Here is a 57243-nt window from a genome sequence, read left to right as displayed (position 1 = left end):
TTGTAGTAGTTTTCAGTTGTTTTAATTAGTAACTAAAAGATTAACGTAAAAGTCGTTTTAATAATTAGTTAAAACGTTTAGAATTTTTTTAAAGTGTTGAATTGTGTTTAAAAAGTGTTTAAAATTGTTAATTTTTTTTCAAGTAGTTAAAACAAACAAGTTCTTACTAAGTTATTCTTCTAAAAACGATACTAAATGTTAAAAGCAGATTACTCTATTATATATAGATTTATTAGTTATTTTCGCTATAAGTTATCTTTTTTATTTTCTTAAATTTGTACTCCAGCATTTTTAATAGTTTATAACGCATAAACATAGAACTTTGAGTAATATAAAAAGATTATCTAAAGTTAGACAAACTATATAAACAAAATTAAATAAGTTTTAATAAACACAAAAACAATAGCTTGAAAATCATTCGGTGTTTATCAAACAGAGTTTTATATTAAAGCTGATGCCGCGATTTCTTTTTTTATTTCAACTTCCTCTCTTCGAACCTTTGTTGTTATAATTTTTCTAATTCTCTCAATTTTATCTTTCTTCTTGTATATTTGTCTCTGATGTTGATTTAGTACCATGTTTACATCACTAAAGTATGTAAAAATAAACTAAAAATATGTTTACAAACAAAACACATTTAAAAAATTAAAACTATACTTAAAATACAAAAAGCACTGTTCAGTAGTTTTTTGTTTAACAACAACCAATTTTTTTTTTCTATTTAGCGTAAGGTCATAAGAATATAATAACGTAATAAACTAATATAACTTAATGAATTATTAAAACAGTTTTACAAAACACACATCTGTGCATCAGCAAGTATATACAAACTATATTAAACAAATAAATTAGCTCAACAATAAACTTAGATAATCAATTGGGAGCTTCTGTATTTTCATTTTATGACATTTTTATGTTTATAAATTTATGTTGTTTATAATTATGATTTTTTATTTATTTATTTATCATAGCTCTCTAGTCATTAATGTTTTAGAATACTTTATATATATATATAGATTTAATTAGTTATTTTTGATAATGAAACTAGTTATAAATCTAACGAAGTAGTATTGTTCAACTTAGTTTAAAATCTTTGTCTAAATTAATAAAAAACTAACCAGTAAGATAGTTATTTACGTTTATCCAATTTTATTTGTTAGCTTATACCTTTTACGTTTGCGTGCTTAAAATATTTAAGTTTTTATGTTTTCTATTGGGTACAGAAAAGTTGCATCAAAATAAAATAATTTCGTACTTTATTAAACCAATCTTAAACTTTACTAGATAATAACAGAAATAAACATGTATATTTTTAAACCTTAACTTTTGTTTTATTAATGAGAAGTTTAAATTGTTTAAAACTTTTTCTTTTCTAAAACATTAATTTCTATATCAATTGTGAAACTGGTTGATACTTTATTGGTTGTTTTCTAACTCATAATTACACATTATTAAAAAAATTTAAACAGTTGTTCTTCCACTAAACTAATTTAGCGTTTTTTGTTGATACTAAATTAACTGACTTATTTTGTTCTCAGTCTCAAGATACTAATTTGTAAACCAAATCTAACAGAAATAATGGGCTGTTACTATTTACTACTTAATCCAAATGTTACTTTAATTCAAAACAAATCAGTTTTTAATACAACATTGAGTTTTAAAATTCAGTTATGCCAATTGTAAACAAAATTCAGCAGCAAACTTGAAAGTCTTCTGTGACCGAATCTTTCAAACGACACAGTGCATGTGGCACCCGCGAATGTTCGAAATTTAATCACGTTTCGATTGATTTGTCACCAGAATCAATAAATCATTATAAACAACCACTTTTCTCCGTTTTCCACAAAGCTTAACACTTTCTTTTGCTCGGATAAGTAAAAAAAATATTGTTTTTACTTATTTATAGTGCACGGAAAATGATGGCTTGTTTTGGCTTGGAAATGCTTTAGTCGGCCGTTTTTCATTATAAAGAGCGTGCCTTTAAAAGCTCTAAGTCAAAACCCTTTTATTTTTACTTTTGGCAAGAGTAAATGCTAATGACAGTTTTGAAAAAACAATATTGATAATAGAACTACGCTAAAAACTTTTTCAAAGGAATAGCTATTTTTAAGTTTACTTTTTATTTTTATCAAAAAAAAAAAACGCACTACCCAAAATACTTTTAATAAATTAATTATAAAATTAAGAGAAGTTGCAATAAAATAAAAATCACTTAGAATAAAAACACAGTAGAAAATGTAAAGGAAAATTTTTTTATAAGATTTCTATAATGCTATAATACTTATCACTATAAATTATAACAAAGCAAAAAACTAAACCTATTATATTATCTTAAAATTTTAAAGCTAAAAATAATTGCTGTAAGTAGTGAAATAACTACTTTGATAACTTTAAAATATTCAAAAAAATTTAAATGAAAAATAAGTTTAAACAGCTTCAGACGAAAAAATTTATATTTAGAAATTAGAAAATGTTTAAAGGTTTTTATAGCAGTTTATTTACCTTTGCCTAATGCATAAAAAATCAACACGTCAAAATTTCGCTAGTGAAATATTTTCAACGATATAGTTCTATAGCTAAAATTTAAGCTTCAAAGTTTAAGATTTAGTAAATATAAGTGTATTTAAGGTAAACTTTACCTTAGAAAAAACTTCGTGCATATCTAAAAATAGCTTTTTAAAAGCGACATTAGTAATCATATCAAAAAAATTAAAGTTATATAACCTAATAAACTAAAGACTAACAAAAAAAGTTTTTTTTCTTATCTTTTTATGGCTGTACATCAGGGTTTCCCAAACTCATTTACTAAATCTCCCCCTTTTCAGAATTTTGAAAAAAATCGCCCCCTATGATTTTATACAGTAATTTTCTTCTTGAGTATGCACTTTTGAGCCAAAAAAGTTGTGTTTGAAATGTAATTTAGACTGTTACTTCTTAGCACGCACTTTTGGGCTGTTTTCAAAATAATTTAAAGGGCTAGAGAAAATAATTTGCAGTTTATTATTATAAGCCTGGTAAATTGTTTTGAAATACTTAATTATTATTGTCTTATATATTCTGTAATCAATTTTGTTCAAATATGAATTGTTTTGAAACTAATGAACCCTTTAGGTTAGTGATGGACAACTTTTTTAGTCAGCAGGTCATATTTACTAAAAAATTCTTTATCGTGTCGACCTGTTAAAAAAATGTACTTGCATGCTACGTTATTTTAAAAACTAACATATAAGAAGTTTAAAAAACTCGAGCAAATTGAAATAAAATGATCTAGTATTATTTTTATCTCGGAAGTTCTATTGTTAACTTTCAGTTTCCTATTGTTAAAAAACCAGTGTGAAAGCGTATTTCAAAATGTTAAGTATCAAAAAACTAAATTTTATTTGTTTTGTACATGTAGTTTTCAAGTTACTTAGCAATCTAGATCTTGACTGGATCTAGACTGTACGTTACCCAGCTGAAATCTTAACTAAAACCTGACACTATAATAATTTCTGATATTACGTTTTTCGGATATTTAGTAGTTAATGCTAAGTAACTTATTTAAGCCTCACAATATACTTAAATTTTTGTGATTGTCAAATACTTATAATAATAAGTAATTTGCTTTTACACTAGCTGGGAACGGGTCAAAATTGCACGAAGACAAAGTTGCACGAGGTTACTAAATTGCATGAGGGAACAAAATTGCACCAAGGGTCAATTTTGCACGAGTTACAATTTTACACAAGAGTAAAAAAAAAAATAGAAAAAAAGAATTCAATCTGGGCAAAAATGTCTCAGTGCAAAATTGTCTGCTCGTGCAAAAGTGACCCTTTGAGCAAAAGTATCTTCTTGCAATTTTGTACACTCGTGCAATTTTGTACTCTCGTGCAAATTTGACAGCTACCCACACTACCTATACTTAAAATCTTAATTATCATGTGAGTTCGTGATAATCAAAAGTTACTTATTTTAATATATAAACAATGAACTTCACCGCACGATCAACAACAACAGCATCCGAGACAATCCTACGACCGGTTTCGTCCTTATTAGGACTCATCAGACAGGAATAGTCGCGAGAAACCGCTATTGTGATCTAACCAAGCGGGGTTAAGTACGAAGCACTGAAGCGACCGTTTGTGGGTAAAGTCCAAAAAAACGTTTTATTTTAATATAGTATTGCAAGCTATAAAACAAAATTTTGATTTCAAAAAATAACCTAGAAAATATATCTTAATAAATTGCAATAACTTTTTTTTATTCTATTAAAAAATTGACTTTAACAAATTTTTATTTTTTAGTCTAACACTCTAATTAAATGACTTTTTAAAAAACAATTGGAAATATCATGAGGTGATAGTTTATAATAGATAATATAAATTTTTACAAACAATTTAGCATATATGTCAGGTTATGAAACGGTGAGAGGGATTCCGTTCATCTATGACCTATGTAGTTCTTAAATGAGAAAATATATGAATAAAAATATGTGATTTACTCGAAAATAGTAGTCCTAAGCACTTAGATTTTTTTTCTATATTTTACGTCAACAAAATGGACTTTTTTTTTTTAATTTTTACCTCAGGGTCAAGTATTCAATAGCAATCTACATTTAGTAAAATAGCAAGCTAAAAATAAAAAGTTTTATAACTGCCCAAAATTTTAAAATTGTTTACCCTCCATTCGCCCCTTTACTAGTTATTGCCCCCCGACTTACTAAAATCGCCCCCAGGGGGGCGGTACCGCCCACTTTGGGAAACCCTGATGTACATCATAAACATATTACCAACTTATTGACTCTGCTAACTGTTTGTGCCAAAAATGATTTATTGTGGCTTTGATTATTTTTATAATCTTACGTAGTTTTTAGTACAGTTGTTTTTATACGTTACAGAATAAAGCAAGTTATAATTGTGCGCAGCTAGTTTAAATCAATAAAGTTTTTTTTTAAATCAATACTTACAATATAAATAAAAATGGTCTTATATATATACTAAAACAAAAGTTGTTATAACAAAATAATACAGGTAAACACAAATAAAAAACAAATTTTATTTTATTTTAGCGTAATTTTATTGGCTAAAATAAAAGGTATCTTTTCTATCTTATATTATTCGACTATTTGATTTTTTTTTGTATAAAATTTGTAAAATTGAGTGCTATATAAAGAAAAATACAAACTTTTCTTTTAAACATGTTTTTTTGGTATTGGAGTTTTATCATAAACTTAAAATTTTAATTTTAAGTTCATTTTTAAATTTTTATTAGAAAAGTTAATCGCTTAACTACCAACAAAGTTAACTACTAAAAAACGTTTAAACTATATTTATTTTGCTTTTCATAGTAGGCATAATCGTAATAATTTATAAAACTCGAAGTATTTTTCTACAGTTAGATTTTTTATGATAAGAAAAACACAATTTGGTGTTTTCATGTAATAAAATATCTTTGAAAGCTTGCTAAAATTTTAAATAGAAACGTATAGTAAAAAAGTTTTAGTTAATTATTAAATTATAAGAATAAGTATTATATGTTTAAAACCACGTTTGTTGGTTTTTGGATTGCGCTCTCAAAAAATTATAAATACTACTTTACTATATTAAAATATAAATGTTTTTTTCGTTTATAAAAATTAATATATTTTTTAAAATCTTAATTGATTTAACATAAAACCAATTTTTTTAAATAAATTTCTAGAAAATTTAAAATTAAGTATGTAGATGTAGAGAATCTTAAACGTTTACTTTAACGATTATTAACCAATTGAAAGATACTGAAAAGTATGTTTAAAATATCTTAAGAAACTTTATCATATGATACATAAAGTTTTTTTACATGCTTTTACTTTTAAATTGATTGCTTATTTTTAGAGAAGAAACTAAATGTATGATTAATTAGTACCAAGAGCCATAAGAGCTGGGGTAAACTTAAAAAACTTAAAAATAAAATGTCAAACAAAATAAAAAAAACAATGTTTTCAAAGTTTTTTCATTTTGTTACAACACTATTGATACAATACAACTAATTTAAATAAAATGAAACAAATAAATGTTTAGTGCAAAATAGAAACAATTTTTTTTTCTAATTTTGTTAGGCTAGTATGTGTGAATACTATTTTAGTACAATACTTTTTACAATAGTGACAAACTCAAATAATGAATGCCAAATTTTTTTGTTGTAGCATCAAAAATGAAAAAAAAACATTTATTTAAACAAATACAAAAAATAAACACAATTTAAACTTGGTAAACAAAATAAAGCAACTTTCAATTTTTAACAATATGTTTTCAGTGAACTAGTGAGTTTATTTATATTAAAAAGAGTAAAGTAAAGTTTATTATACCACGTAAAAAATATTTAACTTTCTGAATTTATATTTAAAAATAAATTCAAATAAAATATCTAAGTTTTACATATGTATCAAGCTTAACTTTTTAGTTTTATTTTCATGAACTAATCGAGTTTTATTTTTCCCTGCTTAACCTATAAATTTATAATTAATCAGATATTTCTAAATAATTTATAAAGTACAGGAAGATAGCTGACTGCGTTCTCAATTTAAAATTTCAGATTACAAAAATTGAGTCACATAAATTAAGCTAAATAAATATACTAAACAATGTATATATAGAACACAACTAAGGATAAAAAAAGTTAGCTACTCCGTTACTTTAACTAATTTATACGGTATATAACTACAGAGGTTTTTAGTTAGGTTGTTAAACAAAAAAAATCACTTACCAATAAAAAAAAACATTCGCTTAGTAGTTAGTTGTCATCCCAATTATTGCAAATAGTATAACTTTTGTAGAAATTTTCACCTAAAAAGTAGTTTTTCATACATAGCATACATTTACACTAAAATTAAACTTTATATTACTACAATTTGGAAGTATAATTTTTTTTGTTTATTTTTGTGTAAAATTCCATATATTTTCTTAATATGTCAAGCTACATGCTTTTTTTACAAAAGTATAAAAACTAGATAACTATAAAAAGATGTTTCAGTATTTTAAATAATTGAAAAAAATTTTGAAAAAAAAGTTCAAAAATTTGTACAGTTTCAAGCACTAACAAATACGTGTCTGATTAATTAAACTATTTAGTTTGTTTAAAAGCAATTATTAAGTTTAATCTAACAATATTTACATTTTCTTTCTCGTTTAGAATGAATAAAATAATCTGAAAAAGATATTCTAAAACAAAATTTCTTTTTTAAACAAAGTTTTACTTATACTAGAAGCTCTTTTTTGATATCACCAGTTAGTAAAAATTCGATACAGTTTTATTACACTATAATACTTTTTAAATGCATTACCAGTAAAGGTTTAAATAAAAAAACAATAAAATTTAATAAAATAAATACACTATTAAGTTTAGAGCTACGTTTGTAAACTACATAAGCATAATGTTACAAACTACATTATTTTTGTTTTTCTCTCAAGTATAGTAAAAATATTTAGTAAACATCTGTATACATAAGCAATGATTTTATTAAAATTAGTTAAGCAAGAAATAGCATTAACAACTTAAGTTTTTTAACAAAAAAATGTTTTGACTAAATAAAATATTTGTGGTTAACTATTTTAATTAAATGTTGGGGTTTTATCAAAACTAAAATTTATTTTGTTTTATTATATAACAAATAAGATTTAAGTTTTATCTTAATCCTCTAAAACTGTGTTGTCTGAGTTTGAAATATTTATTTTTATTTAATCATTATAAATTTTTGTGTATTTAGTTTAAAAACCTTAGAAATCAAAAAAGTCCTTTTTTTATTCGAACTTTCCAGTTTATTATGATTTAATACCTAAACTATTTGTTATTGTTATAAAACTTTTAAGTAGTGTGTTATAACTTTAGTTTGTTTTAGATAAGCTCAAAAAAAAAATTTTTTTTAATACAATTTGACTGTATTAAAAAAGACATGCATAAGTTAAAAGTGTAGTAAAAACCTACAAGTTTATAATACTAATCATAAATGATGTCTTATATCTTAAACAACTAAACGGTCATATATTACGAATCTTGAATAGTGCACTTTGCCAAGAAAAAATGCTTTAAAATTTATTGAAGTTTATTTTGCTGTAATTTGAGACAGAAAAGTCAAGTTCGCTAAAGCCATTTGAAACTTTATACGTATCAATTACCTTCTGACGTTCACTTAGCTGTTTTAAGAAATCTTTTGCATACTAATTAACTAAAGAGCTTTTAAAGTTTTATAAATAAATTAATTTTTCAACTGTATGTAAATTTTTCAACATCGTTTTCATAAACAATATTTTTTGTGTCTATATTCTGTTATATATGTATAGTAAACGACTGAAGTATATGTTTTAAAAACAAAACAAATGTTGTTCTTTTTTAATTTAATAGTTTTAGTTGTTCAAAACATATTCAGTAACCTTCTAACTAAAAACTGCATGATTGATCAAAGGTTACGGTAACCTTTAATATACATATATTGTTTAATGGACGATAAAAAAAAAACGCTCAAAAAGGTTGGTCTAAAGACCTTGTGTACAGAAGAACCTTTCGGTTATCGAGTCATAGAAGTAAAAAAAAATTCAAAAAATGCATTAAAAATAAGAAATGTTAAAAACAAAACATAAAAAATTTAACTTTTTTTTTTTTTTTACAAAATTTTGTGCAAATAAATAACTTTAGTAGAAAGAAAAACTACGAAAACATTACAAAATTGCTAAAAAGATAAAAAAAAAATTATGGTTAATTAAAAAACTTTAGTCTATATTAATTATTATCCTAATAAATTCAAACAAGATTTAGTTGAGCTTAAAATAAAACTAATTTTTAAGTATAATACATATTCAGTTAACTTCAAGAAATGAAAATCTTAAATTGTAAGGCAGCAAAGGAATTTTACGGTCTTAGGCCAGATCTAACATAACAAAGTAATTAAGAATAATTGAATTAATTTAAATTTACAAATATTAATATTCTGTTCGTTCAACTAGTAGTAAACTTTTTACAGAAATCATAGTTTAAAGAAAGTTATTGTATTTTACGTGAAACATTTTGATTTAAAAATTAAAGTTGCAAAAATTAAACTTTTTACAAGTTTTAATAATAAAACTGTAAAATATATGTTTATTAAACTCAGCTTATTTACCTAAAAAAGGCTGCCAAGACCGAAACGAGATTAAATAAATGTTTTTATATCTTGTTTTAGATTCGCTTCTTTTTATCTAGTGTTTTGATTCTTTTTAAACTGTTACAGTTTAAAAAAATTGTTTACCTTTACTAAACACTAAATTCAGAGGATGTTATTGTAAGATGCGTAACCAAGATTATTCAACGACCTAATGCTAAAACAAATAGATACACTCAAAAATTTAGCAACAGCAAAACAATTTTTTAAGATTTTCATTTTAACAAAAATATTGTTTTAAAACTAAATTAATAAGTTTTTTTTTGTAAAATTTTATGATCTAGTAAGTTTTATAAATCTAAATTTGTAATTAAAGATGTATAAGTCTTATTGAAATGATTATAAAACAATTTGGAAATAATTATATAATTATTTGTTTAGTATTCAAATGGATTAATTATTTATAGGACAATAAGAAAAGAACCTAAAAAAAATTTTATAACATAGAAACATATAATATAATAGTTTAATTTTTTTTTTCAAACTAAGTTATTAAAGTACTATTTATCTGTATGATAAGTTAAGATAGTTTCTAAATAAACGAAAGCAAATAAAATGTATTAAAATAATAACTTTGTACACGCAAACATAAAAAGTTTATTATAAAAACTTGGTAATCAAAGTTTTGCAGCAGAAAAAATTCTTCAAAAATTTAAAGTAGGACAAACTCTATACGCCAAGAAATAATAATATTCTTTAATTCAGTAATCGGAAAATACAAAATGGTCAAACTAAGAAAAAAATATTTTGTGGTACTCGTCTGACAAAGTTAAGGTAAATCTAATAATTAGATCATAATAAATAGTAAGCATTTCTTAAAGCCCAACTTAATTAGTCTGAGCAAATATATTTATGATTATTAACACAATATCTTTGATTTAATCCAGAATTTTCTAAATCGGGCGATATTGCCGTTGTAGGGGTAGTTTTGGCTAGCAGGGGGCGTTTAATAGTGAGGCTGCAAAAAATTAAATGGGTAAATACTAGTAAAAGGGCAATATCTAACAAATAAGGGCAAACATATTTTAAACTTTTGCAAAGGGGCGTTTATAAAAATGAGTTTGTGAAATCCTGAATTCAACGAACGTAGTTTGAATTTTAATTATAATACAATTTTTAATTGTCGAGCACTGACTGAAGTCTCTGTTTGAAGCTTAAATAAAATACGTAGTTTGTATTTTATAATATTTTGTATGTATGTATTACACAATGTTTTTGTAACATTGTGTATATTGTATTATTAGTTACTTCGAGCTGATTACTATATTCACAATCACACTTGAAAAATTCTAAAAAATATCATAATTTTTTTTAAAAACTCAAGAACATGAAAATTTTAATATCGAAAATAATGTTTTTTATACTTTTAAATGTGGAAACAGAAAAAAAATATATCAAACAACCTTAGTCTACATTGGACCAACTTTACTTAGCGGCGTTATACTTAGTTAAATCTTATTGATTACATAGTTCTCAAAAGTAAAACACCAAGTTTACGTTTATAGCTTTTTAGCCTTTCATGAAGTTCATGGAAAGTAGTCATGTGGTCCTCGCAACACATGGAGATTATCGTCAGAATTAAAAAAAAATAATTAGGGACTACAAGGATATCATTTTACATTTCGTTTGTGTTTCTTGTGATATTAAGCAACTGAAATGTCTGACAATTTGATATTGGTTGCTCTATTGATCACAACAACAACAACAATTGAATCATCAAGACCAATATCTGGAGGAATAAAACGCATTCTACAAGAAATTTCAACGGTAGAATTTATTAATGATGATCAAGTCAATTAACTATTCAATAGCAAGTTATAAGTTAAGGTTAAAAGTTTTTTTAGATTTTATAACTTAGTAATAAAAACTTGTTAGTTTAAATATATTTTTTACACCGTATTTCATAGTATTAAAATTAATAAACGTTTTATACTTTATTTTCAATTTAAATGCATTTTTTCACATACAATAAATTAGTGATTAAGTATAGAATATTTACAAGAGTATTCATTTTTGATTAAGTTGTATATATCATTAAGCTGAATATACTTTAATTTATTTTATTACGCTTAAAATGTAGATAATAGAAGTTTTTTAAACTTAAAAATTAATTTTGTCTTTAATTTTAAGGATAGTCTTAAACGGTTTATTTTAATTACTGTAACTAGCAAAATTTATAATTATATAAAACTGACCGTTAATATACCAAAACTTTAACATGATTAAAACTTAGGTTGTTTAAACATACTCTTTTTTTAATTACATTTTAATAACATATGTTTGCTTTGGTGCATGTGCTAAGTTTTCTTAGAAAATATATTTAGTACTAAAAAAGTACTTTTTAATAAACAAAAATAATTTTAATTAAAAAAAAGTAAATTTGGTTCTACTGTAATCTCTATTATAAAATAAGAATCCATGAAATAAGCTGATAAGTTAATCAATATCTATAAAATTTGAAAGCAAATGGTAAAACCTTAGTATAACAAAGTTTTAAACATTATTTATTGATATTTTTAATACATAAAAACTAAATGCGCGAAGTTTAAAGTGATAGTTTAGTCGTAATATTATAGTTTTTATTATTGAAAGGAAAATAATAACTATTTTAGTTTAACAATCTTTTAGAATGATCAAAAAAAAGATACAGGTTTCCTTTTTTTATTGTTTATCTGTTTTGATAGCAAATTCCTTTTACCAGTTTTAGATGATTTTAATATATTAAAAATAGTCCAGTCAATTAAAATAGGATTAAAAAAGTAGATAAAAATTATTATGTTGTTTATTTTTACTATCAAAAAGTTTTCATTCACTTTGTATATTAAATTAGTGTTAAACATTATGTAAAATAAAATCTTTAAAAATCAAGAAAGCTTTATATACAGTAATTGCTTTTTTGGCAAATAAGTTCGCAAGTGTTAAGTCTACTTTGATTTGCAAACTTTTTCATTTAAAACAATAACTAAATAAAAAATTATAAGTATATATCCACTGATTTATTTAATAAATTTTCAAAAAGTTTTTTGAAGTCATTTTTAAAAACAAACAAAATATTAGGTGACTAATTACCTGCAACAATTAATTTATCTACTAAAAATAACTTTTATAAACTAAAAATTTACTTACTACAAATAAACTATATAGTAGTTTTAATTTGAAATTTAATGAGTAAATAAACTTTGCACGAGATGACTTTAAGAGTTGGGTAGGAGTCTAAAATGCACGATGACGTTTTTGTACAATAAAACTTTTGCACGGGTTAATTTTTTTTTTATAAACTTCAATAAATTTTTTTTTACTATAACTTATTACCCCTAACCCTTACCTTCGGTCAGTATTTTTTTTTAACATTAATTTTTTTTTTCTTGTGGTATTTTCTTTTAATAATAACTTTCATTATGTTTTTTTTTTCTATCACTGTTACCCTTAACCCTTACCCTCGGATTATTTCTTCTAGTTTTTTATTTAGTTTTTGTTATTCTTACTGTTATTATTCCTAACCCTTGCCCTCGGTCAGTAACTTTTTTGAAATTAATTAATTTTTTTTATTATTATTTCTTCGTGGAAAAAGGTCTTCGTGGAAAAAGGTCTTCGTGCAAAAATGTATTCGAGCAAAAATGTCTATTCGTGCAAAAGTTTTCTTATGTGCATATTAGACACTTCGTGCAAAAATTCTTCGTGCATATTTGACCCGTTCCCTTAAGATTTGTATGTGTTAAAGTAAAATTCATCAAAATTTGTATAAATTCTTGTACTTACTTAAAAAGAATAACTCAAAAACTGAAACAATTTTATTTTAATCTTTACCATTCTAACTTTGAATTAAATTTGAAACCATGTTATAAATGATGCTAAAAAAAACAGGTGATTTACTAGATTATTAAACTTAATTCTTTGACTTGAATTGTATTTGTATCAACAATTATAAGATTTTAGATATGAATAGTCTTCGTTTTAATACACTTAAAAATAGACTAAATATTAGAAGCAATACTCGATTGAAAGTAATTTATTTGTTTTCAGTTTTTTCTGTTTATGCAATGAACACTGTTCAATTAAGTTTTAAGTAAAACTAGCTGAATGATATCTAACAGTAAACTTATGTGTATCATTGAAAACTTTAGCCGCAATGAAAACTTTAACTGTGTAACTTCAACACATATAACAATAAACCAAGTAAAACTCAAAGCAGACTAATACTAGTTGATAAATTTGGACAACATTTAACTATAAAAACCCGAACATAAGGGTAGGTGTCAGAAAAGCACAGCGTCACTTTAGCACGGGGTGACACTTTAGCACGGGGTGACACTTTAGCACGGTGTGACACTTTAGCACGGTGTGACACTTTAGCACGGTGTGACACTTTAGCACGGTGTGACACTTTAGCACGGTGTGACACTTTAGCACGGGGTGACACTTTAGCACGGCGTCACTTTAGCACGGAGTGGCACTTTAGCACGGAGTGACACTTTAGGACGGCGTCACTTTAGCACGGAGTGTCACTTTAGCACGGGATGACACTTTAGCACGGCGTCACTTTAGCACGGAGTTTCACTTTAGCACGGGATGACACTTTAGCACGGCGTCTCTTTAGCACGGGGTGACACTTTAGCACGGCGTCACTTTAGCACGGTGTGTCACTTTAGCACGGTGTGACACTTTAGCACGGAGTGTCACTTTAGCACGGCGTCACTTTAGCACGGGGTGATACTTTAACACGGAATGTAACTTTATCACTGATTGATTCTTTTGCACAAAATGATTCTTAAGCACGGGTTGACACTTAAGCGCCATCGATAGTTTTAAGTAACTTAATCAAATACGTGTAAAGTTTGTGTTTAATAAAACGTTTAAAAATTAATTTATATAACCAGCATGCTGTTAATTATGCAATTTAGGCACTTTAAAGTGTGATTTCAAGAAAGAGTGTGTCTTCCAAAATTATTTTTAATAAAAATATTATTTAAGTAAGATGTAATACAAAAATAAGTACTGAAAAACAAGAAGTTGGTAAATTAAATGGTAACTAGTTTTAAAAATCCTTAATTATATAAATGTTCTTATACTGTATTCTTTTTACTTCTGTTAATAAAATAGTAATACTTTACTTACATTTTATTTAATTACTTTGCTCAGCTGACATGGTTAAAATAACTTTATTTATGTAAAACAATAATAAAAAATTTATGCATAGCACTAAATTTTATTATAAAAACGAACACAAACGAAATTTACAAATATATACATTTAATCTATATCAAAATTATATTGAATACCGCGTATATTGACACCAGATAAAATACATTCATGTTCTTTAGTTTTTTATCATCTTTATGTTTCGCAGTTTATTAATTGTAAATACACCATTTCCTTGACTCGATTTTATTACAACTAGTCTAAATTTAAATAGTTAACTGTTTTTTAAATCCTTTTTAATAAACAATAGTTCGTTTAGCACCTATAAAATATTAAGTTAATAGTGAAAGTTTTATTCGGATTTAATACATCGACTTCATTAACATGTCAACTTAGATTAAAAGTAACTTAAGAAACTATCTACGACCTATCTTATAATAACGTGTTAAGTCAGTTAAACGCTAAACCTAAACTACTTTATTTTTATATTTTTCAACATAACATATAAGCATAAACAAATGTGTCATTCCATGCTAAATTGACGCCGTGCGAAAGTGTTACTCCGTGCTAAAGTGACGCCGTGCTAAAGTGTCATCCCGTGCTAAAGCGTCACCCCGTGCCTAAGTGACGCCGTGCTAAAGTGTCATCCCGTGCTAAAGTGTCAACCCGTGCTTAAGTGACGCCGTGCTAAAGTGTCACCCCGTGCTAAAGTGTCACACCGTGCTAAAGTGACACCGTGCTAAAGTGTCACCCCGTGCTAAAGTGACACTCCGTGCTAAAGTGACGCCGTGCTAAAGTGTCACACCGTGCTAAAGTGTCACACCGTGCTAAAGTGTCACACCGTGCTAAAGTGTCACACCGTGCTAAAGTGTCACACCGTGCTAAAGTGTCACCCCGTGCTAAAGTGTCACACCGTGCTAAAGTGTCATCCCGTGCTAAAGTGTCACACCGTGCTAAAGTGTCACCCGTGCTTTTCTGACCCGTTCCCGAACATAATCATATTAGCAATTAAAATGACTAAGATTACGTAAAAATAAATAATTAGATTTTTACGTAAATGACTGTTGTTAGCACTACCTAAAACATAAATTAAACTAATTGCAAAACCAAGAGCTTTTAAGAGTTTAAAAAGTTATTTAAAATCTTGTTATTACTTATGTAGAAATGCATTAAGTAAATGATTTAAAATAAACTAATTCAGCATATAAAAAACTGTGTTTAATTCTAAAAACAAAATACATCTGTAATTTTTCTTTAACTATGATGAAAATTTAAAGTGCATCTCAATTATTTAAACACTATGTCATATTTTATTTTTTGTTTTTTATTAATGCACTTTAAAATCTTGTTCGAAAAGGACAATTAAAACATGATAAGAATATATTTTTTTAGGAACTACTGTGCGCAATACTTTTTCTTTGGTGATCTACTGTGTAGAGGTTTTGAAAATTCAGGAAATCGCTGAACTACATCGCCAATTGGTGTCGGTTGTTGAAAATCGACGAACGTGGAAATTATTGAAAACTTGTGCCAATCGTTTGAATGTTGCGGCTGATTCCTAACTCGTGCATTTCCATCACTTTAAAATTGTACTATTAGATAACTTTCAAGTATTTCGCTTTATTTTATATTTTCTAAATCTTATGAAAATACCATACAAAATTCAAATTGAAAAGCTTGTAGTGCATATTATCACAACGAACTTGACTAGCTTCATGCAAGTAGCGCACAAGTAGAAGGAAATGTTGTGGAGTGAGATGCAATCAGCACAGGTGAACTTGGCGCCAAACATCTTGCTTTTGTTGCAGTTTGTACACTGTGTAAGTGTTTTATAACTTTACAATGTTTAATATAACAATTTTACAACATTTTAAACATAGTTTACTTGATGAAAACCATACAGAACAAAAAAATTTTCTTTTAATAAAAAATAGAGGAAGTACATCAATGTTATATTAATGTTAAAAAAAATATTGCAGTATATAAATGTATGATTAATCAAAAAATAAAAATAATATTTGTTTTATTATAAATAATTTCTATATTAATATAAAGAAATATACTTTAAAACAAAAACAAGTTAGTTTTTTATTCTTTCAATAAAGACTTGTGAAACTAATAATAGACTATTAATACTTACTGTTGCATCAAAGTTGTGTGAATAAAAAGTTTCTTGTTTTTCCATTTCTTCTTTAACTCGTCTTAGTTCCAAGTCTTCCATTTCTTTAATACGAACTTTCATTTTTTCTTCTCTTATCTGATACATTTCCACAATTCTTATGTAGTTTTCTAATACTCGTTCATCAACTACTTTTAATTTTCTCAACTTTTGGATTTCCTTTAGAAATTATAAATATTAAAATTTATTAAAAAAACTACACACTAGTATTAGATGATATTCTTTTAAAAAATTCTATCTATATACTTAATTTAAAGGTAAACTGAAACCTATTAAGCCTAAAAAATTAATTTTTGTTCAAGTATATACAGCTTATACTTTTTAAATGAAATATGTATATTCATCTAGTGTTTACTGAAACATTTCGTATTAATCAAACTCAGATGTCTACTACGGTAACAAATTGATAAATACTTGATTTTTAAGAGCAAAAACTATAAAAAATATTAATTTTTAACTTCTGGTGACAGCGGCTTAATTTGTTCTCTTTGTGGACACGACAAAGTCTCAAAATAGTCCATTTTTCCTGAATTCAAGGGTTCATTTTGATCTTTTGTCGACAATTTCAATGATTTAGGATTTTCAAATATTGTTGGTACATCACAAAATGATCTTTTCTAAAAAAAATACTGGAACTTATTATATAATACTAATATTTATTTTGTTAAGTTTCTTAACTTAGTAGAAAGTTTGTTTTCAAATTGATTTGTTTCAATTTGTTAAGTTATTTTTTAGTATATTAACAACATTCAAACAATTTTACGAAGTATTTTAGTATATAGCATTGTAAAAACATATAATTCAAATGTACTTGATGTAGTCAAACTAGAATTAAAGTTATAACTAGAAGTTACATTTAGAAATACTATTTTCTGAAGTAAAAATAAACAGCTAAAAAACTAGCTTGTGTTAATATCAATAATTGTTTAAAAATTAAAACTAACTTAAGTGGTGTAAGACATAAGAATAAGTCAAAAACTACAATTGAGTCATGATACTATAAAATCAACATAAGCTCAATAATATAAGTTAAACTTGTCATAGTATATGACAAATATAATACAAATATTAATATACAGAGTTTGTCAAGGTATTTGAGAATTATTTCCAGGTTTTTTAACGAACAAGATGTTGGTCCACTTTAAGTATTTGATAGTAAAATTTATTTGAGGTAAAAAAACCTTTGCTAAATAGTATAACATTAACGTAAAGCTACTTTAAATATGATTTTATACAAGTCTTTTTTACGAACACTTAAAAATTTATTATATTTGATCAGGGTTTCCACTCGTTTTCTCAAAATTTTTTCCAGGTTTTCCAAATTACTTCCAAATTTTTAAAAGTACACACTTTTTGGTCTACTTTTAATTTAAAGTTAAGTTTAAGGTGTTAAATTGTATAAAAACATTGAAAAGATATTGTAAAGCTACTTTAAATATGTTTTTTAATAAAAAATTTGATGAAGAAAATTTATTTTATCTTCATGATAGATTTTTTGTGTCAAATCAAAATTTTACTATTGAACATGTTAGAACTCAAGGGGATTTATATGTTTTTTGTTCAAATTTCAGGTTTTTCCACCCTTTTTTTAAACCTAAATTGTCAAATTCCAGGTTTTTCCAGGTAAAGTGGCAACACTGTAAAAATATGGTTACTTTTTTGAATGGTGAAACACTAAAACTGACCTTTGAAGACATGGAAGGTTTAGTGGAGTACCTGTGAAACTTCATAGGTACACCCGCGGTCTTAAAACCTTCCTGTTGCAACTTCTGATAATACTTCTGCAGGTAGGACCGCACTTGAGTTGCACTTTTCGATTTCAATTTAAATGCTATTTGCCTGCATCTGAAAGTGAATTATAAATTACAACATTATAATTTCTTATATAGAATATTTATATTGGCTTTTCAGGCCATAGGGGCAAGGAACTTTTTTACATATTGTTCTTATTTTCAAGATCTTAAACTTAGTTAGTAGTTGCTTTTTACTGTCTTGTAAAAATAAAATTAGTTTTTATATTTGAGGGTACAAAGTTGGAAAGTTCAATAGGTTCTTTGTAGAAGGACCAAAATAAAAAGACAAAAAAAGAATATTTCTTAATAATCTATCTTCTCCTACAGTTTTTAGAGGAGTGTTCTGCAGTTTCTTATTAATTTAATGATAAGTAATACTATTATAACTGTTAAAAATATAGTTTCAATTGTTTGCTAACAAAAGATCTTAGTGAAATAACTTCACTGGAATATAAATAAAAACAAATTATACAGTAATCTTCCTTTATTCTACCAACATATGCTTCTGTGTGTCAACGAATCAACACACTTTAACTGGGTTCTGTAAAAAAAATAATTACTGTAATGAGAGAATAGAAGCATAGAATAAAGTAGGTGTATACATATTTTCATTAAAATAAAATATTTTCCACAGATAATAGTTATTAATAGGTAAAATACTTAATATTAAATCCGACTGTTATAAAATTATATAATATTTGTGATTATGAAGTCTAAAATAAGTAAAGTAAGCTAAATTACACAACAAAACAACAAATTATAATATAAACAAACAACTCACGTTAATGGAAAAGATAACTGATTCAAAATTTTTTGTTGTTAACTAATGAAAAATACATTCATTGCAACTAATAATTACGTCACAATGTAAACGAGGTTATTTAAACTATTTAATTTGTATTCCAAAGAACATTAAATTAGTTTTTATGTTATTTTGAACAAAAATAATAAAACATTAACCATTAGATAGTGAATCAATAAAATTTAATAAAACTTAACGACGGTGAAGGCAATAAAGTCACAGAAACTTGATGTAACATGTATATTATATATTGGATGTTTGTAATGATTGAATCAAAGTTATATAGAATTAGGAAGCAGATTTAGTTCAAATGTAAAAATCAAAAAAGAAAAAATTAAACTTTAAGAAAAACCGAAACACAAAAAAACAAAATTGTTATTGGGCTTATAATGTACTGACCGATAATTAATTTACAGCGACATACATAAAATCATAATGAACTAAATTAAATATATATTGTATTTCATAATTAATAAAATAATTAATTGGTAAAGTAGGAGTCGGCTGTTTAATTTAAATATCCCATACAGATATTTTAAATATTTAATAAGTAAGTTGTGTTATATATGAAAGTTAAAATGTAAAACAACAAGGTAGTCATATGCTAAGTATAAACCTGCAGTAAAAAACCTACTAGCTCTCTTGGGCGTAGTAGGTAAAAAAGCACGGTTTATCTGTGATTTGAACACAGGCTTCCAATTAAACTTGGAACTTAACATATAAAGGTGTTAAGATAATACATTTATACAGAACATAACACCCATATATGTTAAGTTCCAAGTTTAATTGGAAGCCTGTGTTCAAATCACAGATAAACCGTGCTTTTTTACCTACTACGCCCAAGAGAGCTAGTAGGTTTTTTACTGCAGGTTTATACTTAGCATATGACTACCTTGTTGTTTTACATTTTAACTTTCATATATAACACAACTTACTTATTAAATATTTAAAATATCTGTATGGGATATTTAAATTAAACAGCCGACTCCTACTTTACCAATTAATTATTTTATTAATTATAAAATACAATATATATTTAATTTAGTTCATTATGATTTTATGTATGTCGCTGTAAATTAATTATCGGTCAGTACATTATAAGCCCAATAACAATTTTGTTTTTTTTGTGTTTCGGTTTTTCTTAAAGTTTAATTTTTTCATTTTTGATTTTTACATTTGAACTAAATCTGCTTCCTAATTCTATATAACTTTGATTCAATCATTACAAACATCCAATATATAATATACATGTTACATCAAGTTTCTGTGACTTTATTGCCTTCACCGTCGTTAAGTTTTATTAAATTTTATTGATTCACTATCTAATGGTTAATGTTTTATTATTTTTGTTCAAAATAACATAAAAACTAATTTAATGTTCTTTGGAATACAAATTAAATAGTTTAAATAACCTCGTTTACATTGTGACGTAATTATTAGTTGCAATGAATGTATTTTTCATTAGTTAACAACAAAAAATTTTGAATCAGTTATCTTTTCCATTAACGTGAGTTGTTTGTTTATATTATAATTTGTTGTTTTGTTGTGTAATTTAGCTTACTTTACTTATTTTAGACTTAATAATCACAAATATTATATAATTTTATAACAGTCGGATTTAATATTAAGTATTTTACCTATTAATAACTATTATCTGTAGAAAATATTTTATTTTAATGAAAATATGTATACACCTACTTTATTCTATGCTTCTATTCTCTCATTACAGTAATTATTTTTTTTACAGAACCCAGTTGAAGTGTGTTGATTCGTTGACACACAGAAACATATGTTGGTAGAATAAAGGAAGATTACTGTATAATTTGTTTTTATTTAATCCTATTATAAGAATTTTTAAATTTTTAAGTTATTTTATTTTTATAAAAAGTCTTAGTTAGCCTGAGTTTATAAGAAAGTTAATATGAATAACAGTATGAGACAAAAACTGAAAAAAAAATGTTATGATAACAAAAAGACTTACATAAGCAAAGTTTTCAAGTAAAAAAAAAGCTTAGAGTTACAAAAGCTAGTCTAAGATTAGAGAACGGTATCTGAAATATAATATAACAATAATAGCCTTAGTTTTGAAAAAAAAATAAACTAGCCTAAGTTATCTTGAGTGTGTGCTAACCCTATTATATAAAAAATACTGAAAAGTTACTTAAAACCAATATTTCATTTATTTAATTTAAAAAAACACTAACTGTTCTGATACAGGTCTAACTTCATTGAATTCTTTAAGAAGATCAACAAAACTGGATTTTTCTTTTTCATTCCATTTTTCACCTCCGTTTATTTGTTCTTGCTTTAATTCAATGTTTCCTAATGAATTTTCTGTTATTTTCTGAAACAAAGTAGTAGGTAAACTTAAGAAAATCCTAAAATTTAAATAAATAAAAACCTTTTTTGCTTCTGTTTGTTAACAATCAATATTTTGTTTTTTTAATAAAAAACAGTTTCCAAGATTTCTTGAACTCTTTGAAAATCTTTATACTATTTATATAAGCTTAGTTCATAAACTTTAAAATTAAGCAAAATTAAACCATATGTAGGTTGTGATGATAGTTTGTTGAAGTTGCAAGTTCACTAAATGAAATACTTTCCCAGCTAATTGAATAAGCAGGCTCATACTTGTTTTTGAAAGCCTCAACTGGCTTTAAACTCTGTTGATAACCACAACAACTAAGCTAATACTAAGCTTATAAACATGGAATATTTACTTTATTTAGCACTAAGTATTAAAGTACAAGACTTGAAAAAATTGAAATTAATAAATTTGTTTTCATTTATCAGTTGATTAAACATTATTGTTTCTTGAAATTCGCAAGATTTACTACAAAAAAACATCAATTTCAATTACTTGTTACTTTAAATACAGGGTTGCAAAACATTTCTTTGTAGATTTCTTCCAGGTTTTGAGAAAATAAGTTTTTTGGTCCATTTATAGTATAACATTAACATAAAGTTTAATAAAACTGCCTCATATAGTATAACATTAAACAAATACTGTAAAGCTACTTTAAATGTGTTTTTTTTTATCTAAAATATTTTTTAATGATACAAATTTTTTTTTAATCTTTATGATAGATTTAGTAAATATGGGAACAGGTCAAAATTGCATAAAGACAAAGTTGCACAAGGGGAAAAAATTGTACGAAGGAAAACTTTTGCACCAAGGGTCAACTTTGCACGAGTTACAATTTTTCAAAAGAGTAAAAAAAAAATATATAAACACTGAAAAAAAAAGAAGATAATCAAGTAAATAAACAAAAAAAAATTGACCAAACCAAGGGTAAGGGTTAGGAGTAACAGTGATAGTAAAAATAAAATAAAAATAATCATAAAAAAAAAAACAAGAAAAATGAACAAATAAAAATTAATTGATTAAAAATAAATAAAAAAGCTACCAACCGAGGGTAAGGGGTAACAGTGATAGTGAAGAAAAAAAAACAAAAAATAACAGTGATAGTAAAATAAAGAAATAAATAAAATAATAAAAAACTCGTGCAAAAGTATCTTTGTGCAATTTAATCTCCTCGTGCAGTTTTGTCCGCTCGTGCATTTTTGACACCTACCCAGTAAGTATAGTTTAAAAAATTAGTTAGTTTTTCAAAAATTCTCAATTTTCAAATCTTTCCAGGATTCCAGGTTATTTTGACAACCCTGTAAATAAGATTATAAAAATTTGAGTTTGTCAAGTAATTATTTTTTTTTTGGAAAAAATACACTTAATAAAGTCTCATTAAATAAAAGTATTTGAGATAATTTTTTTAGAAATATGAATTATCATTATTTAAAACTAACACTTTTTTCTGAAAGCTTTGTAGAATTTGTTGTAAGCAGTGAATTGATTTTAGCAATACTTGAAATGTTTTTATGATATTTTCTCAAAGTTAATTTTTTAACAGTAGATAATTGCTTTAAGTTAAACTCAAGAGCAGCTAACCTAAAAATTAATTTAACACATATTTAAATCAATTAACTAGACTAGCACATAAGTAATTTATTCAGTACTATCAAAATCTATAGACATAAATAAATGTATTAACTAATAATTTTTTTGAAAAGTTTATAATATAATAAGTTTCTAAAACCTTTAAATAAAAACTAGTAACTTAGATTTATAAACACAATTACTTGGTAAAAAAATATTAAAAAGAATGGAAAGAAGCAACTTATTTCAAGAATTTTTAAAGACAAAATAGTACTAAACAAATTGTTTGTACTAATTTGTTTATTGTACTAAACAAAGAAAATATTACAAAAACTAACACTTCACTATTTTCTAAAACATCATGGTAGCTTTTTTCTTCACTTTTACTATTAAGATTTTCTTCATTTTTGTCTTTATTAACTTCTATTGACAAATCAAAAATTTTATGCTCAACTTCACTTTCTTTCAAAAATTCTTCTTTGCTAGGGAGGAAATCAGATAAAACATCAATACTCATTGTAGTGTCAGCAACTTAAATTTATTTTTGATAAAATATTACATAGCAACTATTAACATATTTGAACTTGATAAACTACAACTATTTTGAGAAATATATGAAAAAAAATTTAAATTTTTTATTAAATAATTTACTCCCAAAAAGTAAGTGATACACATTTTGTAATACTTGTTGAAATAGTTTACCTTCAAAGTCTGTTTTATCTTTCAGAATCGTACTATCTTTTGAACTTGATAAAACTTGTTTATCTAGTGGATATCTCTCTTGAGATATTCGCTGTATTATATATTTATAAGATTTATTTTTCTATTTTACCAGAACCATTATTTCAATTTATTGTTATAAAAATGAAATATAAAAGTTCATATAAGTTTCTTATAAAATTTTTTTCTATTTTATCACAAGCATCATTTCACTTTAATATTACCATTAAAGTGAAAATAAAATTTCATAAAAGTTCTTATAAAGTTCATATTTCAAAAAGTTCATTTCAATTAAGTGAAATATTAAAGTTAATATACTAGAAAAAATACTAATTTTTCGAACAATAATGTATGAAAATATTTATTCTGATGTTTAAATGCATATTAGGGTGCATCCGTCGCCCCTCAAAATTTAAAATTTGGTAGTAGAGCTTAGTCTAACTTTTTGTGCGTGGCAAATCACATAAATAGACCGCACAAAAAAAAAAAGCTTCTTGACTTTTACATGGTTTCCACTGATCAAGCTGAGAAAAATTTCCTGACTTTTTACCAAAATTTTCCTGACTTTTCTAAATCAAACTCTAAAAATAAACTTATTCTAAAGTACATATAATCTAACACCTGAAACTATATAAAGCTTTCAATCTAATTTTAATACAGTTAAAAACAACAGTTTTTTGCTGAATTCTATCATCAAACTTCCAGTACATCACTTAAACCATTTGTGTATGATTGATATTTGTAATAAAAAGCTCTATCAGCAAAATACTTGTATTATTACCTTATAAACACAGCTTGTCTGAAAAAAGACACAATTTTTTAGCATTTACTAGCATAAATGTATCTAGATAAACAAACAACATATAAGGAACTTTTACAATTAAAACCTTGAATTAATAACAAAGTTTCACAACTAAAATCTTAAAACAATAACGAACTTTTACAGTCAAAACATTAAAACAATAAAGAACTTAATCAAATACTGTTTTTTTAAATGTATGTAATAAAATTTATTTTTTCCATTTTTATATAAGCATTTCAACCTCTTCATCTAATGAAGATATGGTTTCCTTCATCTGGTCTGCATTCCGCTTCAGTATGCACATTAACTTGTTACATAAAATACTAAACTAACTGCTTAGTTATAAAGAACTCAATTATTTACTTAAACAAGATACACTTTGATTCTAAAATTATGCTAGAGAAACTTTTGTGTATATATCACAGTTTAACTATGGAAGTGTCCTTGCTACAGATCATAAATACTAAAAAGCTTACAAAATATGCTTGTTCAAGTAGGGTACTTGTTCAATAAGTTAACAAAAAACTTTTTGCAGTTTTATAAAGGATATTTTACTAATTTAAACCAGATGAAGGCATTGGAAATAAAATTAAATATTTTTGTAAATTTCTAGGAAAATTTTGGATTTTTTTCTGACTTTAAAGGACTTTTAATTAGTTTTTACCATTTGAAGGCTTTGAAAAACAAGGAATTTTGTAAATTTAAACTGACAAAAATCTGACTTTTTTTTAAATTTTATCAAATTTCCTGACTTTTTTTCAAAACCCTCCCATTTTTTCCTGACTTTTCCTGATTTTTGTCATTTTTTAAAATTTTTCCTGACTTTTCCTGACCGAGTTGCAACTCTGCTTTTACCATTGTCACACTATTCATATTTTTCTGAAAACAACCTCTAGGTGAATTGTATGGGACTTTAAAATTTTTACCTTCAAGTTTTTTGCTGAAATTTTTTTTACATGTAGCAATCCTCACAAAAACACACTCTACGCTTTCTTAGACAATTTGAAGAGAGTTTCTTGGAGGAATTTCTTGGTTACTTCAAAAAATAACAAAATAACAAAAAACAATAAAAAGATACAGAAAATCAAAAATACCTCAATGAAACTTTCTACAAATGGTCTAAAAACGCGTAGGAAGTGTTTTTATGATGATTGCTACACATAAAAAAAATTCAGCCTAAAACTCAAAGGTCAAAATTTTAAGGTCCCAAACAATTTACTAGGGGTTGTTTTCAGAAAAATGTAAATGTAAAATAGGTGGTAAAAGCTAAGAAGCTATTTTTTTGTGCTGTCTATTTATATGATTTCCCACCTACAAAAAATGGACTAAGCAAAATTCTAATGTTGGGCAACAAATGCACCCTACTGTATATAAAAGAACAAAACATAAGTTTGTACGTTTAAATGTTGCTACTATTTTTTAAATTAATAAACTAGAACTTATTTGATTTTTTAGCTTAGTAACATAGACTAGAAAATTTTGTTTTACTTTCTCAAAAAATTCTTAAAAAGTAATTTTCATTCTCATAGCTTATTCAATTTAGATATTTAATTTAAGAGGTAAAATGCAGCAAACTAACCTTTGAGAAGTTTAAACCTTACAGTTTTAACATTAGCAAAACTTTCATTAGTTGCATGCAAAGTTTTACTTATAACCTTATTTGGAAAACTTTAAAATTACAGTAACCTCTTGCATCTTTACGCACTTGTGACGTTACGCACTCTCGTTTAGTTACGCACTTTAGAATTCTAAAAATTCAAAAATAAAAATTTTAGTTTGAATACCCAAAATTCTTATGGCATAAAATTTCATTCCTACTCAAAAAATTCATTAATATATCTTTAATAAATGACAAGTTTATCCTTATGTGGGCAAAGGTCAAATTAAAAAAAGTTTTAGTAACATAAACAATGTTTATTAAACATTTTCATTATATTTTATATATTTTTGGTCAAAAGAAATCCATTACAGCACCAAATGCATATTTTTGTAAAATGCTATAGAAACAAATTTTAATATAGACACGAAACCATTTCTTAATTGTAAACAAATGCTTAACTATAAATTGAATTTGCCAGGTAGAATAGAATATAAATGCTAAGTATCAATTTAGTCACATATAAATAAAGATAAAATCTACTTATATCTAAAATTAGTAAATTTTTTTACAAGCATATTATTTTATATAAATTTAATCCGTTTTTTTAAATATGTATAGTTGCATCTTTTGTTTTCATATTTATAAATAAAGTAAACAAACTGTTAAAAGTGGTAAAGTACCCAGTCTGCTTTTAACTAGAAGCAATGTCAAAAAACAGCCATTATATTAAGTATATTTGGTACCTCTCGTATCTTTACGCGTTTTTTCTGTGGACACAATGTGCTAAATAAGCGAGAGGTTACTGTACAGCTTAATGTCTCAACACTGACTTTTGAAGTTGACTGCGAATTTTCTAACTCTTCCTTGCAGAGAATCTCGTTTTGCATCAATTTCATTTCACTTGGTAAATGCTCATCACATTTAGTTTTATAAGCAGTATTAGTTTCAGAACTTCCCTTTAGTAATAAAAAGTTTTATATACTTTTTTTATCAGTTTTATTTAAAAAATTAAATTGATTAAATGAGTCAAAAATTACTTAAAATCAATTGAAATATAATATCTCCAGACTCCAAATAGTCTACAACTCATTGAAACTAATTACATGCATTAATATATAAAATTTAAGTTAACTGCTTGATCTATAGAAAAAATTTAGAATTGAGGAAGTGTAAGATATTTAGTGGAGAAACTTTGAAATGGATAAGCATAACAATTTTCTTGAAAATTTAAAAATTAAGTCTTGTCAAGAATACTTATTGTACATAACAGTCTTTTGTGCATAAAACCATGAACTTGCACATGAGTAAAACAAGACTGTGGTTATTAGTAAATAATTAGATACTAAATGTCTAGTTCAATTATAAAACCAACTTTATTAAAACTATAATATGATTTTTTTTAAACTAGAAAAGTTTAAAACTTAAAAAATACTTTTAATTCAATAGGAGTTTGGATTAAATATTCATTTTGAATGTGTTTCTTGTCAGATGGCAATTGGATATCTTCAGTAGTACTTTGTTCATTTTGAGATACTATGATACTTTTTTCTTCTACAATACTATCTACAATACTTTTATTGATGGTTGTTGATTCAAGATTTTTGCTACTTTTACTTTTTTATCCTTAAAAAATGGCTTAAGACTTACTTAAAAACAAACTTTCTAAGGAAAACTGTATTTTTTACTTAAACAACTTTATTTTTTTATACGGCAGATAAATAGTTTATTAAATAATACTATGTAAATTGCTTAAAGAAAAACCAGCAACTAAAATTTAGCAAATTTTTTTAGCTACTTAACTTATACTTTTTAATGTGCATCTTAAAACTATAGTATTCTTAAAAACTTACTTTACTACTTTAAATTTTACCACTTTTAAGAATTTTTATTTTATGTCACTCTTTGAAGTAAATACATCAGCCTCAATGATAATAAATTAGTCTAATTAAATAAATAATAATTTACGGAAAATATTTTTGTAATAATAATAAAAGGTATTTAAGTAGTAAAAGCTAAAACTAAACAACTAAAAAAAAAATTTTTGTGAAACTGTTTTACTTAATACTTAGTAAGTTTTAGATTTTTAAAAGAGTTAAATGTTTACAAACTTTTTAAAGTTTTTCTAAAATATCAAAACAGCCTGAGAGCTGCAAAAACTCTTTAATTATTTTTTATATCAATAATAACTAACCATGTGAAGTGGAAGCTTTTAAGTTAATTTCATCCATATCTTTACTTAATTTCTGATTTTTAAAATACTTATGCTCTTTGTTAAAATATGTTTAATTATTTCATAATAGGTTTATCAAGTTTAAATATGAATACGTGTTATATTAATTAAAATTTATACATATTCATCTTACATATAGTTTATATAAAATTGAAACATTTTTTTTAAGAAACACATATGTTGTAAGTATGAAGGATGATAAAGGTTTAAACATAAAATTTTGATAGTTTGTTCATATTACACTAATATCAGAGTTACCACTTTTTGAGGCAAAAAAAATAGTTTGAGTTACATCTAGCTAGCATAAGTTTATCAAAGATACTATTTTTAAAACATTTTGAAGAAAAATGTGAAAAAAATACTAACAATCAAGGTTAAATAACTAAAATTCCAAAATATTAAAATAAAGGTATAATAAAAACAGAATCCAAAAGAAAAAAAGCTAGTCTGAGATTAATAAAGAATATCAAAATTAGCCAGTGTTTTTTAAAACGATTTAAAGTAGCCTAAATTAAAAAAATTTAAACTAGTCTGAGTTATCCAAGTAGACTGAGTGTTTTGCAAAACTTTAATACTTTTCTCATTTAAAAAGACTTTTTTCAATAACTCAAAAACTATATCTACTTTTCCCTTATATTGTATTAAACTTAAATTAAATATAATTATGTTCACAATGAAATGTTTAGAATAGCATATATAATTTTATAATAAAATATTAAGGCTATTTAATTTACTATAACTTTTAGAGTTAAAACCTTTTCTTAAAAATTTAAACTTTATATTCATTGTTAATAAATACATGCATTTTAATATTTATGAAAAAAGTTTACTTATATATTATTTATAAAACTTGCGTTTTAAAAGTTTTTATACAGAACTGTTAAAAACTATAAAATACTGAGATTAAAACTTTGTTGATATATTTTTTATCTTTTCATAGAACCGCAATCTGAATAATAATCTTACAACAAAGCTACTGCACTTGTAGTTATATAAACTTGTATATTAATTTTTGATGATATTTTTAAATAGCTTTCAAGTGATTAATTGTAATGTCACAACAAAATTTCAAATAAAACACTAAAAATAGGACTAAAAATTTATTTTTTCTAGTGCTTAATTTCTACTACAAAAAATCATAATTATTGAATGGATTTTAAGACTATTTTTTATGGAAGAAAAAATAATTCTCAAACTCTAACCCTTGCAACAGTAAATGTTTTTTGGAAGGAAAGATAGTTACATCATGTTTAGTTTTACCTAGGGTTGGAAATGTTTTTAGAAGGATCTTGAATTGTATACACAAAAAAAGTCATTCAAGATGTGCAAATAATGAGAACTTAGCAAAATAAACATTATTGTCCTGGACAAGGCTTTAAAATGTATTTTGTGGTGTGCAACTCAATAACCAATCAGAAGGTTCTTTGTGCACCAGGTCCTAGGACTAAATATTTTGAACACCTTTTTTTGTTGTTCAATAAACAATGAAATTATATTATAAATGAAACAGTTAGTCACCTAAGCCCTAGGCTATCTAAACTATTTTTTTCATCTACTGATTTAATTTCAAAGAGAAAATCACTAAATTTTCGAATAGAAACAAATCAAATATTTCCCCGTTGTTGAAAGTTTAACTTTTAAGTCTAGTTTAAAGATAAAATTAATATAAAGCAAACTGCCTGCTGTCAGTCTTTGATGGTTGAAATAAATTAAAAAACCGACAGTTTTAAAGGGTTGCAGATAAAAGTAGGATCTAGTCGGATCCGAATCTAGTTTTAAGATTAGTACCAGTTCCGGTATGTATCCGGTTAGTACCAGATCCGGTTCCATTTAAAAAAAAAGAAAAACAAACAAATGTTACAACAAAATTTAAAAAAGTTTAAATTACGATTCATAATCTGCGGAGAAACTAACCTATTATCTAACATGATATGTCTTTAGGTACTTTAATTAAATAGCTATTTTTATCAAACTGACTGCTTATTGCAGTTCAAATAGGAAAAAAAAACATTTATTTTTTTCATAGATGAAGTGATTTAGACCAATAATTGAATATTCTTGTTTTAATCTTGAAGTATTACATTTTTAGTTACAAGAGGCACTTTCATTAAAAAAACTTTGCCAGTAGGGGAATTTATCAAAAAGATTACCCAATTGAATGCCAAATTATTTTAATTGTTAAAAACAACTTAGTTGGTGAAGTCCCAAAGTAATAACTGTAAAACCATTACTTCATAAAACTTCAGGAATGAGAATACTATGAAAGTAAAATAAAAACATATGACTAATACATTAATGTAGCTAGACCTTTTATTATAATTGGATACAATTTTATTTATCTACTTATAGCTTGTTTTTAAAAAGTAAATAAACTAAGACTAACTGTTCAAAAATAGATTTAACTGTTTGCTAATAAAAGATCCTAGTGAAGTAACTTCACTGGAATATAAATAAAAACAAATTGTACAGTAATCTTCCTTTATTGCACCAACATATGTTTCTGTGTGTTAACGAATCAACACACTTCAACTGGGTTCTGTAAAAAATAATTACTGTAATGGAAGAATAGAAGCATAGAATAAAGTGGATGTATACATGTTTTTCATTAAGATAAAATAATTTCTACAGATAATAGTTAATAACAGGTAAAATACTTAATATTAAATCCGACTGTTATAAAACTATATAATATTTGTAATTATTAAGTCTAAAATAAGAATATTGTCTTTGCCGTTGTTAAGTTTTATTACATTTTATTGATTCACTAACTAATGGTTGATGTTTTATTTTGTTCAAAATAGATTACAAACATAAAAAGTAAATTAACAAACTTTGCAATACAAATTAAACAGTTGAAATACCCTCATTTATATTGTGACGTAATTATTAGATTTAATGAATGTATTTTGTTCATTGATTAACAACAGTAAATTTGAATTAGTTATCTTTCCCATTAACATGAGTGCTTTGTTTATATTATGATTTGTTTTTTTGTTGTATATTTTAATTTACTTTACTTATTTTAGACTTAATAATTACAAATATTATATAGTTTTATAACAGTCAGATTTAATATTAAGTATTTTACCTATTATTAACTATTATCTGTAGAAATTATTTTATTTTAATGAAAAACAAGTATACATCCACTTTATTCTATGCTTCTATTCTTTCATTAAAGTAATTATTTTTTACAGAACCCAGTTGAAGTGTGTTGATTCGTTAACACACAGAAACATATGTTGGTGCAATAAAGGAAGATTACTGTACAATTTGTTTTTATAAACTAAGACTAAAAATTTTTCATTCTAGTTTTAGATTTATTCAGGTTGTGTAATTTTAAATTCACAAAAGTTCGAACTTTATTTAATTAACAAGTACAGGCATTTTTCTAAAGTATAAGCTACTACTTTTGGAACTCTAATTCAAAAAATTTTATACAAAAGCTACTAAAACTTCAAAGAACTATTTTCAATGAAAGATTTTAATGAAACTGTTTGATTGCAATTCTAAAGAATGTATTTTTGCATTTTTAGTAAGCTTTCAATCACAGTAGCCTCAAAAAAGTGTGCCAAAAGTGACACAAAATTTAGATATTTTTTAAATTTTACTACAAAGGTAGTTTTCTAAATGCTACTTTCTCTAATAATTAAGTGAAATGCAATTGTTATTCAGATTTAAATAGTTTAAAAAGGCAGTAAAAAGCAACAGTACAAGCTTAATGTACTGGAAACAGCATTATGTTGTTTTGTACATTTAAAAATTCAAGTATTTTTTATTAAAAAGCTTACAAAAATTGTTTTGTTTAAAATTTACTCTAAAAGAAAAAATTTTAAGTATTTTGTTTTTAAAATAAAGATATTATCATAATCTGATCATTACGTTAGTTTGGATTTTTATAAAGGTAGAGTTTGAATTATAACTGACATTGGTACTTCTATTTTTTGAAGTAAGATAATGTTTAACAGGGTTGCCAGTTTACCTGGAAATTGCAAAAGAATAAGAAAAAATAATAATAAAGTACTAAATACTTTTTGAAAAAACCTAGAATTAAAATAAATATATAGAACAGATTGCAAAAAAACCAGCAATTATGAAAAACGTTGAATTTAAGAATTTGGGTGAAAAAAAAGTTGAATGATAAAAATTTTGAAAAATTCTGGAATTTCTACATGTAAAATTATGAAATTTTGATAAGAAACAAAAAATCTATCTTATTGAATAAAAGTAATTGTTAATTTTTTTTAAACCAAAAACAGGTGTAGCTTTTCAGTATCTTTTCAACTTTGAATTTAATTTCACAGTAAATCTGGAAAACCTGGAAAAAAATTCAAAAAACCTTTGGCAACCCTGATAGAAATTTTAAAATTTTATCAATTCTTTTTAATATGAAATAATGATATAGTTAACCATTGAAGACATGGTTCAAATTTCTCTTGGTTTTCTGGATTTCCATGGAATGTTTCATTTTAGGAAACAAAACTAAATTTCCCTGAACAAAATTCAGAAACTTATAAAAAACTCTGGATTTCCCTTAAATGTACCTTATTTGCTTAGTACTGGACTAATTTTTAGTTATATTTACAGTTATTTATATTAGTTTTTTATAATTTTTAAAGTGACTAAAAGTAAGATTAAGCCTTTTAAAAACTTTCAGTGTGTCTATGACACAACATCTTGTCCAATTATATTGATCTATGGGATTGCTGCTCTTGCCCTTATTTAACAGTGTTCATAAAGGGTCCTACTTCCATAGATTTTCCTAAAAATCCATATGATTTCTTGAAAACTTTCCATATTCCTTAAAACCCATAGACTTTTCTAAAAAATACTTATTTTCTTGGTGGTTGAATTTTCTAATATATGATTAAAATAGGTCTAACACAGGAATTAGTTCAACTTAAAAGTTCACATATACAGGGTGGCCAATAAACCTGAACCTTGAAAAACCTGAAATTTAAGAAACTTCGAAAAAAACCTAGGATTTTAAACAATTTTTAGATGATAAGTAATGAAATATTAATTTGACACAAAAAACTAATCATATAGTTTATAAAAAATTATTAAAAAACACATTTAAAGTAGCTTTACTGTATCTTTTCAATGTTATTATACTTTTTAACACATATATTATATTTATTATTATATTATTATTATATTATATTATATTTAACACATATATATATATTTACCTTAACTTAAAACTAAAGATAGACAAAAAATGTTGTACTTATAAAAACCTGGAAGATATTCAGAAAACCTGAGAGAAAATTCTCAAAAGCTAGTGGCCCCCCTGTAAATAGAAAAATATAATTTATTACAAAATTAACAGTTACTCAGTTTCACCGCTTAATTTTTTTTTAATGTTATTTTGCAATAAATAAATTGTTAAATTGACAACCTATGCAATAATTGGTTTAACATTAGTAAAAATGTACTTAATTTTAGAAAAGCATTTTGTACAAAACTGAATACGATAAAATGGCTAATTAGGTTATTGACTTAATATCTTTCTTTATATTTTGAACATTCAAAATGGTAATTGAAAATAGTCCTTCTTTAAATAAAATATATTAAATTAGTATAAATTTACAGTTAACTATAAATAACAAAAACAAATTTTTGTATTAGTTAAAAGATATTCTTATTATTTAACAAAGTTTAGGTGCACAGTATATTAAATTCTATATAAACTGCTCTGCACATGTGCACCTTTTTGGAAACATAGATTTTTTAAAACATTTAATTTTCAATAACATTTAATAGAAAAAGAAATATAAACAATTTCAAACTTTTAGTAATATTTAAAGTTTCAAAGAAAACAATGTTGAACCCAACTGAAGTAAACAATGTTCTTCAAAAAGCCAATAGCGAAAATATTATCTGCACAATGCTTATAAATCAACAAGGTTCACTTATTGCACATGCTGGTATTGGAAATGAGGCAAACATGGTGAAAGGAATTATCTGCAGCACTATTTGGTCATCATATGACTACAAGGCATCTCAAAATACCACTACTGATACTTGTTTGAAAAGTATGATAGTCTCATGCAAGAATGGTAATGCTGTTGTGCACCAAGTTAGTGGAGATTTGTTATGCTGTATGTTTGCTGGAAAAAACTATGATCTTGGACTTCTAATTGCCAAGACTGAAGGTGTTTCTCAGCAATTGTCAACACAATTTGAAGATAAACTCTAATTTAAAAACATGCCAGGATGTAAAGATAGTTAAAATTTTATAAGAAGTACTTATTTATACTAACTAAATGCTAAATGTTAGTTTTTAAATTTGTCTATTAAGCTTTGAATTTAACCCTAATTATTTCTTTAACTGGGTTATACTGGCTGATAATTTGATGAATCAGTTTTAATTTTTTTTAGCTTAATGATGTTAATAAATTAAAAACAATTTTGTTATCCTTCAAGTTATTTTGTAAAGTTTACAGTTAGAAGTTTTAACTCGATCTTGTTTTATGTTAAATATGTTGTAATAATCTCATGAATGGCATTTTATAAATAAGTTTCTGTTTAGTATGAACTGGTCTTTTTATTCCTTTGTGTTTCTTATAAGCATAATCATTCTATATTTGCTAGTCAAACTCTTTTAATATAGACAATAATTTTTATACTATTTTTTACATTTACTGTTTAAACACAAAAGTATAATATAGTTTAAATATTTTAGTTATTTTTTAAACTTGTGAAATAATTTAATGTTAAGTGTTTGTTTCTAAATTTTACAGAGGATTTTTATGATAATTACTATTGAAAACATAATTATGAGAAACACTCTAAAAACAAAAATATTATTAAATAAGAATTTAAGTATTTGTCATTTTAGTTAAAAATACTTAAAATGTAGATGAGTTTTAATAATGAAGATTTAAAAGTGGTTGAGCTCAATGTTGGAGGTGAAAATTTTGCAACATCAAAAGAAACACTGACATGGATACCTCACTCATTTTTCTGTAGCATGCTTAGTGGAAGAATCAAATCTACAAAAGATAGACATGGTGCTTATTTTATTGACAGAGATCCTAGTCTTTTTAGAGTCATTCTAAACTATTTAAGAACAAAGCGACTGCATGTAGAAAATATAAATTTAAAAGCTTTAAAACATGAAGCTGAATATTTTTGCTTGCAACCTTTAATCAATCAACTTAACTTTTGTGAGGATATCAAAAACTCATCTTGCAGTAACTTACTTTTTCATGGTATGCTTCAGTCTCCTTGTTTTCCAGAAAGCTCTGAAGTAGTTGATAAGACTGTTAGAATAATTACTGGTCATAACAGCTGGATAGCTGTAGCTTACACTAACCACATTCTTTGCTATAAAGTTAAAGAAAGTTCTCATTGGCAACAAGTATTCATTAGTCCTTATTTAAAGGAAGACATTAAGCGTTTATCAATAAACACTAAAGTTCAGGGAATGGCTCCAGAGTCAAAAACTAAAATGATAGCAGTTGCCTTTAAAAGTAAGATAAAACTCTGGAGTTTTGCTGATGACAATAACTTTACTGAAATTGGTGTTTTTCACATGTCAGCTAAAATAAGTAATATGCTTTTTATTGGAAGTCAGCTGGTAGCATATGGTGCTGGTGAAAACAACCTTGGAAAAGTTGGTGTCTGGAATGCAGTTTCACAACACTGGCAAAAACAAGATATTGTAGAGATCACAAGCCACGATACAGCAGCTTCATACTTGTTGTTAGGTGGCTCAAATGGAGCAATTTACTACATTGATATGCAAAAGTTTCCTTTGCGCCTAAAAGATAATGACTTATTGATAACGGAACTTTATAGGGATAGGTCTTGCTCACCAATTACAGCTCTAAGCGTTTATTTAACTCCCAAAAACAGTGTAACATCAAATAATTGGATTGAAGTGGCATATGGAACTGCAAATGGAACTGTATGTGTTGTTGTTCAACACCCTGAGCTTGTTGGTCAAGGGTTTCAGCTTTTTCAAACATTTACAGTTCATAGAAGTCCAGTTGTAAGAGTAATGTTGTCAGAAAAATTTTTAGTATCAGTATGCTCTGACAATAACCATGTAAGAACTTGGTCTGTCACTCGTTTTAGAGGTATGATTTCAACGCAACCTGGATCAAAGCCATATGCTTCTTTTAAAGTGTCATCAATTGATCCTTACACAATGACTCAAAGTTATAAAGTGGGAAACGACATAGGACCTCACGGAGAACGAGAAGATGATCAAATTTTCATTCAAAAGTTTTTACCAAACTCTAGCACATTGTTTGTAAGAACATCATCAAGTGGTAAACGCCTTGCTGAAATTAAGTCTGTGGAAGGAGTTGCAATTTCTTGTTTTTGTCTTCACACCTGCTCCACTGAAAGTCCATCAAGAGTCGGTTCTCGTTCACTGAGCTATCTTTTCACAGGTCATGTTGATGGCACTATACAAATTTGGGACTTGTCGTCCTTCATGGAGTCAACGAAAAAGGATAAAAATAAAGTTGCAGCTGAAGAACTTCCTATGCTTTTGGAAAATAATGAAGGAGGATTGACACAAGAAGAGCTGTTTGATTTTTTTTCACAGAGCAATATTACATTGGGCAATGACAGTTTTAATTCATCTAATAAGGTTCAGCCGAGTTGTTATGATAACATAAAAGATAAACATTGCCAGAAGAAAAAAAATGCAACTCCAAAAACAAAACAAAAACACCAACGCTCAGCCTCTGCATCAGTTCCTTTTATGTCAAAACAAACTCATAGAAATATATTTTCACCACCACCAAAATTAAGTGACACCAGAAACTTGTACAACAGCGTAGAGAATGCTGCTGGCACATCAACTTTGGCCTTTCAATCTTTGTCATTAGATGCTGAAACAAATTCTACTAAAATAGTTGTCCCGAAAGGATCTTGTGGTTTAAAAGGAAGTAAAAATGATTAACTATACATTTAATGAGAAAAAAAAGATTTTGATAAACAAAATTTAAAATAGGTATAAATATTGGAGTTTTAAAATTTGTTGATCCTAAGAAAATAATTAGTTCTTTATTATTTAATTATAAACATGTACGAATTTTTTTATTCTTTGACTCTTAAAACATAAAAAAAAGTAGTTTCAGTGTATATTTACAGAATTTGTGCACATAATTTATTTTCCATTTCTATTTGCACTGTTCTTAAAATGGTTGAAAACCACTACTGATCACATTATTAAAAACTTTTTGTAACAATCTTATCTTCATCAGGTCATTAATATTCTTAAAAAAAAATTGATTAGTTATTAGTTATTTTAAGGTATAGTATGCATTTTTACAATATTAGGTTTTTACAACCTAAAATTTCAGCAATCTGATGAAGTTATGCTTTTTAGGTTAAAATGTTTAATAATCATGTTACTTATAGGAGTTCTGTAATTGTTACTTTTTTTATCGTAGAAGAGTAAAATGTCTTTGAATTTTTTTAATATACTATTTTTTTGAGATATAAGCTCAATAATTTTTTTATTTAACAACTCGTGTTGTCTCATTTGAAGTCTGATATCATTGCACACTTTATTTTTGTTGATATTATTCTGCCTATTGTTATCCTTTTTAATAAAAAGCTTCATTGTACATAAAATTTTATTTGAAGGTCTGACTGAACAATACATTAATTTCAACAATAAATGTTTAAGTTCGCAATAACTGTTTATTATTGTTAGATTTCTGTATTTATTTTAATTTCCGTACTTTTGTACATATTTAATAAATTAGCTGAAAAAATGTTTCAACAACTTAAAAGCTGTAAAAATCTTAAATTTTGTTTTAATCATATAGGTTACTTTCAACAAAGCAAATTTACGTTTATGATAATTCAAGCTACTCACTAGATGAGTAAGTTAACCTTTAAATCAAATAACGGTTAACAAATTTTTACTTATTTTTAATTTAAACTTCTGTATCCAAAATATACATTCGTCCATGTTCATTATTTTCCATCTATAAAGCTTTTCCTTATGTATAACGAATATGAAACATTTCTGTATGAGTATGTCATTATTTAAAGATTTGATTGACTTTAAATGTTTGTACCTCCTTTTTAAGTACAAAATAAGATATAACTAGTTGTAATGTAATTAAATTTAGTCTGTAACACAAATTTGACTTTACAGCGTGAGCAACTTTTTACATATTATTTGTACCCTTCTTAAATTAAATTACACTTTTATAATTAAGAGGTAATTTTGCCACTACTTTACACAAGCAGTTTAAGTTGTTTCCGTGCAAACTATAGTGCAAATTTAGATAATAAAAACAAAAGCTTGGTGATGGGTGATTGGAGTGACGACGAGGACTTTGGAACGTTCGAGAGCGGAGATGGACCTTCAGCTGCCATCCAACCTGCCGCTGCTGCCACTCCGTCCTGGCTGCTTGAAACTCACTCAGCCAAAAGTAACTGTTTTTGTATACTTCTTGAACTTAAGAACTGTTGCTTAAAAGCCTAAAGTCATTAAAGAAAATTTAAATTTGTTGTAGTGATAGTTTTGTAAGCTGATCTGTCTTACCAAACTCAATTTTGATTGCTTAGTAGTTTTATAATTGAAAAAAAAAGATTCTTTTTTGTAGATATGTTTGCTTTTAAATTCATTCTTGATGGATTTCAAGGTAATTACATCTGATATAGTTGAAACAGACAAGGACTTAGTATTTATTGTTCAAAATATTATGATTTTTTATTATACTTTAATTATCAAAATGGTCAGTTATTGAAGATGACTTTATTACCTAACCACAACTAATAATATAATTTCAGCATCATACCCATGTGGAGCATTTATCTTAATTTTTATACATATTTTAAGATTAAAACAAATTTAAAAATTCAGCTAATCACTTACTACTTGCTTTATTAACACATTTAAGTTTTGTTTAAGTAACGCTCTCATTAAATTTGTCATTTTACAAAAATCCATTACTATTAATATTTTATAAAACATATTTAAAATGACTGAAGTATTCTTTGACTGCGCACATCAGTATTTGTTGTTAAAATTCCTGTAATAACTAAGAAATTTGAATGTTGAACAAGTTAATAAAAAGTAACACATTTAAAGTAGTTAACAAATAAAGCAACATTTTAGTCAGCGATAAAAAAATTTAACACAACTGTACTAATTAACTAAATAGAGCATATAAATTATCAATTTAGGTTTAACGAAGTAAACAATATGGTCGAATAGGCAAATTTTTTATCTGACACTATTTGCGTCGAAACGCCTGTCAGCACTATCAAAAAAGAACTGAGCCAATCAAAAAAAATTTATGGATATAGTTATGCACTTATTTTCAGATAGAATCTATTTTTACAAAATATTTTTATCTATTTCTATGTTTTTAGCTAATCTAATTATTTTGATCCAGATAGAAAATATTTTTTTAAAGAAGTTTTAAATTTTTCCAGAGTTGTATAAGTTACTGTTTTTTTTTTATTCAAGCATAAAACATTATGATTTACTTTAATTTTAGCTTAATTTTTTTTTAATAGTATTGTAAAAAATGTTTTTTTAACAGGTTCAATAGAAAACTTGAGTAGAAACACAAGTAAGGTTTGTGTAATATCACTTTTTTTTTAAATAAAAATAATAAAATAAAAAAGTTTTTATTCAACAACTTAATTTTTTGCATAATAGTTGATAAATAGTGTATTAAAAAATTAAATGACTAATAGCTAAATTGTTTACTTTATCAGTAAGATAGTTATGATCATGAGTTTTACTATGGCAAATTAACTTACAACAGTCTCAGCAAGTTTTAATGCAGTTTAATGTTTAAATTCTGTACTTGAGTTTTTATTTTTATAAGATTTGAGTTTTACAAATGGTCTTAAGTTGGTTTATTATTTTTAATAATATGAAACCAAATTGTTTTTAATAATATGAAATCACGTTAATTTCAAATTACATTATAAAAATTTTAAATTATATTATAAACTTCAAAATATTTTCGCTGTGTATCCATGGTTTCAGACAGGAAGCAACGACAGTTTGAGACAAAAATCTCAAGCAAAAGCTTTAAACCCAAGTTATACCACAGTCAGTACAACAAAAAAGTAAGTTTGTGCTTACTTTATTAAGATTGTTTGTGTGAAGGTATGTTTGTGCATATGGGTCTGGTATGCTTGATAATATATAAGTTTTTTCTTTCGATTCCTGCGATCATGTCCTTATACAGCTCCTTAAAGAAGTTTTTCAGTAGTTTTTTGCAATGAGTTGTTTAGATAAACTTTATGAAGTCTTTAAAAATAAAAATAACTGTTGCAAAAACTTTCTCATAAGTGTTGTTTATAATTTAAGATTTTAAGGTTTTTTGAATATGAGTAATTTTTAGTTTGTAATTTACTACGCAAGTTCAAATATTTGTTACAAGTTATTTCAAGTTTTTTTTATTTCATCAAAATCTTATTATGTTTAAAAAAAGTATTACTCTTGTTGGTGCTCTTGAAAAGAAACAATTTAAAAATTAATCGGCTTAAAAGTTTAGAAACCTATATAATTGAAAGTACTTTTTTTAAAGTTGCAAACATTACAAATTGTTTAAAAAACAAACATTGAGATTTAAGTAACTATGGTTTAGTTTAATTAATCATTATTGTAACTTTACATAATTTTAACTAAATTGCTACGTTTTTTATAAAATTCAAAGGAATCTGATTACGTTTTTGAGATATTTTAAGAACTTGTAGGTTTAAAGTTAGTTTTAAGTACTACCTATTAACTCATTTCGACTTAGGTTAGGTCTTAATATAAAGCATAAAGTATGAAAGAAACTGTCATTGCATATTTTATTTATAACACTCTTGCTCTTAAATCTTAGAATAGTTACCAGCGGTGCAGTATTGAGACTGACGATTTTAAATTATTAACTCTTAAAGTTCAAACATGTTCCTAAAAATGTAGTTGTAGTTAAGGCTGAGATGCTAAACTAATAACAATAAAAACTGAAGACAGTAAAACAAAAACATTTTTTATCAGTGCTGATAAACTAAATTTATTCAAACTAAAAATACAATTTATAAGTAAATAAGTTTACTGTTTTTTTTTAAATGGATTTACTGATACTTCTGTGTAATTACGCATGATAAGCCTGGGTCAAAATAATGTAGTTATAAGGCAGGTGCATAGTTATAAGTAGCTTCGAACATTGGTTTTGAAATGATGTTCAAAAAGCCTAATTGTAATTTCTTTTATTAAGAATAATAGTTTTTATAAAGAAAACTTTCAGTTTTGTATAAATAAATAAAACCTTTATTAGTAAGTATTTGTTTTATTTATGTTGAAAAATCTTTTTAAAAGTATAGATCATCATGATAAGCTCCATATATTACAGTTTGTTAAAAATAATAATAAGACAAAAATCTTAAATGGAAAGCCTGCATATAAAAAATTATCAATGATACTTAATCTAAACAGCTGTTGAATAAGGTTAGTCCTACCATTGTCAGTTTTTACAAACTGTATAAGTTTTCCCAGTTTCCAAAAATCCTAGAATCCTGTAAAATCCTTGAATTTGAAAACAATTTAAGAAAGTGTTCTACTTAAAACTTAACTATATACTAATAATGGACAAATAAAAAATTGTATTTTTAAAAACCTTGAAGAAATTCAGAAAACCTGGAAAAAAGCTTTTAAAAAACCTATGGCAACCCTGTTTTACGTAAACATCTAACTAATTCCTCAAATTAAATATGCTGGTGCCCCTTAATCTAGTGTATGTTTTTATTTCAAACTTGTTCATGTTAAAACTAAAACAAATAAAACTTGCAAGAAACGTATCTCTTTATATACTGTATATATAAATACTTTTAATGATTTTGTAAGTAACTTTGTAAATTTTAAAACTTTATTTTCAAATTTTTGTCAAAATATGATTTAAATTGTTACAAAAAATTTTAAATATTAAAAATATTTTTTCAAAAAAGCATAGTTACACGGAAGTGAATTTAATTTATTAAAAAAAAATATTTTTATGATTTTTCATGTAAAAAAACAAGACCTCGATGCTAATAGTTATCCATGAACATTAGTTTAGATTCACAACTACTAACGATATTAAGAAAAATGAAAAAAAAAACTAATAAGTATTATGAAAAACTGTACCTTTATAAGCAGTGTAAAATTTTTGTTGTTACAGTTTACATAAATTACTAAAAACTAGCAATTTTTAGTTGTATATAGTATTATTTAGTATATTACTGTTATTAGTTTTTTAGTTTGATAATTTGAAAGCAGTAATTAAGTTTCCATAATAGTTCTACAGTGAAATAACGAAGAAAACATGTTGAGGTCTAACAAAAAATGCTTAAATTAACTTTATTAAATTAATTAAAAAAGTTAGTAAACAGTTGAAAAAACTTTCGCATGGTTATATAGTAGCTAAATATATATTTGTTTGTATCTGGATGTTTAAAGTATGCATAGTTAATCAGTATTTTGCTAGTATTACAATATATATTTTATGTATAAAATTAGTTAATAATTTAATTTTCTTTTCTAAAAGCTTATTTTAACCCATATAAAACCTTTTGTTTTATGAAGTTTGTTTTTGAATTTTTAGAACATTATAGAATTAAAAGTTTTTTTGTTTAAGTATCTAAACTGCAAGTTATTGTACTATGAATACAATACAAAAAAACTTAGTTTTTATAGTTAATTAATTTTAATTTCAATATAACAGTCACGACAAAGATTCAGGACACGTTAAAAATGATCCATACAAAGGTAAGTGAATCATAATTTAAAACTTATTTTTTTAATATGATTTTTTTTTTCTTTTTAGCTACTTTTATAAATTTTTTATTGCTGTTTTTATAGTTGTCATCTTTGTACATATTTTCTATTTTTTTATTCTTAGTTTTACATATGTTTAAATTCTTAAACTAACAAGATCAGCGTATATTTTCAAACTTAACTTACTGTACAAACCTCATTATTACTACGTCATAACAATTATAAAATTTTCAAGTTCTAAATTTATGTTTGACATTGTAAATAAACTTAAGCTTACTGTTGACCATATAAGGTTATATATCTCATATACGAAAAGGTCAGAATAAACCTATTGTTTTTTATATAATCAAATAAATATATGTGTATATATATATAGAACTAGAATACACAAAATAAACTTTTGCTTGGGACAGCTGTTTCTGCGTTTAGTACGCGTATATATATATATATATCAAAGAATTATAAGTTAAAATAGATAACTTTTTTAATAAAATAACTGACTTTTAAACACTACTGAACAAAATATCTTTAGTGTCTTATACAATTAAAGAAGTATATATTTGTTTTTAAGGGGTCTTATATAACAACATTTTTACATAGAATTACGTCAAATTAGCTCTACGTCATCTAGTGCGTCGTCACTAATTAGCAATCAAAATTTTTCAAAAACTGAATCAGGTTTGACTGGAAAAAAATCTGAAGGTTTTGACAAGCCTGTTTATGATAAAAGTACACCATCAGGTTTATATTTATTTATTAATTTAGCAATAATTAAGGTCCGTTTAAACTGTAAAAAACTACAATAAAAACTATTTAATGCAGTGTTTTAAATAATAAAACGCTTCGCTAAAACAAAACTTAATATAAGTTAGGTAGGTACAAAACTTAATAGTAAGTTATACATATTTGTTTGACTTATTTTCTGTTAAAGTAAAACTATCAAGAACAAAAGAACAAGTTCAAATTTTGTTTAAAAATTAACTTTTAACGCAAGACTTTGAAAAGTTGAATTTATACTAGAAAAGTGTAATATCTTAAAAACTTTGTTTTAGTTTACAACAATACTAATGTTTTTCCTTAGTGTTAAGGATTCATTAAATTAAAAGGGTTTTATGTTTAGTTTCATTTTTTTATCCATAAAAATGCAAACTTTGTGCTAATATACTAATATTCCAATTATAAACCTATTTGAAATAAAATTTTGTTTCTCTACAGCTTCTGTATTAGAAACCCATAAGCTTGTCAGTCAACTGGAAGCCAAGTTAAATACAGCCATTGTATTGAAAAATCAAAGTGAATCGGTTACTTGTTCTTTTACTTTCTAAAAATAGTTCTGTTTTAAATAACAAAAGTAAACCTAATTATAAAAATATACTTTAAATTAAGTTTAAAGGGCAATTGTTTTTTTTTTTTATTAAATCATTGATGTAATTTTATTTGTTTGAGTTGAAAGTGATATGTTTTTTGTTGTTGCTAAATTAAAAAAAAATAAAATAAGTTTTGTATATATATATATATATATATATATATATATATGATCGGTAAAAAAAGTTCAAGTTAAAAATTATACATGACGTATAATAAAAATCTCTTGATTTTTATATATAATACATTAAATTCGTAGCTAAATATATTTCAGTTTTAGTTTGAAAAATACTTTTAGTATTGCTTTGCATTCATTATCAAACTAAAAGTTATAAAGTTAATGTACATTTTAAAGAGAAATTTTCCTCAACTTATTATGATTAAAAATAAGGCATATTAAATCTGCAAATTGAAATACCTTTCTTTGAAATTAAAACAATTTTATTGCTATTCTACTATTTATTACTTTTAAAAAATAATCAGCTTCAGCTTGACTAAAGTTTTTTGTCAATAAAAAATTAAATAAGAATTTTATAAAAGAACATTGTTGAATAAGTTATTATTCGCATATTGAAAAGTCAAAATATTAAAATATACAGATTTAAAACTATTCAAGTTAGCTCAAGTAAAATTATCTAACGGATGTAAAAAAGAAAGTGAGTGCACAGAGCCAAAAATAACTAAAGAAAAGCAAATAGTTTGTTGTCATAAGTTCAGTGGGTTCCCTACTATAAAAAAAAGCTTAGTGCTTTCTTTTCAAAACTGTTTTCAAAGCAAGTTTAATATGTAAATAAAAGTAGTTTAAAGGTTATCTTTATACTTGCAAATGTAAAACAATATAACAGTTTTAGTAACTTTTACAATTTTTATTTAAGAAATTTGTACATAAATCATTTATTTTAAAAAGTTTTTAAAATATTTTGTTAAGCCCATCCTCAGATAAATGTTGCTTAAACTTTTGTTAACAACTTAATTACAAAATAGTTGGCAGTATTTTTAGCCGAGAAGTTGTACTAATATAAATTATCTCAAGATAAACCAATCAAGATTAGGTTTTGTAAGCTTATATCTTTTTAAAGGGTTTTTAAAACAAGAAAAATTAAAGTTTAAGTATTTTTTTATAAAGTTATAATTTTTATCTATTCTAAGAGCTAATTTAATTCTAGACATCAGCAGCTTAAAGTTTATAATCTCTGGTAAATGAGTAGTTCTGATTGTTTCTAAGTTATCAATTCTTATAATAAGATTACTTTAATCTTCAAAGGTATAAGTAAGCTTCTTATCAATTTGTTCTAAATGAACCTCTCTTAAGTTTAGGGAGGTAATGTAACAATTTATGAAAAATGAAGCTTACACTAGATATTCTACGATTCGAAATGAAGATAGGTCAATGTTAGGTGAAATTTGAAGTTACACTAGATTATCTGCGATTTGAAGTGGTTATCAAAAAAAGGTCTTAGGTATATTTAAAGGTAAACTCGAAACGTAAACTAGATGTTTCGGGTTTTTTATAAAGAATAAAAGCTTAAATAACAACTGCGTCCGCGAATTTTTTTCTATTCGAAATTTTGCCCATTAACACTAAATGCCTGTTGACCCCTGATCTAGATCAAACATGAAAAATAAAGTTTTCATATTAGAATCTATGAAAAATTATATATTTACCACATCTATTTATAACTAATGTTAATAGAATTACTACACGGCACAATAAACATAAATCTTTTTTTTCTAAAACCTTTATCTTCAATTTATAACTTTAAAATTAGATTTTATTATAAATCACAAGAAAGATCTTATGACTTTACTGCATAGCATCACTTTTTTTTTTGTTTTTAATTGTGGTAAAAAATTAGTAAATTTATTTATTTATACACTAGCTCTTTAATTCATTATTACTACTTTAAATTTAAAAGTTTTAAAATTATTTCAACTCTTTTGTAAAAAAATTTGTGAGTAGTAGAGTGCAATAATATCTAATTTGTAACTCCTTAGAGCTTTTTTAATAAGTTTGAACTATCTGTTTAATTTTTTTTGTTGTAACTTATAAGCAAAGTTTAGTATACTTTTAAAACTACTACTGTATCTATTAAATCTAACATGTTTTTATTTATTTGCAGAATCTCAATCAAGTTCGTGAGAGTTTGACTTTTGAAATTGAAAATTTAAAGGGAAAACTGAAGAAGAAAGAAGCTGACCATGATCATCATTTAGATCAGTTGAAAAAGCAGCATCGAGAACAAATAAATGACCTAAAACTTCAGTTTGAAAAGGTATGTTTTAGTTTAAGAAAACAAATTTACTTTATAGTTTTTTCATCTTTAAAACACAGTTTAAAAAAAATCTGTTAGTGTAATTTATTCTATAACTATTATTGTATATTTCGTAGACGTTTTACTATTAAATTGTTGGTAACTAGTAATTTTAGTATTTTTGTTTATATAAAAAAAACCTTAACATTAGTTTTGAAAGTTACTCTTATGCAATCAATACATTTGAAATCTTTAAGATATCATGACTTTTAAATTTATATATTTCATTAACTAACAAATTAAAAGTTTTATTACAATCCAATATTACAAACCCTAATTGATTTGCTCACATTTTTAATCGAGAAACATTGTTAACCCTTGGTTTAGTATTCAGCTCTGTATTTCTTTTTAAATCTTATTAAACTAATGCATGCTGCTTATGATTATTATTTCTTTTATATCACTTAAGTTACCCTTAATTTGTAGGAAATAACCCTGTTTTATATTTTTTGGCAAACAAGGTTCAAAAAGTTTAAAATATGTTTATTCTATAATTATAATATTTCTATAATAATGTGGAATGCTGAGAATTGTAAGGAATAATAACAATATTGTTTAAGTTTATTTGTTTAAACATTTTTAGTTTAGAAAGCTAAAAGTTCACAACAAAAAAGGCTGTATTTGAAAACTCTTTGAATAAATTTAAAGTCCGATGACTGTTTTATATTATTTTCTTCTTAAATACCTTCGATTTAAATAAAAAAGGTGTACTTTATCAAACTCTTTAAATTTAATATTTATTGAAATCATTTAAAATTGCTACTTTTTGCCAGAGATATAATAAGAAAATAAATTTACCAAATTTTCATATACATAATTTTATGTTTAAATACTACCAAAAATTGCAAAGTTCATCTAAATTTTTATTTTTACTCTAAATTTTTAGAGGTGAAGTAAGTTTTACTATTCTAAAATTACTATTGAGATTTATAGTCTACGTTATAAATAAACTCAATAATTTAATTGTACAATATTAAGTGAAAGTTATTCTAATCACATGTGAAACTGGAGTTGTGTACTAGTTGCAGGGTTGCCACACACTCAGGAAAACTCAAGGAATTTTGAAATCTCAGGGAAACTCAGGATAACTCTTGTCAGTTTTGATTTTTTATAAAAATCTCAGGGTATAATTTTTTCTAGATCTAATATGAGTTTTAGTTGATCCAGTTTCAATATTTTGTTATTTCAGTTTTGATCAAGAAATGTTTTTTTTTTGAATTGCTAACTAAAAATTTGTTTAGCCTTGCGGCTATCTCTTCTATATTCTTAGAAATAACATTGTGTTTTATTTTAAATCTGAAACTTATAATTATCATGATTTGAGTTTATATTAAACAGAAATAATTTAGAGACATAAAAGTAAAACCATGCATTAAAAGTTTTTAATATACTGTATAATTTTACTTACTTATATAGTTTATACAAATTATATTGTTATTTACGTCCTTAATTCATAGATAAAATTGTTTGTTAATATAAATAAGTATAGACTAATGTTGTCTAATTTTTAAAAACAGTATTTCTCATAACTTTAGTGAATATCTTATGAAGAAGCATACACATACAACATTTTTTTAATTATTAAGAAGAAAAATAAACATGAGGTATAAGTAGTTTGCGCCAGTGGCGAAGTTTTTTTATTAGGATTTGAAAAAATAACTCAGGTTGACTCAGGGCAGTTTTTTTTTACTCAAAAAGTGGCAACCCTGTAATTGTAGCAGTTCTTCTAAATATCTAAATTGATTTTGCTAATATTGTTCATTTTTTAATTAGTTATCTTTTTTGTTTTTAAATTAAATTTTTTCTACTGATGATTGAGAAAAAAATTGTTAAAATTTTCATAAACACTTCTTACAGATTGTGATAGAAGTTAAGTACAGTACTTAAAAATGCTTTAGGCGCCTAAGTATCTTAATAAATATTTTAAAATAAGTTGTTGTTTTAATGAAATCTTATGAAGACAACTATAGTTGCTTTAATTTAACAAAATATAAAAGCTTAAGTTGTAACAGTCAAATAAGATAAAATCATTTAAACCCCCTTTATTTTTTTCTATTTCAAGTTATACTACAAAATCGGTATAATAAACTAACTAAGAGAAACTTTAACATTGTTTTATAAAACAAGTTACTAACATTATACATATAATGAATTATTTGTTTTTAAAAGAATATAACAGTTAAAAGTAGTTAAGACAAACAAAGGAGTAGAAGATAAGATAGATACTCTCGCAATACTTATTTTATTTAAAAGACCAATAGAACTACTAGTTTGAGAAACACTAGTCGAAGAAATGTTTTTTTCAATGGCATGTACAAAACTGATCTTGTTAAAACACTTGTTTTCTAATAATTTGGTTGTTCCAAACGCTAAGTACACTAATTTTTTTAAATATGGTTTTGAAAACTTTACTTATTTGTTAACTATGTATTATTCAAAGTTAAATATAACCTGGTATTTCAGACAAACGAAAAAGTACAGAACAGTTTAAAGGAAATGTATGAACTCAGCTTACAAGATTCACAACTTCAGTTTGAAAAGAAGTTAGTCAAAGTTTGCGAAGACTGCACAACACTGATGAAACAGCAAGTAAGTGAGGAATTTTCATTCGATTTTTTTTTTAACTGTCAAAAATTATAGTAAAATATTTTAGTTTTATAGCAGGATGTTTAGATTTTTTCACAGGTAGAAAGGTCTCGACAAAAATAAGAGGCTGAGTACATATATTCACAAGCGTTTTTTATGTTTATGACACTGTTTCGTCCTATTTGTCCTTTTAAGTAAAATTTATTGTAAAAGGGAATTTAAAGGTGATTTACAAATCAACTATATAACATTAATGAACATAAAAAAGTTTATAATTAGTACTTGAACCTGTAAAATTTCTAACAGAGTAAAGCATATATAATAACATTTTTTCCCGAAAATAGTTTTATATAATTCTTTTTAACTGAAAAATTTAAAAATAAATCACTCATTTCATAACAAGTTTATTAATTAATTTCGTTTAGTGCATCCTCAGAAAAATCTTCCTAAAAACTAATAATATTATAGTTATATACAATGAATTTGAAAAGTCTGGCTAAAAATAGTTACGTCATAAAGTATAAAAGTCTGTTTAAAGAATTTAAATTAGAATTGAGTTGTACTAAGCTCATTTGAAGTAGTTTATAAGACAAAATTACTTAATAACATTTTTACCTGAAATAGTTTTGTATAGTTGATTTATTTTTAATAATTAGTTTGTATTTCCTAAGCCTTTGTATTCAGTTTTACACAGTATTTTACTTAAAAGACCAACAGAAACACCTTCGGAAATAGACTTTGGTTAATATATGTATTTCAGCTTCATAATAAGTTTATTAAACATAACAGTGATTTGATTGTACTTTTTCATGCTAAAAAAGAGCCTATGAAAAGAGTACTAATTTGTCAAACTTTCATGGATTTCCACCTTTTCAACAGTCGTAACTTTTGCATGAACTTAACCTTAATTACTTATCTATAATTGTTATTTAATTACCTCTTCAACCTTGATACCTTACCAACGAACTCAAGTGTATAACTGAATCTTAAGCATTACAACTTAACTTTCAGCCTTTATTTCAAAGTCTTAACTCTTAAGTATCATATAAATTAAATTGTAAACTAAGTTGCTAATCCTTAACTTTTTAATCTATAACTTTTAATAAAAATTCTAAGTAGTTTTATTTGACTTTCAGTTTTTTAAAAACATTTATACACTTAAAAATGCTGCCAAAAAAAAGGGTGAAAACATTTTTATTTATTCAAATTATAATAAATATATTAATTAATTATATATTATAATACTTGTTTTTTGTAGCTCAGTGATTATAATCACTAGTTTTTACACCATGCATAATCTTAATCTACAAATTTTAGACCTTTAAGCAAATACAAAAAAATTATAAAAAATATAAAATATGCAAAAAAGTCCCATGTACACTCAAATCTAGGCTATTTTATGTTAAAGAGATATGTTTTCAACTTTGTTTTTAGTTTGCAGTTAGTCTGAAAACGCAAACAATCGCTTAATTTATAATTTTGAACTGAAATTTTCAAATAATATTTTTTTTCAAGTCCATAGAAAAGTTGAATTAGACCTAAGTTAATAGTTTTCATCTTTCAGGTGTTTTTCCAAAAGTTCAAAAACTAAAAAATTGTTTGTCTATAGAAAAGGTTTTAAGTTCAGCACTTTTGTTTTATAATTACGAGTATGCATTTTATAATTTCTCTATAAATATATACCTTTAGAGTTTAACCTAGGTAATTTTTGAGCTATTATAAAAGCATATAAGTTGTTAGACTGACCACTCTAAACTCAATAAATAAAAGAATAAATTAATGTTTTATTTTATCTTTATGCTTAATTACAAATTATCTTATAATGTAATGGTAAATTGGTGTCACGAATTTTAAAATTTAGACAACTTATTTCATTAAATTCTAAAAAATCAAATTCTTAGAAAAATTATTGTTAGGCCGCATTTATAAAAATAAATAAATTTATGAAAAAGTATATAAAATGCTCATAAAGGTTTAAATAACTTGGATATGATGGTAAAAAAAAGTTTTAGTTTAAAGTTTATAGTTACTAAAAAAAGCCATACTTTTGTAAATCTCAAAACTATTTTAGCAATATTTAAAAATTAGATTTAGTTTAAACCAAATGAAAAAAATAATCATGTAGGTCTAATTAATAATATTATGATGATTGATGATAAAAGTTATTTTGAAAAAGTATTTATTAGTAGACAAGATTAACAATAACAATGAATTATTAAAACTTAAATTGACGGAATCTGAATTTTCAGAATTTGAGTTGTCGTGCTGTCTGATAAAATGGGAACCACTTACTTCAAACCCGCGATCAGTTCCCACCTGATCACATCAGAGAACGGCTTACTGACCAAGGGTTAGAGGTAACAGTGATAGTAAATAATAAATATTTTTTTAATGGGTGGGAATTGATCGTAGGTGAGAATTTTAAGTATACCAATAAAGTATACTAGATTGAAAGATTTACTTTACAATTCCTAAATATATTTTTTTAATATAAGTTAGTTCGAAAATTTTTAATATAAATTTGTTAAAATGTAAAACTTGTAAAAATTTTGTTTGTGTTTTAAGCAAAAAAAAAAAGTTTTTTTTACATTAATATTTCAAAAAATTGAATATATATAAAAAGTTTATAAAAATTTTATTTCAATTAAAGCTTTCCTAATTATTGTTTTTTTTAGCTAAATTATAATTTTTAAAGCTTTCTTAGTTAATATGTAAGTTTAATTTGACATTTTTATTTAGCATTACTATGTAATATTGTTAATCTATTTAAATTATAATCACACTATTGCATGTTATAACATTTAACACCTTAATTCGTATTAAAAAAATAAAACAAAAATTTTGTTAATATATGATTTATAAACCTACTTGTTGTTTGTAGAATGAAATGTTCTCGGAAAAATTAAACGAAGAAACGCAGAAAGAAAGTGTGAAGACCCAATTAATAAAAAGTGAAATAAAAGAAGAGTTGAGAAGTATGATAAAAAGTACAACTGATGAAATAAGTGGCAAAGTTGAAGATAAAACCAAACTACAAATTGATGCTATTTTGCAAGTTTTTTTTTGTAGTTTTCTTACATACTTAGTATTTTGAATTATTGATAAACTAAAAATTTTTATCCAATTGAATTTAAAAAATTTAGTCCAAGTTACATAGTTTTTTAAAACTTAATCATAAATTTTATTGTTTTTTATAAATCAGTATGTCATAAAAAACTGATTGTCTTGAGTTAAGTAAGTCTCCATATTCAAACCAAACTAAAAAATATTTATCAAAATTTATAGTATTTTAAATCTTTTGGAACTAATAAAAATTATAACTAGTCTTAAAAGTAAAATACAGTTTTGTTTTGATAAAATGTATGGTAAATAAAAATAATAAGTTAGTAAATAAGTTTTTTAAATTATACTTTTGATAGAAAGTCAAAAAATTATGTAAAAGTTCGAAGTTTCACAATTTAATTGATCTGGTTTAATTTGAGTTTTGCACATCTTTTTTTTTGCATTTAAATATTTGTGTAACTAATTTTCACTAAGACAGTACGGTGTTTTTAAGAAGATAATAAAACAAATTAAAAATATTTTTCAACAAGATTAACATTAAAACTAATTTTATTTGGTCCACTATAAATAACAATGATACAAACTTTGGTAGGAAAACTAGTGTATATACACTTCTTATATGTTTTTTTTCAACATTTTACAATGGTACATCTACTCAGCATTTTTTTTTACTTATTTAAATTTATAAATGTTTTAATCTTGAAACAAAACTGTTTGATATTTTTTGCAGAAAGAAATGAGCAGTTTTTTAGAAGAAGGACGCGCTTTCACATCAAAGTTGCAAAAGGAAACAAATGACCAGTTTCTTCTTGAATTTAAGGTTTAATAATACTAAATTGTTAAAAAAAATTTGTTTGTTAAAACTTCTAAAAAAATGTTTACGCTTCAACAAATCTATTTTTAATATTTTTAGAAAACTACTTAAAAGCAATATTTAAAGTTCTAAATTACTACTTTAATTAAAACTGGCATCGTTGTCTAAGATGTTGAGTTTTGACAGCTTAGTTCAAGGGTCGGTAGCCTTTTTGAAGTCGCGGGACAACTTTCCTAAAAAATGCTCTCAGGTTGCACTCTGCATAAAAATATTTCGTGTGTCACAGTTATTTAAAATAGGTATAATAATCAATGAAAAAAAATAATAAACGGAACATTTGATTAGATTTCATAAAAAGCACTAATTATTGAATTCAGATCCTAATTGTAACTTATGCGTAATTAATTTTTTGAAGATATATTTTTAGCTGAAGGGAAAATTTCTAACTGTATTTGGCCCGCGGGGGCTACAGTTTGCCGACCCCTGACTTAATTGTTTTTTTTTTACTATAAGGACAAACCGATGTTTCAAGACTTAATTGCTGATTGAAAAACTGATACGGTAGTTTCTTGTGACTGTGTCTGGTTCATTAGTTCTAAAAGAATCGTAGAATATGAGTCTCAGGAATTGCTGATGGTCGTCAAGCGCATAGTTGCCAACAATAAATTTTATTCAGGCCTAGTTCAAGGTCTCCCAAAGAGCGCAATATCGCTTCTGTTTGTCGATTTTAGTGAATGGGAGGCAATAAGAAATTAGGACTGTTATAATTTTATTTATAAAACTTACTTACACTAGATATTTTGGGGTTCGTAATGAAGGGTAGAAAAAGTAAAGGATTTTTTTTTGTGCCTCAAAAGCGAAATTTAAAATTAGTTTTGAAACTCCTGGTGTAGTGGTTGTAAATGCTTTGATTATTACACTTGGATTTTCAAAGTCTAGTCTTGAATATTTTAGTTTAAAAAGTATAAATTTTAACACCCTAGATATAAAAAAGTTGAACTGTTCTCATATGTCTCTGCTTTTAAAACAATTAGATGTGAAAATACAACCAAATGTTATCTATGGTCATTGACCATTGGTTAAGCGGCTTAGTATAGTACTAAATATGTAAGGTTATAATATTTTAGACTCGTCGTAATAGTTTTTTTTTTTTTTAGTTGTAGAATTCATAATAATATAGCTAAAATAATTTTTGACTTTTTTGTTAGTTGAAACCAACTATTTCTAATTAAACTTAAGTATTTATATGGATTTTATAGGTTAAGTAGTTTTAATGCTCACTTAGATTAAATAATTGATCAGCTACAAATGAGTGACCTAATGAAAACCGAACGAACCAAAAATGAAGAGCTTATTAATGAATCAATACTCGAAGTGAAGAAAAAAGTTTTTGAGAATTTAACTTTAGAAAATCAGGTGAGCTTTCGGTTTAATTTTGTTTAAAAAGCAACTGAAAACTTATATAAATTCCGAATTAACATAAACATTTTTATTTGTTTTCTTTTTTAGTTTTATGTAACCAAAATTTTGTAAAAGAAAAGTGTCTAACTTTGTTAACCTAAAATAATTTGTACTTTTACTAAAAACTCAAAAGCTTAACTTATTTAAATTTATTTAACTTAAAGAAACAAAAAAAAAGTTAACTGAAGACAATAAATAGTACATTTAATATTAAGTTTTTACAATTTTTACATTGAAAACCAAAAGACTCTCTAATAGCTTGTAGAATAGATAAAATCTTAATTCTATGCAGTACTTTGGGCTAGTAAATTACAGAAAAAAAAGTCACTAAAATTTTTCTATTAAGTTTTAAATAAAATTTCTACATCAAGCATTCAATAATTTAAATCTTTGAAAGCTTTAGTTAACTTACTACTCATATTTTTGTTTACTTACTTTTAAGTTTTTTTTTGTTTAAAATTAAAGACTAAGACTAATTTTGAAAAATTAATTACAGAAAAGCAGTGCAGTTCGTGAGCGTCATATAGCAGTTATAAAAACTTTACTGTCTTCTACAAAGGAACATTTAGAAAAACTACAAGAGCAAAATTAACCTGTTCAAAGCTGTCCTTTAGTTTTGCGTTTGGTTTTAATATTATATAAATTTCTGACTAACTTTCCATACACTTATATTAGTAGCTTGTCTTATAATTACTTTTTATTTTAAGTTTACTTTGATTTTATCAGTTTTTTAGTTACTTTTTGCACTTAAGAAAATTGGTTTATTTGCAAAAATTTTTTTTTAATAAATTTATTAGTTTTATGAAATTGATTACTTATTTTTCGTTGATTTTTTGAATAATAACTGTTATTTATAAATTTTGTACAGGTTAAAAAAAGTTTCATTTAAAAATCGTGTTACAAACTATTATTAAAGGTTTTAGAATTTTTTTATATTTAATTAACGAACTGTTGGTTGATATAGTAACAAGATACGTTTCTTAATATATATGTTATCACCTTCAATGATTAGTAAAAATAAATATATATATATATATAAATTAGTTTTCGAAAAAAAAAATTGTTATACAAATTTTTTAAACATAAATACGGAAATATGCCTTGACTTTCTTGTGGTTTCTTTTCAATGATTTTCTTTTTGTTTCATAAACCGTAAAAGACTTATTTTGTTACATTGCGTTTTAATATCGACAGTTTGAATTTCTTAAAGTTTTAAAAGTGCCATAGGCAAAAGTTTTATTTTTTTAAACTTTGTTGTATCAGACGGATCAATTTAAAAACATTTTAATGTTGTTGAATAATTATAATATTTTCAAAAATAAATAAAAAAGGCTTAAAAAAGTACTTATATTAAAAGAAAATATTTAACTTTGTTTGGTATTATTTCAGAAAAAAAAATTAATTGAAAATAATAAAGTCCAGCAGAATCTCATGTTAATAATAAGATTACAATGGTTTTAAACTTGAAATTAAATTATTCAAAGTTTTTAACCACAGTCACTTACAAATTAGTATTGTTAAAATTTGTAAAGTCGTACTTTCTACTTATACCAATATGTTTTTATGTCTTAAATATTGTTTTTAAGAGAACTGTATGGGTATAAAACAACAAAAAATATAGCAACCATGGTTTTACCGTTAGAAAATTTAAAATTACTAAAAGATGTATTCTTATACTTAACTATTTTATAAGATAAAAGTTTTGAGAGTATTGCTTAATTGAAATAAATTGTGCTAATTAAGAAATATTTGAATTAATATTTTTATTAGATACAGAGTTGTTATATTCAGAATATCAGTACTAATTGTACAAAGAAGTTATAAGAAGATCATTCCACATTTTTTATTAAAAATATTGTTTATTACCTGTTATTTCATTAAAGTTTTTTATTTAGTTTGAATAATTTTGTGTTTAAAGTACTTTGTTCTCATTACTTTAATTAAAAGTTGTAGTCTATTTAATTAAAAATTCCTAACTAAGCTAAAAAGTTATTTTCAAGGTATAGCAGTAAAAAATACTTATTTATTAAAGTATATCTTTAAAACTAACTATGTAAACTTCTGGTTTAACTTAACATATCAGAAAAAATTAAAAATTTTGTTGAATTTTAGAGTAATTTAGTTTTTTTAATTGAGTAGAACTTTTTTTTTAAAAAGATAATTGAATCTAGTATTAGAATACAAATTAACACTTAGCTTATCTTCAATGAGTACACGTAAAAAATTTAAGTTTTTTTTTAATAATTAAAAAAAACAATCGACAGGGTTGCCACACGGCCAGGAAAAACTGAAAATAATGATATAAGTCAGGATAAAATGGGGGTTTTTGAGAAAAAGTCAGGAAATTTGAAAATTAAAAAAAATCAGATTTTGCCCGATTAAATTTACAAAATTCCTTATTTTCCAAAGCCGTCAAATGGTAAAAAATTAACTAAAAATCCTATAAGTCGGACTAAAATTGCAAAGTTTTCCCATAAATTTACAAGTTATTTAATTTCAAATGCCTTCATCTGGTATAGATTAATAATATATTCTTATTAAACTGA

The 57243-nt window shown here is 24.9% G+C and overlaps 4 protein-coding genes across 5 annotated transcripts; 3 read left to right on the top strand and 1 right to left on the bottom strand.

Annotated features, from left to right (window-relative positions):
- Nucleotides 1–15286: 15286 nt before the first annotated feature.
- On the bottom strand, nt 15287–28389 carry LOC145831674 (uncharacterized). 2 transcript variants are annotated; one of them, XM_082938985.1, is made up of 13 exons: nt 28312–28380; nt 27553–27683; nt 26951–27076; nt 23701–23791; nt 23337–23529; nt 22869–23010; nt 21608–21727; nt 21269–21408; nt 18155–18314; nt 16928–17086; nt 16431–16628; nt 15994–16106; nt 15287–15869 (listed from the first exon to the last, which is right to left on the bottom strand). In XM_082938985.1, exons 1-13 carry the CDS (start codon nt 28346–28348, stop codon nt 15686–15688), a joined length of 1794 nt encoding a protein of 597 aa, XP_082795111.1. In that variant the 5' UTR covers nt 28349–28380; the 3' UTR covers nt 15287–15685. The 2 variants fall into 2 exon arrangements, with proteins under 2 accessions (XP_082795111.1, XP_082795112.1); XM_082938986.1 differs by lacking the exon at nt 27553–27683 and having other exon boundaries at nt 28312–28389.
- A 5785-nt stretch (nt 28390–34174) lies between these two features.
- On the top strand, nt 34175–34552 carry LOC145832348 (ragulator complex protein LAMTOR2-like). Its single transcript, XM_082939666.1, has one exon. It carries the CDS (start codon nt 34175–34177, stop codon nt 34550–34552), a length of 378 nt encoding a protein of 125 aa, XP_082795792.1.
- Nucleotides 34553–35219: 667 nt separating this feature from the next.
- Nucleotides 35220–37595, top strand: LOC145832698 (BTB/POZ domain-containing protein KCTD3-like). Its single transcript, XM_082940005.1, has one exon. The coding sequence runs from the start codon at nt 35327–35329 to the stop codon at nt 37271–37273; it is 1947 nt and encodes a 648-aa protein (XP_082796131.1). The 5' UTR covers nt 35220–35326; the 3' UTR covers nt 37274–37595.
- Nucleotides 37596–37689: 94 nt separating this feature from the next.
- Nucleotides 37690–55650, top strand: LOC145831662 (uncharacterized). The gene is made up of 12 exons (XM_082938974.1): nt 37690–38762; nt 39882–39916; nt 40337–40419; nt 43044–43087; nt 43697–43837; nt 44312–44397; nt 46582–46734; nt 49237–49362; nt 52241–52414; nt 53153–53242; nt 54539–54652; nt 55194–55650. Exons 1-12 carry the CDS (start codon nt 38639–38641, stop codon nt 55287–55289), a joined length of 1266 nt encoding a protein of 421 aa, XP_082795100.1. The 5' UTR covers nt 37690–38638; the 3' UTR covers nt 55290–55650.
- The last annotated feature ends 1593 nt before the right edge of the window (nt 55651–57243 follow it).

This window comes from Thalia democratica, chromosome 3 (genome assembly GCF_965202585.1).
Source record: "Thalia democratica chromosome 3, ktThaDemo2.hap1.1, whole genome shotgun sequence".
Classification (NCBI taxonomy): domain Eukaryota; kingdom Metazoa; phylum Chordata; class Thaliacea; order Salpida; family Salpidae; genus Thalia; species Thalia democratica.
Note: the sequence above shows the minus strand (reverse complement) of the source record. Positions and strands in the feature narration are given on the sequence as shown.

Excerpts from the sequence above, each read along its gene's own strand:
- LOC145831674 (XM_082938985.1), bottom strand. The coding sequence starts at position 28,348 with ATGGATGAAATTAACTTAAAAGCTTCCACTTCACATG. Across the intron at positions 21,728-22,868 it reads CAAAGCTTTCAGAAAAAAGT|AGTTTAAAGCCAGTTGAGGC; the intron begins GTTAGTTTTAAA and ends GGTTATCAACAG. Across the intron at positions 16,107-16,430 it reads CACACAACTTTGATGCAACA|TGTACAAACTGCAACAAAAG; the intron begins GTAAGTATTAAT and ends ACACTTACACAG.
- LOC145832348 (XM_082939666.1), top strand. The coding sequence starts at position 34,175 with ATGTTGAACCCAACTGAAGTAAACAATGTTCTTCAAAAAGCCAATAGC.
- LOC145832698 (XM_082940005.1), top strand. The coding sequence starts at position 35,327 with ATGCTTAGTGGAAGAATCAAATCTACAAAAGATAGACATGGTGCTTAT.
- LOC145831662 (XM_082938974.1), top strand. The coding sequence starts at position 38,639 with ATGGGTGATTGGAGTGACGACGAGGACTTTGGAACGTTCGAGAGCGGA. Across the intron at positions 46,735-49,236 it reads TAAAACTTCAGTTTGAAAAG|ACAAACGAAAAAGTACAGAA; the intron begins GTATGTTTTAGT and ends CTGGTATTTCAG. Across the intron at positions 52,415-53,152 it reads AAATTGATGCTATTTTGCAA|AAAGAAATGAGCAGTTTTTT; the intron begins GTTTTTTTTTGT and ends TATTTTTTGCAG.